At 39.8% G+C, this 72,089-nt stretch overlaps 2 protein-coding genes and 1 pseudogene across 2 annotated transcripts; all 3 read left to right on the top strand.

Moving 5' to 3' along the window:
* Positions 1–4,683: 4,683 nt before the first annotated feature.
* LOC114365287 (flagellar radial spoke protein 2-like) lies at positions 4,684–5,352 on the top strand. The gene has a single exon (XM_028321804.1). The coding sequence runs from the start codon at positions 4,684–4,686 to the stop codon at positions 5,350–5,352; it is 669 nt and encodes a 222-aa protein (XP_028177605.1).
* A 31,213-nt stretch (positions 5,353–36,565) lies between these two features.
* On the top strand, positions 36,566–36,742 carry LOC114365380 (uncharacterized; annotated as a pseudogene).
* A 6,996-nt stretch (positions 36,743–43,738) lies between these two features.
* LOC114365276 (Collapsin Response Mediator Protein) lies at positions 43,739–68,884 on the top strand. Its single transcript, XM_028321794.1, has 23 exons — positions 43,739–43,743; positions 43,832–44,016; positions 44,600–44,676; positions 45,284–45,484; positions 46,145–46,291; positions 49,463–49,589; positions 50,277–50,385; positions 51,257–51,405; positions 52,738–52,925; positions 54,897–54,981; positions 56,053–56,187; positions 57,729–57,846; positions 57,983–58,124; positions 58,397–58,492; positions 59,121–59,247; positions 60,000–60,108; positions 60,567–60,715; positions 61,349–61,567; positions 62,151–62,299; positions 63,466–63,550; positions 65,181–65,315; positions 66,905–67,030; positions 68,647–68,884. The coding sequence occupies exons 1-23, from the start codon at positions 43,739–43,741 to the stop codon at positions 68,724–68,726; spliced, it is 2,943 nt and encodes a 980-aa protein (XP_028177595.1). The 3' UTR covers positions 68,727–68,884.
* Positions 68,885–72,089: the final 3,205 nt, after the last annotated feature.

Below are 72,089 nucleotides of genomic sequence, written 5' to 3'. Positions count from 1 at the left end.
GTGGATTTGATATTAATGAGATAAATACGAGTTGCACGTAGTGTGGGAAAGATAATTTCTGCAGCTTACCCGTTTCGTTGACTTTGAGTCTAAGAGTTATCAAATCTGTACCAACTTAGGTTGTTTGAATTGATTTAATGTTGGGTAAAAATGACCAAACGCTTTTATAGGATCTACTGTATAATTTATGTGTATGGTTGTAAAAATGTTGCCAATATTATAATGATTCAATTAAAGAAAACTGTTTTGCATGGCTGAATAGTCAAACTTGAGGACAAATTACCTATGTAGGTAATATATTTAATATCTGTAATTTTGGTCATATATTACCTATTAGCAAATGTATAATTCTATTCCATTCTATTTATACCAGAAAAAATAAACAGTTTTCTCCGGCTTTCAGCACAACGCAAACATAGTATAGTACAGAAAAAAGTAAATATTTAACAAAGGTATAGAAAAGCTAAGTGCTCTGTTAAAACAAAGAGCACATGCGTGATATGGCTTATTGCTTTTTCTTTTTCTGTTGGCGAAAATCTTATTAAATGACTATACAAAATGGATTCCGAAATAACTCTAGTAATTTATAGTCTATGTAGAATATTGACGCTACCAAAGTTTTTGATCTGTTAACAGATCATGTGACATCATACTTTTAATTAACAAAAATAATATAAAATATCTTAACTGATATTTTCTTAGAATAAATTAACTAATTTATAAATATTCGTTTTTATGATAAAACATATCATACCTTGAAATTAACTGGTCCTGTTTACCTGAAAAGAAAAAATATCATGAATATTGTTCTAATTACTTGTTCTACGGTTGTTCTGATAAAAAACTATGTCCTATCCATCTTGTGCCTCTTAACAATTCAGTCGCAACCCATCTCCGTCCAGCCTTTATTCTTTTCTTATCGGTTTCGGCATGGTTCAGGCGCTATGCAAATACGCCATATTTCGGGGCGTGGGAACGCGGGCTCTGTATAAATCGCGCGATACGGCCCTGTCTAAATTTCCTTAAGTACGGGCACCGGCGTTATGTCCCCTGGACATGCGAGAACGTGTTTAATTGCAACTCTTGTTTATGGAACGAAAGGCTGTCGACATTACTATTAATGGGCGGTAATTACTCGTTTTCTCACCACGCGGTTTTATGCTTTATTCTCAACGAAATTGCTAATTTTCAAAAGGTACTAAAATTCATAGTTGCGTTTTTAATCTTAACAATTTTTCATGTTAATTAGTTTCACGAATACAATAACGCTTCTGTGGGAGGCTCGTTTTAATTACAGCACCCTATTAATATCGTATATCGTATTTCATTCATTCAACAAACATGAATCAGTCGTCGAAGACGGAGCGTGGGCAGGCCTCCCACTAAGTGGACCGACGATCTGGTGAAGGTTGCGGGAGGTGCCTGGATGCGAGCGGCGCAGGGCCGGTCTTTGTGGAAATCCCCAAGCATTAGGCCTTAGGCCTTTGTCCAGCAGTGGACGTCCTTCGGCTGAAACCACAGAATAATAAAAAGTACTACGCTGAAACGAACGAACGAATCAGTCGTGTACACCGTGCACGTGATTTCATAAATTGAAACCGACAAGTTTCGTTAAAACTAATTGAATACTTCGATACCAATATTTTAGTGGGATCCAATTTAAAATAAACCATTTCCCGAGTAAGCCGACGGTCACACGTATAAATTCGGCAAACATAAACACGTCATCAATGAATAACGGCGAGGAGTTTTTTCATCATGGCGTCGTGTTCTGACAGATATCGAATTTGCAATAAAATTTGTATTGGTGTAATGGAACACGGAACCTCCATCGGGGCAAAGAGATTACGTTTACTTTGCCCCGTCATTCTTTGTTAGAACCCATTAGGTAAGCCACGTTTGCCGATTAAATTTGAGGATTATTATGTTTGCCCCGCCAAACAGTTCTATTTATCAAACAATATTGTTCCGACGTAAGGTTTTATTACACTCGTAGGAGCTCTTTCAAGTTATTTAATCATTTTCGTATTGCCTTGTACGGCTTATTAATATTTCGGTGGAATTGTGTAGACATAAGACATCTTTTTGTTCGTATGTCAGCAACGTTTCTCTGGTTTCACTGAATGAGTATTATGGGGGAAGTTTTTGATCAAATCCTTATTATAGCAGCATATGAAAATCAATCAGGAGTCGGTATGGTCGTAACCAGGGTTGACAAGTTAACTGTTTCATGTACATAAACCTGATATTAATTGAAAAATAAATAGCTTTTTAAGTATTAATGAAGCAGCTAGCTAGATTCTACCTAAAGTTCTTCTTCTTCTTTCTAATTGCACAAGGGCTTGAAGCTACAATAAACTGTCGAGTAGCAATGTAAAAATCCCCCATAAATATGCAAGTAAAAATATAAAATTGTTGCTGTATACTATGTACTTATGAGACAGTTAATTAAACTCCCTTTGGGCTAGACGTCTAGCTCTCTTTTTCAATATTCGTCGACATATTCATGATTTAGAATTTTAGAACAATCAAAGGGATTGAAAATAAAAATTCAGACTTGAATTTACACATAGGGCTGAGTGGCGTGGGCTCCGGAGTAACGGAGTGGCCCCGGGCGCCCGACCCGCTTTGATCCCGGCCGTCTCGTGTGACTGGGTCACCCTACACGTCAAAGGGAGAAACACTCTTCATTATTACTAACTGCTTGTTGCGCTTTCGATACGACTCCATTGTTCTTGTGAGTCAAACGAGTCATCTTTGAACTAGTCAAGTTTTCAGACATGTTTTAACCTCTTTGAGTCTTTGATAGAGATTCGTACTACATTTATTTCAATGGCAATTTTTTTGTCAATATGAACGACCTGTAATTTCCGCGAGTTTATTAAGAATTTCTAATATTAGTTTCTTCTAGACTCTACCCTTTAATTATCTAGTTATTTAGTTGGTTGGGTGTCTCAAATTGTCAGTTGTAGCACTTACGAGTATTTACAATTACAAGTAGTTTTTATTCAATAAAACCGTTCTAGTGGTGCGCAAACAAGATAACACTGAGGCGCATCGGTTTCTGCTAATTTTTTACTTTAATGCAGCATACTTAAAACACCTTCAGCTCAGTAGATATTCACTCACTCAAAGAAAACCACTTACCGCAAATGCAGTAAATGATCTCAAAAACATTTTAATCTAGTCAAGTTGAAAGAACACATCGCACTCAAAAGAATCCAATTTCTAGTTAAAGGATCGGAGTGTTGGCTCGATACCAAGAAGACATTATCTAGTCGGCAACATATAGGCCTTAGCCAAATACGCTTTTATTCGCAGTTTTAGGATTTAGGACGCTATTTCAGCTACTTTTCTTGTATTCTTTTATCCGGATTACAATTTTTTACCTTTATTACAGAATTTAAGAGCCACACGCGTAGAGAATTTCAGATGTATTCTATGGCTAAATGAAAGTAAGGTTGGTATTTTTTCCATTTCAGTTGAATCAGAACTGTTAAAATTGCTAAAAAAAACTTAGGCTGAGTTGTACCATCTTAATTTAACTTTTACAAACGTCAAAAATCTCTCAAATTCCATACAAAAAACCCCGGTTATTGTTATAGTTACGGTCAAAGTGAGATGGTGCAACCCAGCCTTAGTTAATTGAATGTAAACATTGATAAAGGGCCGTGATGTAAAATATTTCCGGTTTTCTGTCACAAATTATTTTTGAAATAAGCAGATTTTTTCCTCGACCCAGATTTTTTCCTATTACACTTCTGACACCACCACCACCTTCTCATTGTAAAAATTAGTTTTATTCACCAAAAAAATATTTCTTGACTAACCAGCAAAGCCACTGGTAAACCCAAGTGATGCATTAGTATTCCGTTCAGCCGGCGCTAGAACTCAACAAATACTGATTGTTTCTCGAGGGAACTTACGAGGAAGAAGGCGCTACTCCGGAATCGGACCTATATACAATACAGAGCAGTTGAGGTGCTTAACGTCTTACTGAGATATAGACCGAGACTGCTGCAATTTTATTGTTTGAAAAACGACTTCAGGCTTGTGGACTTCATTCTGGTAGCTTAAAAGAGGTTGCACGATACATCGTAGTTCCCATTTTATAATATTAATTCGAGGCAAATATTTATCTTCTGCCAAAAAACAATTCTTCCACTCGTGCCTGAACAAATTGAACAGGTTGGCCATGACAAGTTTGTCAAACGTTGGTCATGACAAGATGGTCACTCAAACATTGGCCATTGTAAGGCTGAGTTGCACCACCTAGCTTTGACCGTAACTATAACGATAACCGGTGTTTTTATATGGAGTTTGACAGATTTTTGACGTTTGTCAAAGTTAATATAAGATGGTACAATCCAGCCTAAGTGATTCAAAAGTTGGCCTAGCAGTGACAGTCACTATCAGAAGAACTTCTGCCATTATGACTGTTGGCGACAGATCTGGTAACACCGGTGCTAGGCCGTGGTCTATGGACTGCAGCCTAGCAACGGTGTTAGCCATCTTGTTTTTGGATACTATTCTGTTGCTTTGGCTTTTGTGCTTTTTATGTGATCTGAATACAGTTTCGTATTTTAAGCTGAGCATTTTCCATTTATGTAGCTAACATTCTGTTTCGAGCCGGATCTGTTTTAAAAACCAGTTTTTCAAAATTCTAAATTCTTTTGCTACAAAATGCTTACAAGATCACAGGCCCGTGAGGCCAAAAGCCAGGCTCGCTCCTCGTCCTCTGCGTCATCGGCCACAACAGTCGCCCGCCTCAAGGCCGCGGAAGCGGCTCGCAAACAACATCTTGCTGAAATTGCGAAGCGGGAGGCCGCAGCCGCAGCCGCTACCGCTGCAGCCGCGGCCGCTACTGCTGCAGCTGTCGCGGCGGCTGAGCGAGAGGCCGCAGACGCCACTTTTGAAGCGACTGTCGCGGCTATTGAGGCCGAGGAAGTAGTCAGTGCCAGGAGCAGAGCCACAGCCGACTGGGTTGAGAGAACTTTTACAGGAGCAGCTTCAGTCGCAGCTAGCGAGCCGCCCGAAGAGGGTTTGCCGTGTGGACACGGTGAGGTTGATGTTTCCGTGCATCCTGCACCGGTTGCGGAGCAGATGCACGACGCCTCACGACGTTCACCGGAGATCACTCGCCAGTTGCATAAAGAGGCCCTGCGCTTTGATTCGTGTCCCCAGGAAGGCAATAACGGTAACGTCAGCAAGGCCCCGGTAAGTGATATCACGAAACTGGCAGAAGCTTTGGTGTTATTGGCTAAACCGAACGTAAAGGCTTGTAACACATACCAAACATCACTCCTTAAGTTAGACGATAGCGCTGAAATCAGTACTTTGGACTTGCACTGACTATCCTTCTCGTTTGACTTCTCATTCTTGTTTTTCTTAAACTTCTGCGGACAATTCTTCATGACATGCCCTGGTTTCTTGCACTTGAAACATTTCATTGTTCTTTTAGCAACCAAAGCGCTCACAGTGTCCTTGTCATCGCGACGTTGGTACTCTTGTAGCAGTTTTGCCTTAACAATTTCACTCGATAAAGTTGTGTTATTGTTCTCCAGAGCCATTATTAGTGGATCATACTCTTGTGGGAGACCACTCAATATTATCACAGCTACAAAGTCGTCGTCCAACGGGGAGCCTATGTCACAGAGCTGTTGAGCTAACTCGGTGACGGTGGATAAGTATGTGTCCATGTCACCCTCAAGTTTTGTAGCAAAAAGACTTCGAAGGAGACTCAAACGTCTGCTCAGCCCTCTGTCTTCATACGCATTCTTCAGATTGTTCCACGCAGCCTTGGCTCCCGCTGCATTACGTACATGGGGAAACGCCGAAGAATGAACAGACAAACATATTTTTGCCAGCGCCTTCATGTCGCGTTTTGCATCAACTTTTGTGGTGTCAGTTGGCTCGATGCACTCCCATAAATCTTCATGCACCAGTATCATCTTCATTGCAAATTTCCAATTATGATAGTCTTGAACTCCACGCAGTTTCTCAATAGGAAAATTCGCCTTGTCGTTGCCGGTAGCCATCGCGAGGTTATGTGCATATGCACAATATTTACCAAAGCGCGAATTGTTCTGCAAATTACAAAATTATCTACTCGCGACAGGGACAGACGCCCTGGGCCCATAACCTGATGGGTTAGGGTCAAAAAGAAAGAAGATTGCAGAGAAAACAGTAGATATTTATTGTAAGTACGACAGAGATGATACCGCATAGGCACACAGCCATTGAGAGAGAGAAAAAAAATATAAAGTCACAATGACATGCAGTGTCAGATTTGACTTTGACGTTACTGGATAATAGACTACTCAATGTTACGTTTCGTTTTACATTCCAACAAATTATGTACCTATTTATGTCAATAAATAAATAAATAAATCTTTGGACAATTTCACACAGCGCCAGCTAGCCCCAAAGTAAATTTGTAAACAATTTGTAGGTAATAATATTAATCATTCAAATTAATTTAGAAAGATTGAATTATAGATGACCCACGCTGAACTGTCCCGCCAAACTCAATGACAGGGGGGCGCTACCATCGTTCAACTATATGGTTTCCAACATGGCAAAAATCTGAACCAGCGATCCGGTATTGGACGGTGGCGCCCCACTGTCAATGTCATCGATAGGACAGTCCAGTATTTTGGAACTATATGTGTTTTATTCTGCCTACTCATTTAATGATTTTGACTTTTTTTCTTTTCTGGGGACCCTATCTAGGATAACGATATTGCACACTTTTCTAGGTTAAAAAATTAACAGATCAATTTTACAATTGGAAAAATTTAATTGATCAATATGAAAAGGATATTTACGATGTGTGTTTTATGGATTACTGATGTTTGGCCATCGCAAATTTTCATTTGGCAAATTCTCATTCGGCAAAACCACTTATTGCAAACTTTTAATCCGCAAATGTCGTTTTTGGCATATAAATATCGGGGTTCCGAAATTATTAATAGAACACTATTGATATTAAATCGAATAAATAAAGTTAATCTAGTTTAATCATCATTATTTGTTAGGCCGTTACTATTATGGTGCGTCCAGACTGGGCGAACGGGCTCGCGCGGCAGCGTCTTTCCATTCTATACATAGCCAGAACGCAAGGGTGTGAAACTAATCGAGTATAGTTTTGATATGACTTTTTTTACTAAGCTCCTCCAAACTATACACGACCACGCTGCGTACTGCTCGCGTATACTTTGTAGTGACTTAGGTCAATTATCTTCCTCCAAAATATACATCGTCAGTACGCATACGGACTAATCATGTATGTATTGTAATAAGTTCGCGATTACAATACAACGCGAGTAGTTGCATGCTCGTCATTTTGACTTATTTACCTCTCTTTATAATACATATTAATTCATAACTGAGTTTTTTGGTGTTTGTACTCTGCCATAGAAAATATTTTTGTTTTGGGGCTGATATTTTTATCAATTCTCCAATAACTCTTAAATTAAGAATTATGTATGTCAAAATGATTTTGTTCTTGAGATAAAAGCTTATAAATAACAATAAATATCCCTGGACATTTTACACTGCGCTTCTATAGTCCCAAACTAAGTTGTACTATGGGTACTAGATAACGGATATAAACATACTTAAATACTTTTTTTTGTAAATACATACTTATTATACATAGAAGACACTTAGTCCAATACAAAAAAATATGTTCATGCACACAAATTAATGTTTGTACTGTGCGGGAATCGAACCCGCTACCTCCGGAACAGTTATCCGTTTCGAACCACTACACCAAACGGTCGACAATTTTAGTTAATAATGCACGTTCAACTTTCTTCATTCACTCTCTCTCATTTTAAATGAATTTATGATTACACTAATAAATAATTGTCATTTAATTTGAAATCTACCTAATCTATTTAATTTCAGAAACCACTTACATTAGTGTTATAAATCTAGATTTATTATACGTAGATTCAGTAAAATAATAATATTTTATGTAATAATTAATCCCATCAAAAACAATACTTGTCAAAAAAAACAAGTCTCGCAACTCAGTTGTTCTACGGTAAAAAGTTGTGAGATCCATGTAATACCAAGTCCAGGCCAGGAAATCTTTAACGTTTTATATAAATTATTGACTTGGCCATCACACTAAATAATTTAATTTACACGTGTTTTCATGCGATGGCCAAGTCAATATATTTATGTAAAACGTTAAAGATTTCCTGGCCTGGACTTGGTATTACATGGATCTCACAACTTTTTACCGTAGAACAACTGAGTTGCGAGACNTACAGTTCACACTAAAAAGAGAGGTAGGGCCACAGAGAGCGAGATAGATATAAGTAGGTATTTGACTCAAGTTTTGTTCCCAACTTTGCCCTCCATTTTTATCTGTAGCTTCACGGTCTGGACGCACCATAAGAAAGTGGGGTTACACTCTACAAAAAGAAACCCCTTCAGCAACTTCAGTTTGATAAAAAAAAACGAAATAGAACGATGGTATTTGATTGTTCTTTTAAATTAATGAACACACTTTTTATGGAGTGTATTATATTATTCAAATAAAAAACTCATCAATATACCACTTTCATAAATTGTTCCTTCTGTAGTTAATGCCAGCTAAGCTACTTACTTTAATGCGTTTGAACCATTCTCAAAATTAAATGCTTCCTACTACATACTATAGGTAAGTCACAAAGTCTGTATAAAATGTGATATTTGCAGGCGCCTTTTAGTATCTGCTTTACTGAGCGAAGCCTAATTTGGTGGTGGTACTTGACGTCATAATACACTGAAAATTCTCGCACTCATGGTATGACTGATATGCATAGACGTGACCAACCTAAAAAATTTGACAGTATAATGAGAGATCGTGTGTAGCAGCATCACACGACGTGAAGCAAGATCAAATTATATGAAATCCAACTCAACATTGGACCAAGATCAGGCCAAGAGACTATACCCACCTTTTCGACTTTGAGAGACTTAATAGTATCACCATTCTCAAGATGCATTCATTCATTAAGGTCTGCAAATTCATTTCGAAATCAGACATCCCAGCCATGAGTGACAGACGAGCCAAGTTGAAGCTACGCTAAGTCACGCTGCCATAACAACGAACGCCGGGGTAACACAAGTTAAAGTCATTGTAATATTAAGATTAATGACATGATAAAAAAACTGTAAGCGTGTACATAAATAATGGATATAAAATACCTCCGTATCTTTACTCATGACGTGCTGTTACATAGTTAACACAGTCATTGTCATATCGCGGACTTGCGGTACGACGATATGGAGGACTTCGAAGCAATTAAAATAATATGTGTAGCAGAAAAAATAATCAACATCCATCGCGACTTCTGGTACTTGACGACAAGGAACCAAATTTTTTTAGCTTTCCTAATATCACTGGAAGTTGCATTATCTTTTGCAGTTATCACATATATTGCAAAATGTTTCTTCCTGCGTTATGCCTTTAAAGATTCTCTGTGGGTAATTTTTTATTTAATGCAAAACATTCAATGTTTTTCAATAATTTTATATTATGGTCCTTTTTTCGGACACCGGTTTAGAATACTTCTTGATCGTTTATCCCAGGCGCACAATGTATTGAGATGTCATCTGCCATACAAATCATCGCTAATACAAATAAAAACGAAAGTTTATGTTGTTCTGATTACTATTGTTGCTGTAAGGGCTGGTAAAACTGTGCAGACTGTGATCTTTGAATATGAAGATGGATGTATGACATATCTACCATCTATATTGCTTACTGTCAATGAAGTCTTCAATGAAGGACAATATGCACTAGGTATTTTGATGTATTACACTCTGCTCACCATAGTAAGAAGCATGCTACAAGCCGTAAATGAGCTGATCAAGGAGGCGGCCATGGAGGGGTCGCTTGAAGACAATTTAAATAACTTTGCCTGTGTGTATCGTATATTGTTCGAATCTTGTCGAAAGCTAAAAAAGTGTATGGCTCATCAAGTAAGGCAACGCTTTTGTTTTCAGATTATTTAATATTATTTAATAAGTGGTGATCCTTAATAACATGTATTTATTTCACATGTCTTTATTTCAGATATTATTATCACTTTTTATCGGGGTATCATTCTTCATATATTTAATATGGCAAAGTTTGAGTATGCTACTGATACAAAAGGTTAGTGCATTCTTCTTTTTTTGTATTCATAATATTACGTCAGCCATTTTATACGTCGCAATACTTTCAGTCAAAGTTTGCGAAAAGCATATGGCACCATATTATTAAATATGTTGGATCCATCTTGATGATCACCATGGCTGGGCAAGGAGTGGNTGGCACCATATTATTAAATATATTGGATCCATCTTGATGATCACCATGGCTGGGCAAGGAGTGGCTAATGAAGTGGTGGCGCTGAAGCGGCTGTTATCAAAGCTTCGTTGCACGTACATAGGTTTGTATCATCTAGTTACTGCCAAGACATTATTCTTGTTATTCTAAAATTGTATGTGATGGAATCGGTTGAAATAGCCCATAGAATTGCCAAACTGAAGTGTCAGTGGACGGGGCATAAAGCTCGTAGAGCTGATGGCCGTTGGGACAGAAAAGTTCCGGAAAACGTAGTGTAAAATCAAAAAATCAAAATCAAAAATATTTATTGAGTTTAGACCACAAGTGGCACTTATTATGTACTTATATACTTATTATGTAGGTAGACCCAATTACGTTTACTGCTGGACAAAGACCCACCCAAGGATTTCCACAACTTATTCAGAGGAGTGTAAATCAAAGCTTGCGTCGCAAAATCAACGAAACACTAAGTCAAGGATTTCCTGTTGATGTTTTACTGTGGTTGGTTTTTCAGATTCTAATATGGCAATCTCGTCGAGCCTGAAGGACTTCCAGCGGCTGGTGTGCGTGGAGCCGCTGCAGGTGGAGCTGCTGCCGCCGCTGCCGGTCGGGACCTACATCCTGCCCGTGGTGCTCTCCCTGGTGGTCGACTACATCATCGTCTCTCTGCAAATGAATAAGGACATCTAATGGGCATTTTTCTGTTTTGTACTCGGGTTCGTGAAATAATAGTCCAAAGCACGATTCAAAGGCACAGAAACGTCCACAAATTGAAATATAACACAAATAGTACTTGTAATCAGTATACAATCATCGAACAGCCAAAACATAGAAATATTGTTCGCGCTATTGTTCTTTGTATCTGCTTATCCTGGCTAACATTTTATATACATAAAACCACTTGTATGTAATTAAGTATATCATAATGACTAATGATTAATTTAATTATTATTATATTGACATGCATGATAACTTATTTGTTATTAATCTTATAAGCGCTTTGGAACTTGTATTCTGTTTAGAATGATAAATAAATAAATAAAAATAAATTGCACGTGATCTCGAAAGAAATAATCAACTGGTAATTTTTTTTTACCCGTCTAGTCTTTTAATGTTTTATACTTTATTGTACCTACACCACTCAAGAAGAGAAAAAAAAGAGACGATAAATCTAACAACAGAAAATATTTAATTTCTCTAGTTACATTGATCTAACTTCATTATTTTGTCGCAAATTTGTTTAACAAAACCCATCAGTGTTTTATTAGAGTAGGCACACCGCGTCTTTCCGTTCTATATTATGTCACACCACACACACACGTTCTATATTATGTTCTATAAGTCATACCCAGCTTATAGCCTGGGGGGAGGGGCTAGCCTTACCCAGCTTCTGGCCTTGGTGGGAGGGGGGGAGAGGCAAGTCATACCCATAGTCGTTTCACAAGCCAAAAAAAAAAATTACTTTGTACAACTGTCTAGTGCGACCGAGCAATATTCAAGGACACTACGTCCTTGAATATTGCTCGGTGGTATTTCGACCCCACTATGCGACTCACAGCTTGCGTCTTGAAAGTGCTATGCCCTCCTTACCGTAAAACTGTATCAGGATCCAACTCCCCTGTTTCAAGACTGTGTAAGTCATATAATAATCTCAGCGCTGATGTTAATTTGTTTGGCACAAATATTTCTAAATTCCGTCGTCAGATTAACCAAATAACCTAACTTAATTAATTAGCTAACTATTGTCTATCTTGGCACTCACTAGCCGCCTTGTGGTTGCTCGTTGCTTTGCAATTCAGTTTTTAGACTAAGTACTTAACTTTCTTTGAATGGTTTGGTTTATATAAACGCATGCAGTGTTTACCTACTATTATATATTGTACTCTTAGAACATAGTATTAATGGATTTTTTTGTTATATTAATAAAAATAAAATAAAATAACCAGTTTCTATGGGCTGGGGGGAGGGGCTAGCCTTACCCAGTTTCTGGCCTGGGGGGAGGGGGGGGGTCAAGTCATACCCAGTTTCTGGCCGAGGGGGAAGTCATGCCCAGCTTATGACCTGGGGAGAGGAGGGGGGCGGGGGAGTCATGGGGAGTCATACCCAGCTTCTAGGACAGAAATAACATTTCAAACTTTAGTATTCGAGTCGTAGATTTAGGCTGAGTTGCACCACCTTCTTTTAACCGTAACTTTGCCAATAACCGGTGTTTTTGTATGGAGTTTGACAAATTTCTGCCGTTCGTTAAAGTTACAGTAAGATGGTGCAACCCAGCCTTTGTGTATATAATTGAATGTTACTGCTCCGAAAACTAGTAAGCTAATAATTAAGTACTAAGTAACCCACTTATTATGACAGTCTTTGAAAATCATAAGCTACTTACAATAATTATATGTTATACTAGCTTTTGCCCGCGGCTTCACCCGCGTGAAATTTCGTTTGTCACAGATCGTCATATATTATAGCCTATAAAATGTTATTCTGGGATATAAACAAGAATACTATAAAGTTTCATCAAAATCCGTTCAGTAGTTTTTGCGTGAAAGAGTAACAAACATCCACATCCAGACATCCAAACTTTCGAATTTATAATATTAGTAGGATAGTAGGAAGTACCCACTCTTACCAATCGCTAAGCTAGAGCTCTAGCTCTAGGCTTCTTCTTATAGGCTCTAGCCTATTTAGCAACTTGCTTTAGTAACGCTACTCGCTATTGACAAAAAACCACCGTTCGTAATTTGGTAAACATTTAATAATGAGTGGTTTTTATAAAAACTCGACTAAACCGCCCGGCTCAGAGTCGTTTAGGCGATTATCACACTGCACCGCGCTCCACCGCGGTCCGCGTGGCTACATATAACGAATCGCGCGCGCAAACGCGTTGTCAGCGTCTATACAAACTGAGGTATGTACTTGCATATAATGGTTAAATCTGTCGTCCCGCGTACCGCGGCGGAGCGCGGTGCAGTGTGATAATCGCCTTAGTCAGTGAACGAGTGAACAGGGACGTGTTGTGGGGGGTGCTACTCACCTGTCAAAATAGTAAATAATGGATTGGTTCGACTAAACGCTGAAAACTACTCGACTTAATTATATATTTAGCTATGAAATTACTTGAAGAACAAGGCTTACGCCCGTATTCACAAACAGTACTATAAGGTCTCACAATGCGCGTGGACGCACAGGGTGACACACGAACCAATCACAGAGCTCTATTCAACGCTATGCGTTCGATTTGCTGCCTCACTTAAGGGGGTTTAGGCGGTCAGCGAAAATTCAGATTTCGTAACGTTTCCGCGCATAGATAATTAAGGATAGGATAGATACCGCATATCGCGCATGTCAAATAAATATAATGAAAAGTATAAAAACGAGCGTGCCATTTTTTAAACGTCATCCATATCTGTGTCCATCAACGAGCTCGAAACTAAATATCGTAAACGCCATTCATATTTTTAACAGAAAGTTAATAGTTAACAACTATTCAGTTTTCTTGAAATCTAAATCAGTCAGGAAATCGAAGAGGTAAAAACCGATGTCTTTGTGATTTTATCGGATTTTTATTGTGAAACACGGTTGTATTAAGATTTTATAAAAATATCAGAGGTAACTTAAAGTTTTTTTTTCTATTGAGCAAAATTTTTCTAATCGTTTTTTCGAAATATCATCATCATCCCCTCACGCATACGTCTGTAATACATTGAAAATTTCAGTGCGAAATATCGTCAGTTCTTTAAGTAACAGCTAATAGAAAACAGTCAATATTGCCGTGTTCACTTACTAAGGCATAAGCAAGCATCGTTTGTGAATACGGGGGTAAAGAGCCATCGCGAGCTTCCATGAGGAACGTATGTAGTACACCAGTTAGTAGCGTGCCGTCCCTCGTGGCAGCTTGACGCTCTTGCCAGCTGTTCACTTTTACCTTTGGCATGTCATTTCCAACCATATTATTAAGACATAATAAAAAATAGGGTCTGTCGCTATCATACCATTTTCAATAAGTACAAGCGCGTTATGCATATAAGCTAGACTTAATAATAAACAATTCAATGTAATAAGAAGGGAGAAGCCGAGACATCCCTTAAGCATTCAAAATACAATTTTATTGAAGAAGTATTTAGGTATTACGTAAAGAACACAGACATTCTTATTCGCAGTACGATATGGAGGACTTTGAAATAATAAAAATATTGTGTGTAGCAGAAAGAAAAATGAACATCCACCGCGACTTCTGGAGTTTGATGACAAAGAAACGCTTTTCTATTGCGTTTTTAATTTCATTAGAAATCCTGATATTTCTACCAATTTCCATTTACCTTATGAAATGTGTTTTCACGATTTTTAAACCAGAAAATTGTTTGTGGCTAATTTTTTATATACTTCAAAATTGTTTATGTTTCTCCATACTCCTGTACTATGCTCCTCATTTCGGACATGAGTTTGAGACACTTGTTATGTGTTTATCCCAGGTACACGGTGCCCTGAAAAGTCATGTACCTTACAAATTATCCTTGACGAAACTTAAAACAAATGTATATGTCGTCATTATTACTTTAATGGCTATGAGGGTTATTACAACTGTGCAAAATGTGGATTTACGTGATAATGTTAATGAGTACTGTCCCATGTTGTTAATATATTCAATGTTTGCCATCAATGAAATTATCACTGAAATTAGATATGTTCTGACCTCTTTGATGTACTATTCTCTGCTCGCCATAATAAGGAGCATGCTACAAGCAGTGAATGAGCTGATCAAGGAGGCGGCCCTGGAGGGCTCGCTTGAGGACAATTTGTACCACTTTGCCTCCGTGTACCGATTGTTGTTGGAATCTTGTCGACTACTAAAAAAGTGTTTCGCACACCAAGTAATGATATACACATTTATATTTATGTTTATGTTTCTTATCCTATGTCTATTGATACATATTTTTGTTTCAGATATTGTTCTCACTTTTTACAGGGACATCGTTCTGTATATATTTAATGTGGCATGCTTTAAGTGTGTTATTAAAAGAAAATGTAGGTAATAATAACTTTTATCTTTAAAATGTCAAAAGATAACAAATTTTAAANTGCTCGTAACTCAGTTCAGACTGAGTTTAGAGGTATACATGTTGTAGTAAGTTTGGTTTATTACACTATTTTGTAATCAAAAAACAAAGATTGGTCGATGGCCGCGCGAAAAAAAAAAGACGCCAATTTCCGGCATTGTCTTTTATTAATATTTTCAGGCAATCTATAGTATAGCAAGCATATGGTATAAAGTCATAATGTTAATCGGGTTTTTGGTGATTATTACCACGGCTGGGCAAAGAGTGAACAATCAGGTTGTGGCGCTGAAGCGGCTTTTGGCTAAACTTCGCTATGTATCTATAGGTTTGAAAAAACCATAATTTATCAGTGTTTCTTACAGGGTGTGAAATATGTGGACTGCTTTATCTCGAATTCATACGTCCCCAAAGATATGAATGAACAGATATTTTAGGAGTAGGCAATATACAACAAAATATTCAAATTTTTCAGATTCTAAAAGCGTGAAGGACTTCCAGCGGCTGGTGTGCGTGGAGCCGCTGCGGGTGGAGCTGCTGCCGCCGCTGCCGGTCGGGACCTACATCCTGCCCGTGGTGCTTTCCCTGATGGTCGACTACATCATCGTCTCTCTGCAAATGAATAAGGACATCTAATTGTGCTTTGTATCTATCTACCTATCTTATCCAGGGTGAAATATTGTGTTAAATTATGATAATACCCAATGTAATGTACCCAAATTTATGCACAATAAATTATTTGATTTGATTTGATTTGATTTGATTTGATTTGATTTTGATAAAAATAAATGTCACATTATGNACATTATCATCTCTGATGAAATAAATAACCCTTATGTTTCCTTTTAAGTAGGTAGGTACTTTTGGTAAACGCTCGCTTTCATTAGTCGAAAAAATTACACAATAATGTCACCCATCAATATTTTTATCAGACATGGAGAAACCTACACTACTGAAATTATTAGTTTTCTAGGTATTATTACATTCGATAGAACATAAAATTTTAACCTATAAATAATGGTCATAAAAGTAATGAATGTTTTCCATAAGTAGTTCCTGCTCTACCTGATTACTATCTTGTACAAGTGTCTTTGGGAACCCACTTCCATCATAAGTTGTTTGTCTCACATTAATAGCTAAGCACCTACTTACTTAGATACATTTCAACCATTTTCAAAATTAAAATGGTGTTTATAAATATGTCATCATATCTACAATAACTATCTATCATAACGAGGTCACCATGACTGTATGGAATATGATATTTGAAAGCAAATACTGCTGCTTCTAGTTTGAAAATTATTTCACATTAACTGAAGCTAACTACCAGTCACTACCAGATGATGTAACCAATGATTGACATTTTCATAAAATTATTAGTACTAAGTATTTCGTTAGTTCGATTCAGTCATGATGTCCACTGCTGGGTAAAAAGATCCCTTAAATAACAGTAGCTATTAACTTCTAGTAACGTACTTTTCACAGTAAAAAAATTTTACTGTATCAGAGTCCGTTCGTTCATTCGTTTGTTTCAGCCAAATGACGTCCACTTCTGGACAAGGGCATCCTTTAAGGATTCCCAGAAGGACAAGTCCTGCGTTGTCCACATAATGACCTTCGACCGCGATTGTTGATCTACCTAATGGGGAGGTCAGGCCACACGACGACTTCCGGCCCGTGGTCGCCATGGGATCAGAGACTCTGATCCCATGGCGACCACGGGCCTCTGATACAGAGTACACCAATCGAATTTAGGAAAATTTCCCTAAGAAATCTGTACGGACTAGCAATCAATCATAGCTACAATCTGTTGTTCATACCATTTTTAAATAAGCACTTTAAATAAGGTGTCCCCACCTGTAATTCAGCGTACAAATTGTTCCAAAAGTCCATAAGCCAAGAATGAGGAGGTATATTAAATTCTTGGTTCCCGTGACCATCATAGCGAGCCCTCGAGTGACCCTTGTCAAAGTAGGAATTCACGTTAATCATATATCAATAAAAGAAATGAAATTATGAGCTTGGGGTGACATGCTGTTACGTAAAAAAAAAACAGTCATTCTTATATCGCTGTACGATATGGAGGACTTTGAAACAATAAAAATAATATGTGTAGTCGAAAAAATAATCAACATCCATCGCGACTTCTGGAGTTTGACGACAAAGAAACGACTTTACGTTGTGATTTTAATGTCATTAGAAATCCTGATTTTTCTATCAATTAACATTTACATTTTGAAATGTATTTTCATGCTTTTTAAACCGATACATTGTGTGTGGGTGATCTTTTATATTATACTACAGTGTTTTTTAAGTTGGTCTATACTCTTGTACTACGGTCTTCATTTTGGACATGATTTTAAAACACTTAATATGTGTTTATCCCAGGTGCACAGTGTTCTGAAAAGTAATATTTCATACAAAGTATCCTTGAAGCAACTTAAAATAAAAATATATGTCGCAATGATTAGTTTAGTGGCTATGAAGGCTATGGTAACTATACAAAATTATGGTAACAACTATGAAAACTTAAGTGGTAATATTAACGAACACTGTCCAATGCTTTTGTTGAATATACTGTATACCATCAGTAATACTTTCTTTGAAATTAGATATGTGCTAGGCGTTCTGATGTATTATTCTATGCTCACCATGATTAGGAGCATGCTACAAGCAGTAACTGAGTTGATCAAGAAGACGGCCCTGGAGGACAATTTGAACAGCATTGCTTCTGTGTACCGAGCATTGTTGGAATCTTGTCGACAGCTAAAAAAGTGTCTGGCACACCAAGTAATGTATACAGGCATTCATAATTATGTTTATATTTCTTACCTACGTTATAATTACTATTGATTGACACGTCTTTTTCTTTGTTTCAGATATTGTTCTCACTTTTTATTGGGGCATCGTACTTAATATATTTAATATGGCAAGGCTTAAATCTGCTATTGAAACAAAATGTAATAACTATTGTTTTAATATTTTCAAATTCAAACCATTAACAAATTTTTCATGTCTCAATATTTTCAGGCTATGTTTGCGGAAGGCATTTGGTATGAGATCATAATGTATATTGGGACTTTTGTGATGACTACAACGGCTGGGCAAGAAGTGAGCAACCAATTGGTGGCGCTGAAGCAGACTTTGGCTAAACTTCACTATGCATCTATAGGTTTGACAAAGCAAAAGTTTTCAGTGAGTTACAGTTAAAGAGTCTTTGTGGACTGCTTATTTATCTCGAATTTAAAACTTGAATACACAGATGTTTTGGGGAAACTCATCATCATCATTTCAGTATTAGGACGTCTAACTGCTGAATATAGGCCTCCCCCAATGATTTCCACAATATCCGGTTGGTGGCAGGACTGGCAGGCAGCCTGCATCCAGCGCCTTCCGGCTACCTTTATGTGGTCTCCGGTCCACCTTGTGGGTAGACGTCGGACGCTTTCCGGTACGTGGCCTTCACCAGGCTCAATAAAACATAAAATTACTATCATATTTTTCAGATCCTATAATGGCAATCCCGTCGTGCTTGAAGGACTTCCAGCGGCTGGTGTGCGTGGAGCCGCTGCAGGTGGATCTGCTGCCGCCGCTGCCGGTCGGGACCTACATCCTGCCCGTGGTGCTCTCCCTGATGGTCGACTACATCATCGTCTCTCTGCAAATGAATGAAGACATCTAAAACAAGGGGAATAGTGTGTGTTCTCATTGTATTTTACGTTCTATTCAGTTGTTTGAGTGTCATTGTTCAATTGACTTTTGTCAATAACAAAATCTTTCGAGGCCATCTAATGGCAGAAAAAAATAATTACAACGAAGAAGCTCTTGGCCTGTATCTCACCTGTATTTGTGTGCCATTAAACAAATAAATTTGTGTAATACATTGTTTTGTATACTTCTTACTTCGATGATTACTTAACCCTTAAATTGGCACTCATTGAACCCTTGCTTCAAAAATGGTCAAATTTAGGATTTGGGTATTGTTTTGATAGATTAAGAAAAAAATATTTACTTTTTGAAAAAATTTCAATTAGTATAGAAGTTATGACATGTCACTCAAAACGGACATTGCCAATTATTTAGCATTACAACCATGTCACTTAGGGCGGACATTGCCAGTTTAGAAAAACAAACGTAAAACAACTTTTCTTAATAACAATACAGGAATCCCTGATAATCATCCTCTGGCTAATCCAGCGCCTTTTGCAATCCATCTGGACTATTTACTGTTGATTTTACATACATTTATCAAAAAATACCCTGACATATAAAATCAGAAACCGACTGCCTGATTTATCAACATAAATCCCAAACCGGTGGGTATAAAGACACAAAGTTTGGCATGTAGGTTCCTTATTAGGGTCTAGGGGTGTTATCAGAAAGGATTTATCCAAAATTACCCCCTAAGGGGGTGAAATGAGGGTCCAAAGTTTGTAGGGCGAAACAAAATTAGTTACACTATTTAATTCGAAACTTCACAGGATACATTCCTATCGATAAATGAATAAACACGTCTTTCAGGTTATTTCAGAATTCAACCCCTAAAAGGGGGAAATTGGGTAAAAATGTCTAAAAATCAACATGAGTATTTATTACTGATACATGGCATTGTCCGTTTTAAGTGACATAACATTTGTAACCTTGAAATGAATGGAAAAAAAACGATATTTTTTTACAGTTTTGGCAATAACCGTCAGTTTTATTCGTTAATATTCTAAAATCAATCAATAAAGCACAAGAACAAGTGTAATATCTACAGTATTGCCACATTTATCACGAGTGAAAACTTGACATTGCTGTTGCATTTATTCAACTGTCTTGATTTTTTAAATTCGCGGCTTTTTATTGAACTACAGCCCTGTGTTTCACATAAAATATCATGCTTTTTATAAAATATCCTTTGAAAGTCGATAAATTGCTTTAATTTAGATTCTGTAAGCAATTATTTGACATGTCCTTTAACCCACTTGTTACTAGCGTTCTTTTAAAAGAACGCTAGTTTTTACATAAATATTTTTACTAATGTGAGTAGTGTAAACTATTTTTATGTGCAACATTTGAAAAATGAGGTGTGTCGCAGTATTGTCCAAGTCTTATAAGTACACTGACGTAAAAAACTATAAAGTTTTGGAGCGATTGTTTTGAGATAAATTTATCATGACTGTTTTAAGGTAAGTGATAGAAAAAGTGAATTCCGTAACAAGTGGGTTAAAACGGACAAAAACCATTTAAGGGTTAATATCATTAGCTTTCCTTGGGAATCCCATCACTTACCAAGTGCTAAGCACCACATAATGATATGGAAAAAAAACAAATTAAGAACATAAAATATTAAATTCCATTTTTACACTAACGGTGGTTCGCTGTTATAGAACACAGATAGTGTTATATCGCGACACGACATGGAGGACTTCGAAGCGATTAAAATAATTTGTCTAGCGGAAAAAACCATCAACATTCATCGCGATTTCCGGTACTTGACGACAAGGAAACGCCTTTTCTTGACTTCTCTGATGTCGCTGGAAGTCCTATTATCCCTTGCGACTTTTATTTTTATTTTGGATTGTTTTTTAACACTTTATCATCCACAGAATGTATTGTGGATGTTTTTTTTTGTGCTTCTTAATTGTTTAAGTTTTTCTTTAGTCTTGTATTATGGTCCCCATTTCGGAAATGACTTTCAAACACTTCTTCTGGGCTTATCCCAAGCCCACAGTATACTTAAAAGGTATCTTCCATACAAAAGATGCTTATTACAACTAAAAAGAAAAATATATGTCATCATGTTCAGTTTTGTTATAATGAGAGTTGTTTTAACTGTGCAGACTGCGCACTTTAGTGACGAAGGCCAATGTCCGATGTTGTTCTTTTTTGTATTCTTTACTATGAATGAAATCTTACATGAAGGCCGGTATATTTTGGGCATTTTGATGTATTATTCTCTGCTCACCATAATAAGAAGCATGCTACAAGCATTAAATGAGCTGATCAAGGAGTCGGCCCTAGAGAGATCGCTTGAGGACAATTTGAAAAACTTTGCGTTCGTATACCGAACATTATTAGAATCTTGTAGACTTCTAAAAAAGTGTTTGGCACACCAGGTAATGTTTTCGATTTCTATGTTTGTTTATATTTATTTTTTGTTTTAATTGCATCATTGTATATTAATTAGTCTATTATCTTATTCTTTCAGATATTATTCTCACTAGTTATAGGGGCATCGTTTTTAATATATATAATATGGCAAAGTTTAAGTTTGCTGTTAAAAGAACAGGTATAATCTTATTTCAAGCGAACATCGAACGAAAGTGTCTAGGAATCATGAGCGTTTAAAACCAGTATTTTTTCTATAACGACGAGCTTATTTGATGTAGTTGTAGACGATGTGGACGATATCGTGAGCGTTCCGTGTTAAAAAAGTTTTCGGACGCTTGTTAAAGTAACCTATGCATGAGACCCTGTGGGGTGCGATGGTGAGGGACCTCCTCGTCGTGCACCCTGTGCAACGTCTTTGTCGACTATTCACGCGGGTGACTAACTTCTCACTTGCGCGGCAGGTCTCGTCAACTCGGCAGGCCTGTCGGTCAACCCGTAACCCACAATTGAGTGGGCCGGGGGCCGTCGAGCATTTGCCCGGGCCACGATGCAGGGGACATCTTTAAAACCCCCCACAGGTGGGGGCTGGCGGGGCGTTTGCCCAGGCCCATTCTTTGGAGGGCCGCTCTTGGTAGTTCTCCACTCAGCAGAACTGACTGAGCAGCGGCATAGAGCAGACCGTAACCCATTACGGCGGGCCGGGGGTCTTTTTGTACCAGGGCCGCGAGGAGAAAACCTCTATAAAAAAACAACTGGAGGAGGAGATTGGGGGTTCCCTAGAAGCCGGAGAGGCTCGCTCGTGAGCGAGCCTCTGGCCGTTCCCACCGACCAATTGGGCATTACACAAACGTTGGGAAATGCTTTGCGCATGCATTTCCCAGCGTTTGTGTAATGCCCAATTCGAGGGAGCAGCCTTATAATAATTGCACGTTGCTGAGAACCAGCTTCCAAACTTTCCAACTACTATTTACATTTCTTCTTGCGTGACGCCGTCAATCTACATTAAGTTTGTTTAGGTATTCAGAGTCAAAGCAAAAATTGACACGCTCTAACACGATTTTTTAAAGTCCAGATTGCCATCCAATTTTATATTTTAAAAAAGTGCGTGTCATGGCACGCGCATTGTAGGGTTCTGTAGTTGTCCATCGTTAGCACAATTTATTTCAAAAGCAAGCAATTACTTCATCTAAAGTCACTTTTAATATTTTCTTCTAAGGAATTTTTACTAGTTAAGATATTGTATAATACATGAGTCAAATGACTATTACTCTTAAACTAAGTAATCTATCTTAACAGCTATAGTTTTCCTTGAAAGTTTATAAAAATTAGTATTATTACGATTATTTTCAGATTTTTTAAGCCAACAGTTTAGTTTTTAGAGGGTGGGGGGGCTACTCGAACAATAATTGGCAGTTTAAACTTTAATAATTTGCAAATAGATCCCTAAACGGAAAAATAGTCTTAGAAAGCCCGTAAGCCATTTTAAAACGAACGAACGAAACGAACTTTACCCCACACGATGGGGTAGAAGATGAAAAAAAACTTCATCCCCACTTTACATGTAGGGAAGCTACCCTAAAAAAAAATTTTTTTCAAAATTTTATTCTACCGTTTTGTCGGCGTGATTAATCTACATACTCGTAGCTCCACAAAATTACAGGTCTGTAGTGCTAATAGTTTCCACGCAAAACCTTGGACAGACAGNTTTAAAAAATACTTAAATCTTGAATAACTTGGAAATGAACAAATTTCGGACATGGTGTCATATGACTTAAATGACTGCAAATAAGCTCTACTTTAACCCCTTTCAAGGAATGTATCGCTTTACCTGTCACCCTATATAATATGGCAAAGTTTAAGTTTGCTGTTAAAAGAACAGGTATAATCTTATTTCAAGCGAACATCGAACGAAAGTGTCTAGGAATCATGAGCGTTTAAAACCAGTATTTTTTCTATAACGACGAGCTTATTTGATGTAGTTGTAGACGATGTGGACGATATAGTTAGCGTTCCGTGTTAAAAAAAATCTAAGGCTGAGTTGCACCACCTACTAAGTTTTTCAGTAACTTTACCGATAACCTGGGTATTTCGTATGAAGTTTGATAGTTTTCGGACGCTTGTTAAAGTTAAAGTAACCTAAGCATGAGACCCTGTGGTGTGCGATGGTGAGGGACCTCCTCGTCGTGCACCCTGGGCAACGTCCGTGTGGACTATTCACGCGGGCGACTAACTTCTCACTTGCGCGGCAGGTCTCGTCAACTCGGCAGACCTGTCGGGCAACCAATAACCCACAATTGAGTGGGCCGGGGGCCGTCGAGGCATTTGCTTGGGCCACGATGCAGGGGACATCTTTAAAACCCCCCACAGGTGGGGGCTGGCGGGGCGTTTGCCCAGGCCCATTCTTTGGAGGGCCGCTCTCGGTAGTTCTCCGATCAGCAGAACTGACTGAGCAGCGGCATAGAGCAGACCGTAACCCGTTACGGCGGGCCGGGGGTCCTTTTGTACCAGGGCCGCGAGGAGAAAACCTCTATAAAAAACAACTGGAGGAGGGGATTGGGGGTTCCCTAGAAGCCGGAGAGGCTCGCTCGTGAGCGAGCCTCTGGCCTGAGGTGGAGCAGCGAACGAATGTCCAACTAGGACAATAACTCGCGGCTCCGTTTCTTTGGGTTCTAGTGGAGACCGTCGGATTTTAGTGGTTAAGCGGAGAAAGTCCCACATAACCCACTGGCCGTTCCCACCGACCAATGGGTATGCGCAAAGCATTTCCCGACGTCTGTGTAATGCCCAATTCGAGGAAGCAGCCTAATAATCATTGCACGTTGCTGAGAACCAGCTTCCAAACTTTCCAACTTCTATTTACATTTCTTCTTGCGTGACGCCGTCAATCCACATTAAGTTTGTTTAGGTATTCAGAGTCAAAGCAAAAATTGACACGCTCTGACACGATTTTTTAAAGTCCAGATTGCCATCCAATTTTATATTTTAAAAATTGGCCAAGTGCGTGTCGTGCCACGCGCATTGTAGGGTTCCGTAGTTGTCCATCGTTAACACAATATATTTCAGAAGCAAGCAATTACTTCATCTAAAGTCACTTTTAATATTTTCTTCTAAGGAATTTTTACTAGTTAAAATATTTTATAATACATGAGTCAAATGACTATTACTCTTAAACTAAGTAATCTATCTTAACAGCTATAGTTTTCCTTGAAAGTTTATAAAAAGCAGTATTATTACGAATTTTTTCAGACTTTTTAAGCCAACAGTTTAGTTTTTAGAGGGGGGGGGGGGCTACTCGAACAATAATTGGCAGTTTAAAAAAACTTTAATAATTTGCAAATAGATCCCTAAATGGAAAAATAGTCTTAGAAAGCCCTAAGCCATTTTAAAACGAACGAACGAAAGTTCGTACCCCACACGATGGGGTAGAAGATGAAAAAAAAACTTCATCCCCACTTTACATGTAGGGGAGCTACCCTAAAAAAATGTTTTTTCATAATTTTATTCTACCGTTTTGTCGGCGTGATTAATCTACATAGCTCCACAAAATTACAGGTCTGTAGTGCTAATAGTTTCCACGCAAAACCTTGGACAGACAGACCGACAGACATATCGAAACACGAAACGTATCCTTGTCAGGACTACGGAACCCTTTAAAATGTGTTTAAATGTTGAAGCAGATTAACATGGTAGAATGATCATCATTATGATCTCACTCTATTATTTCTAAACTATGCAAGATATCAAAAAAACTAGTTACTGATCCTGAAAGTGCTTCACAAGCTCTTTCAAACGGTAGGTACCAATAATAGCAGTAGCAGCGTAAAGGTGGGGGCGTTCCGCCCCGGGTGCCAATCATCAGGGGGTGACAAGTCGCGCATATTAGTACTCACTGGTGCATCTGCATGGCAAGTCTGCGGTCTATGTGTCATAATACGGGGGTGCGATTCTCTTTCAATCTTCGAATCGGTAGGTAACCCTAAAAAATTCTGCGAGATATCAGGGGGTGCCTTAGGACTTATGACGGGTGGGGGGGGGGAAGTTTAGAAATAATCGAGTGAGATCACTTATCGTTTCCACCCTGTATACTTCTTACACTGGCCAGACGGGTTGGGGAAGCCTGATTTTCGAATACTTCTCCCTTCGCCTCTTACCATCTAGGCATCTGAGGGAAGAGAGGATGAACCTATTCTACTCTACTGAAACCGCATAGTCAAAAAGGAAAAATATAATAAAAATATTATAATATTTCATAAACTCCCATTTTATAATTAAAATGTTTGATCCCTAGACATTTTTGATAAGCTTGTTTTCCAAACCATCAACAAAGTTCACAACTCAATAATTACTTTCAGCAATTTTTCGTGAGGGGAATATGGTTCCATACCATAGAGTATGCTGGGTCTTTCATGTTGATCACCTTGGTTGGACAAGGAGTGCTGAATGAGGCTGTGACGCTCAATCGACTCTTGGCAAAGCTTCGGTACACGTCTATTGGTATGATCATTTTTTCTTTTTTTTATTTATTTATTTAATAACAGTCTTAGCTCAATTTGTCTCATGATTGATCAATTCTACAGTCATGAGATTAATTCATTATATTAGCAAAAGTCATTAACGAGTGAAATTCACGAACTGCGAAATTCATTCATTCTCAAAGCCTGAAGGTTTGGAAGACGGGCTGGAAGACGTAGCGTGGGCAGGCCTCCTACTAGGTGGACCGACGATCTGGTAAAGGTCGCGGGAAGAGCCTGGATGCGGGCAGCGCAGGACCGTTCATTGTGGAAAACCTTGGGGGAGGCCTTTGTCCAGCAGTGGACGTCATTTGGCTGAAAAGAAATAAGGTTATTTTGGAAGTACATTGAGTACAAAAAATACTACACGAATACTTTTTAGATCCCAAAATGAAGATCCCGTCGAGCCTGAAGGACTTCCAGCGGCTGGTGTGCGTGGAGCCGCTGCAGGTGGAGCTGCTGCCGCCGCTGCCGGTCGGGACCTACATCCTGCCCGTGGTGCTGTCCCTGATGGTCGACTACATCATCGTCTCTCTGCAAATGAATGAGGACATCTAATTTTTCTTTTAAAATATAAGATTTAATTACTTTTCTTATTGTTCTGCCTGCAATAACTAATTTATTTAACATTCTATAGATTTTTTTAGAACCTTCATTATTATCTTTCATTACACTTATTGACAGGTCTACTTAATGGGTAGGGTAGGTTTATCTTGAATATTTGATAGTCTAGCAATTTTATTGAAACAACGTTGCACTAAGTAATAACGCCAGAACTGTATTCAATACTACTTGAATAGAAGGGCAAATTGTTGTTCAACAAACGAATATCGTGTTATAAATTTATTTCAAGAAAAAAAACAGCAACATTTATAAAACATAAAATATTAACAAAACCTTTATATCATTATCATGGAAAATTTTGAAGCAATTAAAATAATATGTGATGTGGAAAAAACGATCAACATAAATCGCAATTTCTGGCATCTGACGATAAGGAAGCGTATTATCAGAATGTTTATGATATTATTAGAATCTGTCATTTCCCTGACAATCACCATAGATATTTTCAAATGTTTCCTAATCCAATATCCTGCAGTATTTAATTTTTGGGCGACTTTTCACACAATGCTAATCTTTATAAGTTTTTCTATATCTTTTTACTATGGTCCGAAATCCGGAAACAATTTTAGAAAACTTCTTTTATATTTATCCCAGTCCCACGTTGTTGTAAGACGTCATGTACAATACGAATCATCGTTAGTGAATCTTAAAATAAAAACACTTATTGTTATTATTTCTTTTGTTGTTGTGAGAACAATTATAGCAATGTTGAATTGGAATCAAAGAAATAATTCAGAATGTCCGACTCCACTTCTGTATATTTTGTTTGTAATTTTTCAAAATTTGCATGTAAGTCGATATTTAGCAGGAGTTTTGATGTATTATTCTCTGCTCACTATAATAGCGAGTATGCTACAAGCAGTAAATGAGCTAATCAAAGAGGCGGCTCTAGAGGGGTCACTTGAGGAGAATATAAGTAATTTTGCCTCGGTCTACAAAGCAATGATTGAATCGGCTCANTGAGATCACCTATCGTTTCCACCCTGTATACTTCTTACACTGGCCAGACGGGTTGGGGAAGCCTGATTTTCGAATACTTCTCCCTTCGCCTCTTACCATCTGTGGGAAGAGAGGATGAACCTATTCTACTATGCTGAAACCGCATAGTCAAAAAGGAAAAATATAATTAAAATATTATAATATTTCATAAACTCCCATTTTATAATTAAAATGTTTGATCCCTAGACATTTTTGATGAGCGTGTTTTCCAAACCATCAACAAAGTTCACAACTCAATATTTACCTTCAGCTATTTTTCGTGAGAGGAATATGGTTCCATACCATAGAGTATGCTGGGTCTTTCATGTTGATCACCTTGGTTGGACAAGGAGTGCTGAATGAGGCTGTGACGCTCAATCGGCTCTTGGCAAAGCTTCGCTACACGTCTATTGGTATGATCATTTTTTCTTTTTTTTATTAATTTATTTAATAACAATCTTAGCTCAATTTGTCTCATGTTTAATCAATTCTACAGAGTCATGAGATTAATCCCAACTATAATATTATAAATGCGAAAGTAACTCTGTCTGTCTGTCTGTCTGTCTGTCTGTCTGTCTGTCTGTCTGTCTGTTACGCTTTCCCGCTTAAACCTCGCAACCGATTTTGATGAAATTTGGCATAGAGATAGTTTGAGTCCCGGGAAAGAACATAGGATAGTTTTTATCCCGGTTTTTGAAACAGGGACGCGCGCGATAAAGTTTTTCTGTGACAGACAAAATTCCACGCGGGCGAAGCCGCGGGCGGAAAGCTAGTTCATTATATTAGCAAAAGTCATTAACGACTGAAATTCACGAACTGCGAAATTCATTCATTCTCAAAGCCTGAAGGTTATTTTGGAAGTACATTGACTACAAAAAATACTACACGAATACTTTTTAGATCCCAAAATGAAGATCCCGTCGACCCTGAAGGACTTCCAGCGGCTGGTGTGCGTGGAGCCGCTGCAGGTGGAGCTGCTGCCGCCGCTGCCGGTCGGGACCTACATCCTGCCCGTGGTGCTGTCCCTGATGGTCGACTACATCATCGTCTCTCTGCAAATGAATGAGGACATCTAATTTTTCTTTTATTTAAAATATAAGATTTAATTTAAACAGTCGGCCGTTTGGTGTAGTGGTTCGAAACGGACTACTATTCCGGAGGTAGCGGGTTCGATTCCCACACAGTACAAACATTTGTGTGCATGAACATATCTGTTTATATTGGACTGGGTGTTTTCTATGTATAATAAGTATGTATTTACAAAAAAAAGTATGTAAGTACAAGCTTTGCTTAGTTTGGGACTAGAGGCGCAGTGTAAAATGATGAGGATAGGATATTGACAAGGATATTTAATTACTTTTCTTATTGTTCTTCCTGCAATAACTAATTTATTTAACATTCTATAGAATTTTTTAGAACCCTTATTATTATCTTTCATTTCACTTATTGACAGGTCTACTTAATGTGTAGGGTAGGTACTTAAACTTATCTTGATTATTTGATGGTGTAGCAATTTTGTTAAAACAACGGGGCGCTAAGTACTTAATAACGCCAGAATTGTATTCAATACTTTTTGAAAAGAAGGGCAAATTGTTGTTCAACAAACGAATATTGTGATATAAATTTATTATTATTTTATTTATTAAGGAAATAAACAGCAACATTTATAAAATATTAACAAAACCTTTATATCATGGAACATTTTGAAGCAATTAAAATAATATGTGATGTGGAAAAAACGATCAACATACACCGCAATTTCTGGCATCTGACGATAAGGAAGCGTATTATCAGAATGTTTATGATATTATTAGAATCTGTGATTTCTCTGACAAACACCATATATATTTGCAAATGTTTCCTAATCCAATATCCTGCAGTATTTAATTTATGGGCGACTTTTCTCACAATGCAAATCTTTATAAGTTTTTTGATATCTTTTTACTATGGACCGAAATCCGGAAACAATTTTAGAAAACTTCTTTTATATTTATCCCAGTCCCACGTTGTTGTAAGACGTCATGTACAATACGAATCATCGTTAGTGAATCTTAAAATAAAAACACTTATTGTTATTGTTTCTTTTGTTGTTGTGAGGACTATTATAGCAATTTTGAATTGGAATCAAAGAAGTGATTCAGAATGTCCGACCCCACTTTTGTATATTTTGTTTGTATTTTTTCAAAATTTGCATCTAAGTCGATATTTAGCAGGAGTTTTGATGTATTATTCTCTGCTCACTATAGTAGCGAGTATGCTACAAGCAGTAAATGAGCTAATCAAGGAGGCGGCTCTAGAGGGGTCACTTGAGGAGAATATAAGTAATTTTGCCTCCGTCTACAAAGCAATGATTGAATCGGCTCGNACAGACAGACCGACAGACATATCGAAACACGAAACGTATCCTTGTCAGGACTACGGAACCCTTTAAAATGTGTTTAAATGTTGAAGCAGATTAACATGGTAGAATGATCATCATTATGATCTCACTCTATTATTTCTAAACTATGCAAGATATCAAAAAACTAGTTACTGATCCTGAAAGTGCTTCACAAGCTCTTTCAAACGGTACCAATAATAGCAGTAGCGGCGTAAAGGTGGGGGCGTTCCGCCCCGGGTGCCAATCATCAGGGGGTGACAAGTCGCGCAGATTAGTACTCACTGGTGCATCTGCATGGCAAGTCTGCGGTCTATGTGTCATGATACGGGGGTGCGATTCTCTTTCAATCTTCGAATCGGTAGGTAACCCTAAAAAATTCTGCGAGGTATCAGGCGGTGCCTTAGGACTTATGACGTGGGGGAAGTTTAGAAATAATCGAGTGAGATCACTTATCGTTTCCACCCTGTATACTTCTTACACTGGCCAGACGGGTTGGGGAAGCCTGATTTTCGAATACTTCTCCCTTCGCCTCTTACCATCTAGGCATCTGAGGGAAGAGAGGATGAACCTATTCTACTCTACTGAAACCGCATAGTCAAAAAGGAAAAATATAATAAAAATATTATAATATTTCATAAACTCCCATTTTATAATTAAAATGTTTGATCCCTAGACATTTTTGATAAGCTTGTTTTCCAAACCATCAACAAAGTTCACAACTCAATAATTACTTTCAGCAATTTTTCGTGAGGGGAATATGGTTCCATACCATAGAGTATGCTGGGTCTTTCATGTTGATCACCTTGGTTGGACAAGGAGTGCTGAATGAGGCTGTGACGCTCAATCGACTCTTGGCAAAGCTTCGGTACACGTCTATTGGTATGATCATTTTTTCTTTTTTTTATTTATTTATTTAATAACAGTCTTAGCTCAATTTGTCTCATGATTGATCAATTCTACAGTCATGAGATTAATTCATTATATTAGCAAAAGTCATTAACGAGTGAAATTCACGAACTGCGAAATTCATTCATTCTCAAAGCCTGAAGGTTTGGAAGACGGGCTGGAAGACGTAGCGTGGGCAGGCCTCCTACTAGGTGGACCGACGATCTGGTAAAGGTCGCGGGAAGAGCCTGGATGCGGGCAGCGCAGGACCGTTCATTGTGGAAAACCTTGGGGGAGGCCTTTGTCCAGCAGTGGACGTCATTTGGCTGAAAAGAAATAAGGTTATTTTGGAAGTACATTGAGTACAAAAAATACTACACGAATACTTTTTAGATCCCAAAATGAAGATCCCGTCGAGCCTGAAGGACTTCCAGCGGCTGGTGTGCGTGGAGCCGCTGCAGGTGGAGCTGCTGCCGCCGCTGCCGGTCGGGACCTACATCCTGCCCGTGGTGCTGTCCCTGATGGTCGACTACATCATCGTCTCTCTGCAAATGAATGAGGACATCTAATTTTTCTTTTAAAATATAAGATTTAATTACTTTTCTTATTGTTCTGCCTGCAATAACTAATTTATTTAACATTCTATAGATTTTTTTAGAACCTTCATTATTATCTTTCATTACACTTATTGACAGGTCTACTTAATGGGTAGGGTAGGTTTATCTTGAATATTTGATAGTCTAGCAATTTTATTGAAACAACGTTGCACTAAGTAATAACGCCAGAACTGTATTCAATACTACTTGAATAGAAGGGCAAATTGTTGTTCAACAAACGAATATCGTGTTATAAATTTATTTCAAGAAAAAAAACAGCAACATTTATAAAACATAAAATATTAACAAAACCTTTATATCATTATCATGGAAAATTTTGAAGCAATTAAAATAATATGTGATGTGGAAAAAACGATCAACATAAATCGCAATTTCTGGCATCTGACGATAAGGAAGCGTATTATCAGAATGTTTATGATATTATTAGAATCTGTCATTTCCCTGACAATCACCATAGATATTTTCAAATGTTTCCTAATCCAATATCCTGCAGTATTTAATTTTTGGGCGACTTTTCACACAATGCTAATCTTTATAAGTTTTTCTATATCTTTTTACTATGGTCCGAAATCCGGAAACAATTTTAGAAAACTTCTTTTATATTTATCCCAGTCCCACGTTGTTGTAAGACGTCATGTACAATACGAATCATCGTTAGTGAATCTTAAAATAAAAACACTTATTGTTATTATTTCTTTTGTTGTTGTGAGAACAATTATAGCAATGTTGAATTGGAATCAAAGAAATAATTCAGAATGTCCGACTCCACTTCTGTATATTTTGTTTGTAATTTTTCAAAATTTGCATGTAAGTCGATATTTAGCAGGAGTTTTGATGTATTATTCTCTGCTCACTATAATAGCGAGTATGCTACAAGCAGTAAATGAGCTAATCAAAGAGGCGGCTCTAGAGGGGTCACTTGAGGAGAATATAAGTAATTTTGCCTCGGTCTACAAAGCAATGATTGAATCGGCTCACTTAATAAAGAAGTGTTTTGCTCACCAAGTAACTCTGTTTTTGATTTTCATATTTTATGTTCTTTTTTTAACTTATTATTTTAAAGTTAACCTTAAAATACTTTTTTCAGGTTCTAATTTCCATAGTATTGGCAGTTTCATACTTAATCTATATATCCTGGAAAAATTTAAGTTTCATTTTAAAACAACAGGTGAAACATCAAAATCTATTCAGATGTTTGTATCAAAACAGTACCTAATTTGAAGTGTTTTTATTTTCAGGATATAAGTTTTGCATCAGTAGCATGGTTTTCTATTATTTATTATGGCAGTTCATTTATATTCGTTACCATATCTGGACAAAGAGTGAGCAATTTGGTATTGGAGCTGAATCGGATGTTGGTCAAAATTCGAAACACATCTGTCTGTAAGTATACCTAATGTGTCTCTACCTATAATAATTTACAGTTATCATAATGTGAGGTAAAAACAGTAAAACTACTTAAGTAATCCAAAAGATACGACTGGTACCTACAACAAGACAACTTATNTTCCCTTCTATGATCTGGGCTTATGTCTCATCTTTGCCTTGCATTTGAACGAATTTGAACTCTTACGAAATTTATTTATAACATAATAATATTAGGAAACATGTAGCTATGAAGCTTGCTTTTGGTATCTCTTTCATTTTTTTAAACGGGACTATTCTCACATAATATTTTTCACAAAATCGCGTCACGACAAGATCGGTGTAATAAAAAGCAGAAACAGATTTAATATGTTGTATTGAATTAAGCATTATGTCATCATGTTTCCAAAGATCACACTCCCACAAGATATGATGGGAAGACTGCTCATGACTGACTTTATCAGTGGAATAGTCACAAAAAGGAGACGGAACTAGTTTGAATTTGTGAAGTTTATGTTTAAGTTTAAGGAACTGCGACGACCAGTGGTCGATATATAACCGACGCAACGCCCAGATAGAAGTTCACGTACATTCGGGAAGAATTAATATAAGTGACGCCCTTTTACTAACGTATCCCATCTTTTTTGTCATTCAGTAATAAATAATTCCTCCTCAACGACTTGGGAATCAAATAATCTGCTTATTTTGGAACGATCGCGGCTATTAATTTTCACTTGATTCGAAGTACATAGCCACACGCTTGTGTACCTCTTAGTCGACCGGCAGTACACCAACCAGGTTTATTTTTTTTACAGAATATTTGTAACTAATTAACCCGCTAACCCCTCGTGCTAAGTAAGTACACTTTTCTTACACTAGATTCAGCACAATAGTCGAGCGCGACGGCGGGGATCAAACCCTCGTTTCTAGGATCACGAGTCGGCTAGTCTGACACTTTTACCGAAAACCTTGTATTTATTTTTTAATGGTAATAGATACTATCATGAATTTTAGCAGCAGCAATTTGTTCCATACAAGTACCCAAAATTCCTTCCGAATTTTCAGATCCTGAATCAGCAAATCACAGGAGGCTGAAAGACTTCCAACATCTGGTGTCAGTGGAGCCCCTTCAGATCGAGCTGCTGCCGACCATGCCAGTCGGGATGTACATCTTGCCCATAATCCTGACCTTGACGATCGACTACATCATTGTCTCCTTGCAAATGAGTGATGACATCTAGTTTAGCTTTGTAGAAAATGTAACATTTTTTTATTTGGCTTACAACACTGGATTTGTATCATGCAAAAGTAATGAATGTCAAATAAATGTATACTCGATGTAAGCACAGCACGCATACTAAAAGAGTTTAACCACCTAAAATTAAGATTAAACACTGTTAGATAAACCAAATCTTATCTTAATTACTATCGATTTCTCTGTGTATTTTGTGTCAAATAAAGTTTCTATTTCTATTTCAATTTTATATTATCGTCACCTAGACAACAGGCCTACCTAGGCCTACTATTTTACTAACTACCAGATTAGGTATGTATAGCCTGNCTATTGTAAGTATTTCAAAAATCTCAATCTCATGAGCCTAGCCTATTTATTTGTCTTATTTAAACTGAAACTCTGAAATTAGGAGTTAGCTACTCCTCCCTCTTGTTTTAATTACTGTTAATTTCCTTTTCCGCGTCCTATTAAGGTGATAGATCAATTAATTTAATTACGAGGTGCAATGCATCAAGTGTTCTAGTTTGGCTTCGTTAGTCGGTTCGGTTAACATCAAATTGAAAATGAATTTTATGTAGATACGAATAAACGAATAAACACTGGCGTAATACTTGGTGTAACTGTACCCTAATTAATATATTATTTACAGTTTTAGAGTAGGCGCACACCGTTGATTTTTCGTCGGCCGATAGTTTAGTCGGGCAGTTGATCAGTATGGGCATGTATGGGAGTGCGCACACTACGCTACGCCGGCCGATTCGATTTGGCCGATTCTTCATACCTACAAATTAAAATCGGGCACAACTATCGGCCAACTAAAAATCAACAGTGAGCGCCTACTCTTAGTATTAATTAGGTATTTGGCAACTAACAACATACTGACAACAAACACATTTATAATTAAAAAGAAAGTCGATTTTCTTCACTCATATTATTAAGATTACACTTCATTAGGTATTAAACCACTTATTCGTATAATGCAACTATCAATTCAATAAAAGCTATAAAACTGTCACAATCGATTAACTTTACCGATAACTTTCATGCAATCTTTTTGCGCGCGGACTCCGTAATTAGGTACGTATACTCTGTGGCCGTATTTTCGCGCGCTTTTGTCTATGGCCGGGTAAAAAGGGTTCGCACGCGCGCAGTTTCTCTATGCTCGCACAATGCAGGTCAAGCACCTGTCTCGCTCTAATTAGTGACGTCTTCTCTGTCCCAGCCAGCGGATAGGGCTGCCTGAGTTGCCATCTGCAAAAATGATTTTTTTTATTATGTCTAACTTCTAGTCTGTGGCATTTATTGTGGTTTGAATCATATCAAGTTATTTGATACTAAGTAGATGGTATTTTTTGGTTCAAACTGCATCTCATCAAACTTAAACACTGTAAAAAAAGTACTTTATGGAACTATTCCCACCTCTCATTCCCACCGCTGCAACTCCTGTGTAGCCAGGATCTACTGCTTGACCGCCAATAAAACCCCAACCAGTGAAGGCCAAGTTTGTCCCGGGGGAAGTATTAGATTCAGGATCATAGTTTTTGTTCCTTCCTGTCCATTCGCTAATTTCGCTATAGCCTAGCTTTATGTGTACACAATCCTAGGTCCGTTTACACATTGCCTACAAATACCTAAACCGCCTAAACGGTACTTTGCGAGTGTATATTGTATTGCTCTATTTTGTAGCGTTATCCATTGTGGTTGTTGTATTACAGTTCACAATAGATTAATGATATTATCACGGTTAGTTATGGCGTAATAAAGACTTAACTAACCCCATTATGGTATGTTATTGTAAAAGTGTTATTATTGTACGCAGAGGCTTTTATTGTGTACAAAATTAATGTAAACTTTTTTAGCACTTCAGGCTGTTCATTCTTGTTGGTAAATCACACCTTTTACAAACTATTGATGGAGGATGGATGGGAGGGAAGTCGAACCTTAACTTCGAACTCCTCCTATATTCTTCTGATTATGGTCCAATGACAGTCTAACTTTCCCCCGGGACAAGCTTGACCTTCACTGGTTGGGTTTTTATTGGCGGTCAAGCTGTAGATCCTGGCTACACAGGAGTTGCAGCGGTGGGAACGAGAGGTGGGAACGTGGGAATAGTCCCCGTTAACTAAGATGCACAATGTTCAGCTTGAGGTTCGAATAGCGCTGAATGCTGTAGCATTTTATGAAGTTTTAATAGGGGCGACATTCCAAGCACAATGAATAGTGTGATGTGCTGTGGACTGTTCCTACTTTCATACCAAGTTACCTAATACAATTCTATAAATAACTAAATAAAAGCAAAACATCCGTAACATAACCCGATCAATATTCGCTCATATGTTATAGGTATTACATAAAACAGTAACAATCGTTAACATTGCGTACATTTTCGATTTTCATTGCCAAGAATGGGGCAAGTTTCGATTCGTGACTGCCTTGCGTGACAATCAAGACTTAGTTTTGGAGGGCTATTCTGGACTCACACGATATTTATGACAAGACCTTACTTCATAGGATCATTTCTATAGTAAGCTCTTCGCTAGACCTTCACACTATGTGATATTTATGACATAAGCCTACAAACCGAATGTCAAATTACATCAGAAGATGAAATGAATGTAAGTTGTATTTATTTATTTATTTGTAATAGATATACAAACAGTTTACAGTCTGGGCTTCATCGTAGTAGTTGTAATACCTATCAAGTTAAAAAATTCATTAGGGGAAAGATAATAATTAATCTTTAGTGGTAACTAGTTGTAGAGACCCACTGCTTCTGCATCGTTCTATGCCTACCTAGAATAAATTTTTTACCTTTTTTTAATTTCAAATAAGTTTAAGTGTTCATTACTTTCATATTTTCGTTTCTTTTAAATGGAATATGGATAGAAAAAAATGCTCCTATTTTAGCACCATTGCACACATTAAACATTCCATTTTTCTGATATCTGCATGCCATATTACATTTGCTTACATAATTTCCTGTCTAATAGTAAAATTTTTTTACGCCAATTCAAACTCGCATGAAAGTTAAGCCCATTATTGACACGATCTACAAAGTTACAAACGTCACATGGAAATGACACGAATTACGCTACGTTAACCTCAATCGTCGTCGATCATTATCGTGCACGCTTCGGTACTCGTAACGACGTAATCTAACCCCTAACTGTTGTTTTAAGGTGCTTCCTCATCTGGAGCATTCGTCTGTAATGTAAAATTCTAGATTTGGTTTTAATCATATTACAATACTGCCTCCCAAAGAGCCGCAGGAAAACCGACATAGCCAGCAAAATTGCCAAAGACAGTAGGCGGAGCACATTAGCTCGTACAACTGATGGCCGTTGGGGTTGGGAGAGAAAAGTTCTCGAGTGGCGAACATGGACGGGAAGATGTAGTGTAAGCCTCCCACTAGGTGAGCCGACGGTCTGGTGAGAGTCACGGGAAATACCTGAATGCGGGTAGCGCAGGACTGGAAATCCTTGGGGGAGACCTTTGTCCAGTCGTCGACGTGATTTGACTGGAACAAAAGAACGAACTGCCTGACTTGACGAGCATTTGCCTAAAACTTAATGCCATTTCAGGTTCCTCAAATTCAGATGCTTGACTCTGTAATGTTACATTACATGCAAATGCTCTAAGTGAGGGAGCACCTTTATGTGCGTATACGCGAATTCGTGACTTCTTATCGGCAGAAAATCTCAAATTATCAGAATAAGCCAATTTTTGTCGAAGGTAATAAAATACCTTGAGTCACGGTATTTATTAGGGTTTTATTTATTTCCTAACCTTGGCCTTGGTTCGACTACCTGAGACTATATTAATAAGAATTTATTCTGAACCCCAATGTTTGGATCGATTTGAGACGTTTGTTACTCGCCCACGCTAAAAGTATGGGACGGATTAAAATTACTCTATAGCCATAGGACGTCCACTGCTGAACATATGCCTCCCCCAATGATTTCCACAATGGCCGGTTGGTCCACCTTGTGGGGACGTCCTACGCTGCGCTTTCCGGTACGTGGCCTCCACTCCAGAACCTTGCTGCCACATCAGCCGTCAGTTCTGCGTACTATATGCCCTGTCCATTGCCACTTCAGGTTGCTAATCCGTTGGGCTATGTCAGCGACTTTAGTTCGTTTACGGATCTCCTCATTTCTGATTCGATCTTGTAAAGAAACACCTTTTAATCTTAAAGAAGTCTAGTCTTGGTAACAAAGTAATTCTAGAACAGAAAGAAAACACTACATTACATTTCTTAGCACGTAACCTAGCGTGTCACAAACTATGATGGCTTTTTCTCCACTTACAGGTATTTTCTAAATGGCTATATTTTCCAACGTATCTCTTCAATCAGTATTTTGCATGTTTTATTGTTGTTCTATTATTATCACGAGAAAGTTGGTAAACTAGTTCTTTTTTAAAGGAATTGCATAATTTAACAGTCACTGATCCGAAGCAAGGGCGTTTTATTTACGTACCTTAATGAATTAGTCCTGGGTGATTAGGTCTTGATGTTTGTCTGGCTAAGTCCATCATAGGCTTGGCTTGACAATCTTGACATCAAGGTTGGTCACTTGTCCCATAAGTTGTTTAGGGTTGTCGTGTCGATGGGATACCTGCTTTGTTCTACATAAAAAAAAGATAAGTGCAAAAAAAAATACATGGAGTTAGTGAAAGGTAGCAGGAAGGCGCTGGACGCAGGCCGCTACCAACCTGGCAAAATGGAAAGCAGACTAAGACGACGGGATTTTGCAAAATTCAACCCATGAAGGTGTAAAACGGGATCCACACGTACGAAGTAGCGGGCGGCCGCTAGTATTGCTATATTCCAATGACCATAACGCCCTACTTCCAGCACATTCGCACCTCGCCCACACAGATGAAGTGGCATTACGTCACGCATGTGTTTGTAAACATTGCGTTATCAATCTCTCGTCTCGCGTGCGCCCGCGCAGTTATTGGTTATGGTTATGACCAACTGCCGGTGCAGCGGACAGAGTTTTCACTTTGTTGGCGCTTCTGTAGCAGTTAAAGATTGACCTAGATTTCCTGGGTTTAATTTTCTAGATTCATTGAAATTGTTATGTTTTCTAAAACACTTCTCTGAGGCCCGATTCGACCTAACTTTTATCCGAGAATAACTCCAGGTATAACTGGCACATTGACAATTTGACAGTTTCAGTATGGGAAATAATGTCAACATGACAAGTTTATTCTGAGATTAATATTTACCCTTGTATGGTCGAAATCCACCCTAAAAGGGAAGTAAAATCCCACATGTGACATTTGATTTGACCTAAATTATGTAAAAAAACATTGCAAGTTAAAACAATAATTATTTGTATGTAGTTTGTAAATTGCTAGGTATTTTTTGCGTTGCTTTTTACTAATTCAGTATCATTTAATATTTACCTATCATCAAGGTTATCCTACAGGTAACTGACCCAAACTATACCAAAGGACCATTTATCAGTAGTGGCAACAAAGGCTCTCTTATGGGCAAAAAATATACTCTTTGGTCACGATTTTCTACGCTCCAAAACATGATTCGCCAATAATAATGTGGTTTATTCTATTAATATACTAGTATTTATCGACCAAAGGTTTTTGCAGTCTCTATCGTTTCTATTATTAGGATCTCATAAGATTGTTTTTTAGGTTTGATTTGAATGAAACCAACCATCCAATCCATTCACATTGGAGCGTTTGAGCGCATCTCTCTCAGAATAAGGCCCGTACTCTATACAAATAAGTAATTAACGATATAGTAGGTACTGTAGTCTTGTCATCATTAACTTTTCAGCCACAGGACGTCCACTGCTGAACATAGGCCGCCCCCAATGATTTCCACATCGCACGATTGGTAGCGGCCTGTATCCAGCGCCTTCCTGCTACCTTTATGGGTTCTGTAGCGTCAGCGTACACTGCATTTGTTTATTAGACAAAACACAGTAGGTCGCGCGACCTACTGTGTTTTGTCTAATAAACAAATGCAGTGTACGCTGACGCTACAGTTCTTTATGGGTCTTTATGAGGCCTCCCCCAATGATGTCCACATCGCCCGGTTGGTAGCGGCCTACATCCAGCGCCTTCCTGCTACCTTTATGGGTCTTTATGAGGCCGCCCCCAATGATTTCCACATCGCACGGTTGGTAGCGGCCTGCATCCAGCGCCTTCCTGCTACCTTTATGGGTTCTTTATGGGTCTTTATGAGGCCTCCCCCAATGATGTCCACATCGCCCGGTTGGTAGCGGCCTGCATCCAGCGCCTTCCTGCTACCTTCATGAGGTCGTCGGTACACAGTAGGTACACTACCTACCCACAAAGTATTAGATAACCACGGCCAGTTCCGAATTCAAATGGTGGACGCGTCGCGCATTCGAATTCGCGCCGGAAGCCGCTAATGCGGTAACGAGCGTGCGCGTGCGCAAGCAGGGCTGGCTGCTGCGGGAAATTTAGTTCAGATGAGAACAAGTAAAGTTAAACAATAAGACATCTTGTGTAGTTGAATTAGGAGCTAGCTATTATGTACATTTCGGCATCCTTAATAACCTCTTTCTCCTCCAAATCCACAGGACAGGACAGTTGTCTTTAATGAAAGTTAACCAGATAAGTTTGACAACCTATTCTTCTTCTTGTCGTGTCGACAACAAACCTACACAGCGTCAACCCAAAACTCCGCCACAAGAGAGGCGTTGTCAGTAGCCTTCATTAAATCTTCCTGCTGCGTGCAGTTGTTTGGGCACGCAGGGTACGACATCATTTGCTTCGCCGACTGGGGAACAAAACCACACTTGCACTCCAAGTTTAAGCCATCCAAGAATCCCCACCAACATATTGACTGACAAACATGTAAAGTCTGCGTGGTTCCTAATAGGATCACTCCTAGTCACTCTTCCCATGGATGTTGAAAAAGGCTACTAATGTACATGTGTTTTGACATGTTGCCAAACGTCATAAAAAGTACAAGTACAAGCCGGCGACATGTTTCGTTTGAAATAAAGCCGTGTAGTCCTTATGGGAATGGGACAAATATGCGAGCATTAGATCTCCCCTGGCCAGCGTGAGAAGTATGGAACAAAATAACCCTTTGCTTCTCTGGGGGGTAAATAAATGACCTGATGATCATTATTACTCCTTCTCGCAAAAACAACTTGAGGTATTTTTAATAAACTTTTCAATTTCATACATTATTTCGCATTTATAAAAAAAGTAGGTATATTTCGTACTATTTTAGCATGGGACGACAGCCCTATCGTCCCCGGTCGTTCCATATCAACCGATGTTTTGCTACGTACGGAACTTTAGTTTTTAGGAGGCATTGAATATTTTATGTTAAATCAATGATTATGGACAGTGATTTAAATACGTTCCTATTTTATCGCCTATAGGCAAAAGGAACAATTGAATAATTTTATCAAAATCAATCTTAACACTGTATGGCATGTAAGTAAATGTTTTCTCAGTTACTGGTTTCTCGTGGTCAATTTTTTATCCTAAATCTAAACCTTTGTAAATAGGATAGTTAAACCATGTATTTGCTTGCTATTATGTAGGTTATTGTCCTTCTAATTTTATGTTCAACGTTTCTTACGTATTCACAAATTGTATGAACTCAATTCTGGTGTAATATTCATAAAATTACAAGTGACATTAGTATTAGTTGATGTCGCCATTGTTGTAACGCGTAAAACCATTGTTTCGCAGTTCACACACTTACGAGTGATTGTTATGGAAAATACTACTTACGAAATATGTAGAATTATTTTTATGACGGTTACTAGGTTTGCTTCCGAAGCACTGAGGAAGAAAAGTTTGTATTTTTTTTTAAATTATAAACACTTATCAACTCAGACCTCTATTTTATACGGGTCTGTATCAGCGTTGCCAGACGTCCCGATTTTGGCGGGACGTCCCGATTTTTAAATCAAATTTAAATGTCCCGCGCGTTACAGGCTCGGTCCCGCTTTTCAGAGAGAGACACTCACTTCACCAGACTATTGTTTGAAACGCCATATTATTCTAAAGAATAAAACTTTTTTATTTTTTTTTTCTTTTTTTATTCTAAAGACGAATTTAACGATAGAGTAAATCTGATTTAAAATATTATTTTTTTTGTTAAAATACATTTCTATGGCTACTTTTGCTATCTATTGTCACGTAAACGTAATTTTAAGTCAAATAAAAAGATACTAAATATTTGAAAACCTTTGATTATATACGTTTTTTTACTATGTCCCGCTTCTGACGGAAGAATCCCGCTATTTTCACTCAAAAAGTACCAAAGTCCCGACTTGGCGAAAAATAAACTGGCAACGCTGGTCTGTATTCAGTTAAAGGACCAGACACAAGAAGTTTCCACATGACAAGGGATTATTTTTATTCCCAGCGCCCACCACCAGACGTCCACCCTGGTGGACGTTGCGAAAATTTTACTTCGGGAACACTAAGGCCCGGTTTTTTGATTCTTAGTTAAAATAACCAATGGTCAAATTTGACAGATGTCAAATGACAAGTGGTTAAATATCAGAAAAAACGTTTTTAGAACAATGGTTAGCTTGGCTTTTAGTACATTTTTTAACTATTAGTTTACATTTTGTTAATATTTAACCATTAGTAGCAAAATTTAACAATTAGTTAATTTAACTATAAATCAAAAAACTGGGCCTAAGGCTGGGTTGCACCATCTTAATTTAACTTTGACAAACGTCAAAAATCTGTTAAACAAAACTCCATACAAAAACGCCGGTTATAGGTGGTGCAACTCAGCCTAACAGTGGAAACAGATAATTAGATGATTCCCTGCGTCCCCTACATAAAACATACGCCCGTATTCGCAAACGTTACTATGAGGTCTCACAGTGCGCGTAGACGCACAGCGTGACACACAAACCAATCACAGAGATCTATTCAACACTGTGCGTTCGATTTGCTGCTTCACTTAAGCAAGCATCGTTGGTGAATTGATACGGGCGATAGATTCTACTTCCTCTAGCGTTTTCATTAATATTTAGGTATATTAGAAGAAGTGTAACTACTTAACAAAATTAAGATGAATGGTTCTTTTCCAGGACTAAGGAACCCTATAAAATAGTTCCCGCATCATTTAAAATACCAGGTCAATAGATTCTTAACCCCAATGCAACGCATTTCGTTATAGTTAACGTTAACAATTGGTTAAATTAAATCACTTCTGAGTAGGAAGTGGGGTGACTCAGCTGATTCCCCCACATTTATTTTGGGATGGAGGTATTATTGGTTTGAACTGACTGTTTTTTGTTAAATTCATAATTAAATCTATCAGAATTCAATTAGCGAAAAAATGGTTTCTTAATAACATGAATTGTATAGATGACTACAAACAAAATAAGATAAACGCTGTGATTTATTTATTGGATGATACGTTTTTTATGTTATAGTCAACATAACTTAACATGTCATTTTATAAATACAAAATAACAAACTGTCTGTCTGTCCCTTGCCTTTTCATTCTAAAGCTGAGTTGCACCATCTTACTTTAACTTTAACAAACGTCAATTATCTGTCAAACTCCATACAAAAAACACCAGTTAGTTACTGTTAAAGCTACGTGGTTCAACGCAGCCTTAAACGTTTGAACCGATTGAGATGGGCATAAATAAGGATATAAAAATCCAGGAACAATAGTATGAGGTTGGTTTTTATCCCTAATCCCTTTGTTTAAACGAAGTACAAATAAAGGTTAATTCCAATCCACTAACCCCCTTTTTCTCTCTTCCAGACAAGTGGGCCGCAACCTCATCATCCCCGGGGGAACCCGCACCATCGACGCAACCGGGAAACTGGTGATTCCGGGAGGAATTGATCCCCACACCCACTTCGAGTTGGAAATGATGGGTGCCAAGGCTGCTGACGACTTCTACAAGGGGACCAGAGCGGCGGTAGCTGGAGGAACTACTACTGTTCGTAAGTATCCTTCATCATCATCATCATTTCAGCCACAGGACGTCCACTGCTGAACATAGGCCTCCCCCAATGAATTCCACAAAGGCCGGTTGGCCTTCCTGCTACCTTTATGAGGTCGTCGGTCCGTTAGTATCCTAGTCATCAAGTAATTTTGTCTCCACTGCTAATACGATGCTCTCGCATTTATCACAGGCAGATGGAGGCAAAGGTACCCTTAAATATCCTTATAACTTAGGTATTAAGGTTTAATTAATGAAAAGTTTAACATACTTCCAAACGCTCCTTAAAATTCAGCGTAAGTTCATATTAATATATTTTTTAATTTTCATGTTGATTCAAAAGAAGTTAACGCTACATAATCCAGTCACCTCACCTAAATACTAATATTTGAATAACCCGTACCTAGTGTAAAAGGTCAACTTTCACTGTTGTCGTCCTTGGTAAAATTAATTATGAAGGATAAGTAAACACTCACTAGCACGACGTATAATACGTACAGCGCCATTGCCGCTCGAAGCCGGGTAAAGGAAGACTGCTTAGTTAGGGGATGACCTACTAAATAATATTTTCTTCCTTTTTTCAGTTGACTTCGTTCTACCTCAGAAGGGACAGTCTCTTGTGGAAGCTTACAACAACTGGAGACAGAAGGCTGACGGCAAGGTAAATAATTATGTTCATAAAATCCCAAAGTTTACAAAACATGTAAATCACCTATCACATAAAAAATGTTCACTAGATCTTCAGTCTAGCGAATCGAGGCTTAGGCAAGACTTTATTATTACTTGTTATTGTTTTGTAAAGGACAAAGCACACGTATCAACCCGGAAACGGATCGTAACCGTATCAACTCGAGGCGGTCAGTATTCTTTGTATGAAAGTCCGTAGTACAACGCACACTATCCGAACCGTAACGTAAACGCTTACGAAACGAAAGGCGATACGTTTTTGATCCCTTTCCGGGTTGATAAGTGTATAATGACCTCAATACGGATCTCACTTATCTTATACTAGCTTTCCGCCCGCGGCTTCGCACGCGTGGAATTTTGTCTATCCCAAAAAAACCATCGCGCGCGTCCCTGTTTCAAAAACCGGGATAAAAACTAACTAATCCTATGTCCTTTCCCGGGACTTAAACTATATCTATGCCAAATTTCATCAAAATTTCGGATCAGTGGTTTAGGCGTGAAAGCGTGACAGACAGACAGAGTTACTTTCGCATTTATAGATTGGATTATTGATATTGATAGATTGGTCTTGATACCTTCAGGTATGCTGCGACTACGGTCTCCACGTGGGCGTGACCTGGTGGTCTCCCTCCGTGAAGAAGGAAATGGAGAAGCTGACCTCCGAGGAGTACGGAGTGAACTCTTTCAAGATGTTCATGGCGTATAAGGACGCGTGGATGCTGGACGATTATGACCTTTCTTGCGCCATGGAAACGTGCACTGAACTAAGGGCTTTGGCTCAGGTAAGATAAAATATGTTACTCTATTCTAAAAAACCTAAAATAGAGAAACACGGGTATTAACTTAACGTTTTTTATATGAGTTACATTATGTACTAACGGCTTGACGTTTCGGCTGCTATGCTGCAGCCGTGGTCACAAGCAGACTGACGGCTCGCGGCGTCGTTTTAGTTGAAATGGAACGGGAAAGTTTAAAATCTAAAAAACATTTTTACCACGTATTTTTCATATCTTGACGATAATAATATGTTTTTCTATCTGACTGACTTAACTATAAGATTTTAGAGATTATATTTATAGTACCTACTCGTAACCTCATCCATAAAATGTTTAAGCTTCTGTAGGGTAGGTAGGTTCTACTAGTTTCAGTCTAGAACTCTAGAGTATCATTATAAATAACTTGAAAAAATCGAACTGCCTAAGGCGGGAATTGAACCCACGACCTTCTGCTTGCCGGGCGACTGCTCTTCCAACTGAGCGTAGACACTGGATTTCGATTTTTTCAAGTTATTTATAATTTTCAAATTAGTTTGAGATGCGACTTAACGCTAAAAATTAACTAACACTTTTAGGATGCTGCATTTTGCGGCCGAAACAATCTATTCTTAAGTGACTCCTAATTATTTGTCTTTATTTTCTAAAACCTCTACTTGGTCTCTCCAGGTTCACGCCGAAAACGGCCACATCATCGCCCGGAACACCGAGAAACTTCTAGAGGCGGGAGTGACCGGCCCTCACGGCCACCAGCTGTCCCGCGATGAGGAGGTGGAGGCTGAGGCCGTCAACCGCGCCTGTGTCATCGCCAACCAGGTTAGTGCAGCATAAGGAGACAGGTCACACCATAGCAACACTGAGGAGCTGCTAGAGGCATCAGTTCTTTTACTTCATACTGCAGGAGCAATACCCTCTCCAGAAACTGGCATCATCGCCAACCAGGTCAGTGCAGCATCAGGAGACAGGTCACATCATAGCAACAGAGGAGCTGCTAACCTGGTGTCAGTGCATCATTATGTCATCTAGTCCAAGAGAGAGGTCAGGCAGAATTGCGTCATTGTCATTTGGTCTTCACTGCAGGAGCAAGACCCTCTCTAACTTACTAGAAGCCTGCCAACTTAGTCAGTGCAGACAGAGGTCGCACCTAGTATAGTAACACTGAGGAGCTGCTAGGGGCATCAAGTCATCTAGTGTCCTCTGCAGAAGCTATAACCTCTCTAGAGACCTTCGTAATTACTACCCAGGTCATTTAGTCTCCATTACAGGAGCAATACTCTTTCTAGAGGCCTGCAGCATAGCTTACTAGGTCAGTGCAGCATCATAGCAACACTGAGGAGCTGCCAGAGGCGTCAGCACAGAGCACGACCCTCTCTAACTTACCAGAGACCTGCTGACCAGGTCAGTGCATCATCAGGTCATCTAGTCGCCACTTCAGCAGCTCGATCCTCTCTAACTTGCGAGAGGCCTGCTAGCCAGGCTAGCATCAGGTCAACTAGTCTCTCCAGAGACTTGGATCATCGCTTACCAGATCAGTGCAGCATATCAAGAGAGGTCACATCATAGCAACACTGAGAAGCTTCTAGAAGCGGGAGTGACCGGCCCTCACGGCCACCAGCTGTCCCGCGACGAGGAGGTGGAGGCCGAGGCCGTCAACCGCGCCTGCGTCATCGCCAACCAGGTCAGTGCAGCATCAGGTCATCTAGTCTTTACTGCAGGAGCACGCGCCTCCAATTTACCACAGGCTTGCATCATCGCTAACCAGGTCAGGACACCAATACCTTCTTTAGAGACTTGCATCATCAGGCCATCTGGTCCCCACTGCAAGAGGAGTACCCTCTCTAGAGGCCAGCGCTAACCAGGTCAGAGTATCATCAGGTCATCTAGTCGCGACTGCAGGAGCTCGATCCTCTCTAACTTGCGAGAGGCCTACTAACCAGGCTAGCGTCTGGTCATCTAGTCTCTCCAGAGACTTGGATCATCGCTAACCAGATCAGTGCAGCATCAGGAGAGAGGTCACATCATAGCAACACCGAGAAGCTTCTAGAAGCGGGAGTGACCGGCCCTCACGGCCACCAGCTGTCCCGCGACGAGGAGGTGGAGGCCGAGGCCGTCAACCGCGCCTGCGTCATCGCCAACCAGGTCAGTGCAGCATCATAGCAACACTGAGGAGCTGCTAGAGGCATCAGGTCATCCTCTCCTACTGCAGGAGCAATACCCTCTTCAGAGACTAGCATCATCGCTAACAAGGTCAGTATACCATCAGGTCATCTAGTCTCCACTGCAGGAGTACGCGTCTCTCTAATTTACCAAAGGCCTGCGTCATTGCTCCCAGGTCATCTAGTCGCCACTGCAGGAGCAATACCCTCTCCAGATACTTGCATCATCATTAAAAAGATCAGTGTAGCATCTGATCAAGAAAGGTCATGTCATAACAACACTACGGGACTATTCCCACCTCTCGTTCCCACCACTGCAACTCCTGTGCTACAGCTTGACCGCCATAAAAACCCAACCAATGAAGGTCAAGTTTAGTCATAACAACACTAAGGAGCTGCTAGAAGCGGAAGTGCTTCATCAGGTATTCTGGTCTCAATTGCAGGAGCAATACCCTTTCTAGAAGCCTGCATCATCGCTAAGCAGGCCAGGGCAACATCAAATATACGCTGGAACTGTCAGAAGCGTCTTTTCGAGCAATCCAAACGCTCTAATGTCTTTTCGCGCAAAAGACCATTCGCGCTAATGTCCAAAACTTTAGGAACTTTAACTGGAGGCAATTTTTGTCACAGTGAACAATAAATAGAATTACACAAACAGGCTTGGCTAAATCAGATCATAATTTATTTCCTCTTTTTGCGTTTTCTTCTGTCACTTTTGTACCATTTCAACAAACGTTCCTTTCTCTCCTTCTAAAGCAGTCTTTCCCAGTGGCGTAGCTTGGGGGGGGCAGGGGGGGCCATGGCCCCGGGCGGCATATGAAAGGGGGCGGCGGATAAGAAAAAAAAACATTGCATGAACAAGAAAAAAAAAGGTCGACTATGTCTACGTTGAGACTAACAAATCTAGTTATACTGGCAATTGAAAATGAGATACAATTTGATATCGACGATTGTGTAAAAGATTTTGCTTTGAAAAAAGCACGAAGAGTAAATTTTTAATCTATTTTTTTAAGTAATAGTAACAAAAATATTTAAGGAGCTTACTTACCCCTCTTTTTGACTACTTTATATGCCTACCCCCACCACGCAAACCGGCAGATTAGTATACCGTTGTTATCAGAGGCACTCGGGGCATACGTAGTATGAATATCTGACGCGCTCGAGAATGCCCAAGTAACTGTTTTTTTTTAACATTTTTGAAAAACCGTACACGCCAAACCCACCGCTAAAATGGTTTTTGCCATACGAGCTTTTCTTTTCGAAATTATTTTATCTTTCGATTTTGATAGGTCTCGACGGCGCCGTTGAATTACGCCATTTAGCTACCTCGCCTCCCTAACTATAATAAAGCTGAGCTATTTAAGAAAATCAAACTTCCTGTGGGTTTCAAGCAATTGCTTCTCTTTAATGTATTTTCCTTCTGAAGCAGTGCGTGGTAGTTTATTTTGACTTTCAACAAATAAGGTGAATAGTGTACCTGAAGTCCATTCAATATAATTAATATTTAAACTTTAAAATATTTATAATTAAAATAAAGGGCGGCGGATTTCCGGACGGCCCCGGGCGGCGAAAAGCCACGCTACGCCACTGGTCTTTCCCAAAGTGGGCGATAGCGCAGGCTTAAAGGGGGGCGGTAAGAGACCCAGAAAAAAAATCGGGACGTTGTGTAGAGGCTTGGGAGGCGTCATTTACTAGGAGGTCACTTAGACACCGACTGAGCACTCGACTCTCGACTACAAATGGGGGCGCTAAAAAGAATTTATTCTCAAAGTGGGCAGTAGACAAAACAAGTTTGGGAACCACTGTTCTAAAGCTATATTTCCTATTCCAGGCGAACTCCCCGCTGTACATTGTCCACATGATGTCCAAGAGCGCAGTCCAAGCCTTGGAGAATGCGCGCGCGCGCCAGAAGCCGCCAGTGTATGGAGAAACTCTGGCTGCTACCGTTGGAACTGATGGTGAGATATACAGGGTGTGGTTTTGTAAAACAACGCCCATTTCAGGGGTAGGAGTATACACGACACTGATGCCAAAAAAAAATATCATGGAAAAATCCATGACAATAGAAAAAGTCTCGAAAGTTTTAGGAGACGTTTGAACAAGGTTTTTTACTAATAAAGCTAATAAAGTGGTAATTAAAATTTTATTAATATTTTTCTTGTAGTTACTTTCATGTGAAAGTTGTATTAAGTTGTGTTACAAAACCACACCCTGTATAGGGTGTTGCAAAAACGGCTTATTATGAGGACTCACTAAGGCCCCTTTCCATAAAAGCGGCGAAGAGAGGAGATGGGTCTTGAATAAGAAGCTGAGCGGAGAGTTGGTATGGAAATAACGAAATCTAATTGGTTATTCAAAACATCTATAGTCTCCTCTTCTGTTCGCTTGGTGGAAGTGCCCCATTTCTTTTGTTACGAATTGATTTTATTTGCTAAATTGGGCCAAAATAATTACATAATTTATTTTTTGAAAGTGTAAACCTCTGTTTAAAAACACATTATGTTGATAAGCAAAAGCCGACCATTAGTCGAGTTCAAACCGTCCTTAAAGTGACCAAAATCGACTAATAATGAGAAATCAGAAAATTTTTGCAAAACAAATCGTCTTTTATTTATGAGGGTAGTACAACATATCACTTTCTACAGGTACCCACTACCGCAACTCGTGCTTCCGTCACGCGGCCGCGCACGTTCTTTCTCCGCCGCTGCGGCCGGATCCTTCTACCCCCCAGGCCATGTGCGAGGCGCTGGCCGAGTGAGTTGCATTTTAAACCCTATACAGGGTGGAATTTTGTAATGCCACCTGGAAGGAAAGTACTCATAATACTGATAGAAAATTTTATTGAAAGAAAACATTCCTTTATTTTTGAAAAGAAAGAGAATTGCATTCAAAGATTTTCGAAAAAAAATTCGTACATAATTAAAATAATTTAAGATTTCATGGTTTTCCTTTTGTTAGAGAGATTTCATTCTTTTACTAAACCCTAACGATCGATGCAATAAAAATACAGGATGTAATTTTGTGTGGCAAGCAAATTTTTGGAAATCTTTGAATGCAGTTCTATTTCTTTTCAAAAATAAAGAAATGTTTTCTTTGAGAAAAAAAAATCTGTCTACAATATTAAGAGTAGGTACTTTCCCTCCAGGTGGCATTACAAAATTCCACCCTGTATACTTGTGTTAAATTTGAAGTTAGTACTTGAGTAGGCCTTACTCGATTGATCTGTCGTAAGATCTAGAACTACTTCTCCACCCCCAGCTTATGTTGATACGCTAGCAAGTATTGCACTTTGAACCTTAGTTATTTGTATTAAGGATGAAGGCACTAGGAGGTGTTATGTGCTTGCTCATTATCCACTGCGGTATCAGTACTCAACGTTCGAATAATCTTTAGTACTACGCAAGCAATGTGAACTGTTATGACGTCGCTGCTGTCATCATTGCTGTCACGAGCAATGTGTTCTGTATTTGGGCATATTGCTGCGACACCGGCCCCGCCCCCTTTTCACATCTTCCTTTAGTTTCTGTGATCTGTGAGGAAGGCCTATGTTCAGCAGTAGACGTCTTGCGGCTAAAATAATGATATCATGTCACCACCGGGCACCGAACCTGTACTTTACTTCCAGTGACCGCCTGCAGTTGATCGGCAGCGACAACTGTACCTTCCATGAGAAAGACAAGGAAATTGGCAAGAACAACTTCTCGAAGATTCCCAATGGAGTCAACGGGGTTGAGGACCGCATGGCCATCTTGTGGCAGAAGGCTGTTAACACTGGTAAGGGCTGTTCTATTCTAGTAAATCCTTAAGCAGTCTGAGAAAATCTTGTTTTAATATTTTTTAGATTAGAACTTAATACCATTAGAACAGACTGTTACCGAACACTGGTATATTGGAAGTCAGTATAAAAAGTAACTGATAGCGCCACTTGACGGGATAATTTCGCCGGTTACGTTAGGTGTCCTCGATGCTGAGTGAATCAAAAAATCTATGAAGATTTTAGGTCTTGAAAGAAGCTTCTAGGGGCGCTACAGCGCTCAGGAAAATGTCCTAAGTCATTACATAACGAGTCAACGATTACTTAAACGCATATCGGGTTAAAACATGTTAAAATTAATTAAGTTTAAAAAATAAAAAACATGTGCATTTTGTCCTGAGTCTATCAAATGAAGCGACTACTAATTCAAGATTCAAGGAACACTATTTCGATCCTCATCAGCCGCTAGACTATTGTGGTTTAAACACATTGTCACAGATCAGTTCTACGAGCTATATGCCCTGCCATAGCTGGGCACCGTTAATCAAATAGTTAACTTCGTTAATCGTTAAACCGTTACTAAAAAAATTAACTTCGTTAAACGTTAAAACGTTATATTTCGGAAGATTTAACGCAAGTTAACGTTAATCGTTAATCCGTTAACACGTGATAATAAAACGAAAAAAATAATTGTATGCAAGGTTCAAATAATTTCGAAGGCTTGTATCGCGCATGGAATTTATTCCTCTTTTATGTTTGCGCTACCAGCTTCCGAAATTATTTGAACCTTGCATAAGTACAATTATTTTTTTGTTTTAGGACAACTGCATTTCAGAATAAAAGCTTGTTTTCAGCTCAATCGGTTGAGGGAATTCTTAAATTCAGTTGCAAGATTTGTTCCATACATACTCACAAGTGAAGTCAATATAAAGCTTGTAAATAAATAAAAAAATAGCATTTTTTATATCGTTGCGTTAGTGATCTGGTTACAAAAACTGTTGTTTTGGGTTCTGAAAGTTCTGGAAGCCCGAGCGTAGTTGTCAGAACGCGTTTTTCTAGCGTTTTTCAGCGTGCCTGCTGTATCTTTTTGGTAAATAGTAGGTACTGGATTAACGATTAACGGAATTAGGATAATTTAACGGAAGTTAACGAGTCCGTTAACATTTTTTAAAGTTAACTTCAAAGTTAATCCGTTAATAGAAATGTTAACTTCGTTAATTAACGATTAACGGATTAACGAGTTAATGCCCAGCTATGTGCCCTGCCCATTGCCAATTAAGTTTGGCAATTCAGCAAGCTATGTTGGCTACTTTTGATCAACTGAAAATCATCACAAAAATCTCAATCTCCAGGCATTATGGACCCGTGCCGCTTCGTAGCTGTCACCAGCTCGAACGCAGCGAAGATATTCAATCTATGGCCGGCGAAGGGCCGCGTGGCCGCCAACAGCGACGCGGATATCGTGGTGTGGGACCCGCGCCTCGAACGCACCATCTCTGCTGCCGCCCACCGGCATGCCGTGGACTTTAATATCTTCGAGGTAAGGACCAATTTAGCACTGCGAGACGAGACAAAAGAAACGAGAAAAGACGAGAGCCAGATGCTTAAGTTTCTAGTCTGGTGAAGCGAGGGTATCGGCATGCTGTGGACTACAATATCGTCGAGGTACCAGGACTGATCCTACCTCTCTTTCAATACAACAACTGCTGCAGGACAAAGGGTGATTAAAATGACTGGCTCTACGCTGCGCGTATCTAGACACTTCCAGCTATTTTTATCTCAGCTAGCATGAATACTAGCAGCCACAAGAGTACTCAAATATTATACTCACTCGCTCAGCGATGAGCGATACTCGCTTGGCGATCCCATTACTCGCCAAGAGACTATCCAGCCATCATTCTACTCGCCTGTCGCACTCGCACACTCGCTGCGACAACATTACTGGCCTTACGTTACGTTGCGTTTCTCGAGCAAGAAAGCTGTTACAAGTTACTCGCTCAGTCATCTATGGGACAGCAGTAGCCATATGACCAGCTCTCGCAGCCAAGATCTTCAACCTATGGCCGGCGAAGGGCCGCGTGGCCGCCAACAGCGACGCGGATATCGTGGTGTGGGACCCGCGCCTCGAGCGCACCATGTCCGCCGCCGCCCACCGGCATGCCGTGGACTTTAATATCTTCGAGGTAAGGACTAATTTAGCCTGCTGATGACTGCGAACGAGCTAGACCCTAACAGTGTACGTACTGGCATGCCGTGGACTCTAATACCTTCGAGGTAAGGACGCTTTTGGCTTAAACCTGGCGACTATGAGCGAGAAAGGAACAGAGCTAGACGCTAGAGTCTCTGGTGAAGCGAGTGCACTATTAGACTTCAATATCGTCGAGGTAGCAGGATCCTACCTGTCTCTCTCTCTCTCAATAAAGAAACTCCTGGATTCCTTTTCTACCTATAGACAGCTGCAGCAGGACAATGGTCTCATCCAACGACTGGGCTTACGCTGCGCGTATCTAGATATTTCCGGCGACCTTTAAAGCAGCTGCAAGAGTCGTCAAATGTTATACTCGCTCAGCGATGAGCGATGTTCGCTTGGCGATCTAATTACTCGCCAAGACAACACTCAACCACCATTCTACTCGCCCGTCGCACTCGCCCACTCGCTTTATAGCCCAGCGACAAAATTACTGGTCTTGAAATGCGTGACGTTTCTCAAGCAAGAAAATTGTTGAGGTAAGGACTAATTTAGCTTGGTGCTGAAAGGACTAGACTAGACTCCAGTGCACCGGCATGGACTTTAACATCTTCGAGGTAAGGTGTAATATAGCACTGCAAACGAGGGAAGACTAGAGCTAGATACTTAAGTCTCTGTGCTGGTGAAACGAAGGTATCGGCATGCTGTGTACTACAACATCGTTGAGGTAACAAGACTGGTCCTACCTCTCGCTCTCTCTTAATTCAGCTGGTCCTGTATAGGATGGAAAAGGGTTTTGACCTTTAGACAACTGCTGCAGGATAATAGCCTCTCCCAAAGATGTCTAAAATGACTGGTTCTACGCTGCGCATATCTAAAGCCTGGTCCGTGAGCACGTAGAATCCCGTCCAATGACCCCAAGCTACCCATCCTTATCGCTCGCGCGTAATTATATTGCTGTCGCGACTGTGCGACGCGCGCCCGCAGTGAGTATGCGAGCGCGACAGCAACATAATTACGTGCGAGCGACAAGGATGGGCAGCTTGGGGTCATTGGACGGGATTCTACGTGCTCACGGACCAGGCTTTAGACACTTCCAGCGACCCACGTTTACTCGAGCTAGCAAGTATAATTGCAGTGACGAGTACTCAAATATCATATTCACTCGCTTGGCTATCTAATTACTCGCCAGAAACCCATTCAGCCGTTGTTAAACTGTACAATGCAGAGGGTGAATTATAATGTGAGGACTCGTTTATATTTGGGCGACAAAATGACTATATGACGTCTATAATCTAAAAAACAATTGTTTTACTTTTACAGGGCCAGCACGTGGTGGGCAGCCCTCAGTACGTGATTGTCAACGGGCGAGTGTGCCTCGATGACGGGGACCTCCGGGTGGCTGAGGGTATGTGATGACTTACCTTATGTATTGTAAAACATGGTTTACACTAATGTTGTATTTGCATTTTCATCCACAATACAAACAATCTTTTCATTTTGAGACACATGGCTGGCGTGAAAGAGAAAAAAGATTCGTAGAATATTTTGATGAAACCTTACAGTGTTATTGTTTACTGTGACCAATTTTTCATGTAAGCGAAGCCGTACACAAAAGCTAACGGGACTATTCCAAACTCTTCTTCCCACCGCTGCTCCTACTTGACCGCTAATAAAAACCCTACCTGTAAAGGTTAAGTTTGTTCCGGTGGAAAGTTAAACGCAACGAAATTAATCAGCCAAAAGTTACTTTTTTACTATTTGGATATCGTCTCGGTCAGACGCGCAATCCGCAATCCTCATCGTGTGTTAATTCCCGCTGAAAACCAGCTTCTTGACATGAGGTTTGTGTTATGTCGCGAATATTGCTGAGCGCCTCTTCAGCATAGCCTCTAAGTTTTGATAAATGTTATGTACTGTATAATATAAGTATTCTATACTCAACATCAAATAAATCGCACCTTCCGCGACGCGAACTTTAACGATTTTCTTCTGACACAATCATGGTACCCCAACAATATTGGTGTTATTTGAAAGGCCAATAAATATCCTTAAAGAAAAACAGATTTACTTTCTTAATAAATGATTAACATATACCATAAATGTGACTTGAAAAAATACCTCACTTTGGGCCCACCTATGGGATCAATTAGACCAATTTTTATGGTTATAACACCAAATAATGATTTCACGTGTCCTCTTTAACAGATGGATAGCAATTAAACCCAACTTAACAGTTTTCTAGCCATAAAAGTTGGCTCTAGCGTAACTACCTATTTTTTGAAGAAGTGACTCTGGATTCTTCTAAGGACACATTTTTGGGGTAAAAACCTTTCCTTTAATGAAATAAAGGTTAGAACTAGGCTTTTAAATGGTACCAATATTGGTGGGAAGTGGGGATGCATACGTTTGAAAATGCTAGTCGCGGAAGGTGCGATTTATTTGACGTCGAGTGTATATTATCTTAATATCCTTGCAGGGTCCGGCCGCTTCCTCAAGACGCCCGTCAACAGCCCCTACATCTACGGCGCCGGCTCGCTCCGCTCGGCGCCCGCTTCTCCGCAGCAGGAGGCGGCTAACGGGACCAACGGGAACTCCACGCCTACCCACCACGGTTAGTACTAAACTAGCAGCTCACCCTAGTCCAAGCGACTCATCCTTATCACCACACCACTCATCAAAGCCATAATTTTATTTTATTTTATTTGTTTAACAATGTTTCAACAGCATTAAATTGTACATAAATGTGCAGGAAGATACAACTTGAACATAAGCCAATTAAAGAAACACATTCTATTACTAAAACATTTTTAAATAAGTTAACGTGGGTAGGTAGGTGAACACGAAAACAATTCAAAACTAAGTAAGCGAATTACATGTGAACTGGGTGTGAAATTCCGAGTCACTAATCAAATAATAATTATGTATTTACATAAACTTTATAAATGTGAAAATAAATATTATAAATTAAATTAGACTAAATTAGATTAAAGTAAATTAAACAAGCATTACCGCATGGTCAGTGTATTGCAAGTGTGTAGTGTATGGTAAAGTGTAATGTACTCGTCGTCGTCGTTTCAGGCAAATGACGTCCACTGCTGGACAAAGGCCTCCCCCAAGGTTTTCCACAATGAACGGTCCTGCGCTGCCCGCATCCAGGCTCTTCCCGCGACCTTTACCAGATCGTCGGTCCACCTAGTAGGAGGCCTGCCCACGCTACGTCTTCCAGCCCGTGGTCGCCACTCGAGAACTTTCCTGCCCCAACGGCCATCGTCTCTACGAGCTATGTGCCCCGCCCTTGATTTTAGCAATTCTGCGAGCTATGTCGGTTACTTTGGTTCTCCTGCGGATCACCAAAGTAACCGACATAATGTACTACATCTGCATTTAAACTATGTTTGACTATTCAAAATTTTATTCAATTTCGACCACTGGTGGCACTTATGAACGTTAAATATAGTAAAAAATAGGTAGTCCTTAAGGGGCATTTACTCTCCACTGCACGTCTCTCCCTAAGGCGATTATCACACTGCACCGCGGTCCGCGTGGCGACATATAAAAAATCCCGCGCGCAAACGCGTTGTCAGTGTGTTGTGCCGCGCTTGTTTTCTATACAAACTGAGGTACTTGCATATAATGATTAAATCTATCGTCCCGCGTACCGCGGCGGAGCGCGGTGCAGTGTGATAATCGCCTAATTTACAAGAGACTAGAGGATTTGGCCTACAGGTGAATCAAGTGACTACCATAGCCTGCAGACATGCTAAAAACAAGTGGCAGTGGGCGGGGCACTTAGCTCGCAGATCTGATGGCCACTGGGGCAGAAAAGTTCTCTAATGGCGACCACTGACCGGAAGATGGACTAGGTAGACCGACGATCTGGTGAAGGTCGCGGGAGGTGCCTGGATGCGGGCAGCGCAGGACTGGTATTTGTGGAAATCCTTGGAGGAGGCCTTTGTCCAGCAGTGGACGTCATTTGGCTGAAACGAACGAAAGGATTTGGCCTATACTCCCCACTGTTTATTGAGGCCATTTCACTTATTTTCTGTTGCTAAAAATAACTATGGAAAACCTTGGGGGAGGCATTTGTCCAGCGGTAGACGTCATTTGGCTGAAACGAACGAACGAAAAATAATTGACTTTAATCTCTTCCAGAGCTGACGCTGGTAAACAAGCAGCTGGAAGCCATGTCTGTGTCATCGGGCTGCAGCACGCCCACCGGCCGCAAGATGCGCGAGCTCGGCCAGCGAGACNGAGGAGCTACTGACCTGGTGTCAGTGCATCATTATGTCATCTAGTCCAAGAGAGACGGCACATCATAGCAACAGTGCGGAGCAGCGAAAGGCAGGATTGCAGCATCAGGTCATCTAGTCGCCACTGCAGGAGCTTGACCCTCTCTAACTTACCAGAGACCTGCTAACCATTAGTACAGCATCTGGAGAGAGAGATCACACCATAGCAACACTGAGGAGCTACGGGAGCTGGGATAGACATCTGATCTCCACTGCAGGAGCAATATTCTTTCTAGAGGCCTGCATCATCGCTGACCAGGTCAGTGCAGCATCATAGCAACACTGGAGCTGCTAGAGGTATCAGGTCATCTAGTCCAAGAGAGAGGTCACATCATAGTAACACAGGAGCTGCTATAGGCAACAAGGCAGACTCATTGCCAACCAGTGTAGCATCAGGTCAAGAGAGGTCACAACATAGCAGCACTGAGGAGCTACTGATCTGGTGTCAGTGCATCATTATGTCATCTAGTCCAAGGGAGAGGTCACATCATAGCAATAGTGAGGAGCTGCCAAAGTTAAAATTTAGAATGAATGGCGGGAGTGACCGGCCCTCACGGCCACCAGCTGTCCCGCGACGAGGAGGTGGAGGCCGAGGCCGTCAACCGCGCCTGCGTCATCGCCAACCAGGTCAGTGCAGCATCAGGATAATTATCTAGTCTCCACTTATGTAATTTCTAACTAGGTCAGTATAGCATCAGCTTCAGGAGAGAGGTCACATCATAGTTCGCAATACTAGAAGCTGCTACTAGCAGCAGCGCATCATCAGGTCATGATCTCCACTGCAAGAGCATAAGACCTCTAGAGAGAGTCTCTCTAGAGGTCTTCGTCAGTTCTTACCAGGTCAGAACAGCGTAGGTCATCTAGAGGTCACATCATAGCAACATTGAGGAGCTACTAGTGGCGAGATTGTACCATCAGATCATTTAGTCCCCACTGCAGGAACATTACGCTCTCCAGAGACTTGCATCATCGCTAACAAAATCAATGCAGCATAAGAGCTCACGGCCACCAGCTGTCCCGGGACGAGGAGGTGAAATCCTGTTTCCAATCTGACCTGGACTCTTGTACATTCAGCGTCAAATACTTCGTGGCACCCAAAGTGACCAAGAAATTGACAACGCAACCTTATTCCAAGACGGGTTACGAACTTTTTGGCTACTTTAAATGCCAATAACTAATAATTAACCTGTTGATTAGAATCCTAATGTTTCTCCCTAGTGCCGTTCTTATTTCTAAAGCTTATCTTCTATTCCAGGCGAACTCCCCGCTGTACATAGTCCACATGATGTCCAAGAGCGCTGTGCAAGCCTTGGAGAATGCGCGCGCGCGTCAGAAGCCGCCTGTTTATGGAGAAACTCTGGCTGCTACCGTTGGGACTGATGGTGAGATATACAGGGTGTGGTTTTGTAAAACAACGCCTATCTCAGGAGTGGGAGTATACACGACACTGATGCAGAAAAAGAATATAAAAAAATTTAAAAAAAAACCTTGGAAAAATCCATGAAATCAGAAAAATGGTATTATTACGCGGGCGAGCTATCGATCAGTCCGCATGTGCTCAGTGGTGTATCGGGTTACGCGGGGCTGATGCGGGCGGTAACAAACGCCGTCTCGAAAGTTTTAGGAGACGAACAAGGTTTTTTACTAATAAAGTGGTAGTTAAAATTTTATTCATATTTTTCTTGTAATTACTTTCATGTGTACTACCCCTGAGATGAGCGTTGTTTTACAAAACCACACTTGTATAGGGTGTTGAAATAACGGCTTATTATGAGGACTCACTAAGCCCGTTTCCATTAAAGCGGCGAAGAGAGAAGATGGATCTTGAATAAGAAGCTGAGCGGAGAGTTGGTGTGGAAATAACGACGCTTGGTGGAAGTGCCCCATTTCTTTTGTTACGAATTGATTTTATTTGCTAAATTGGGCCAAAATAATTACAAAATTTATTTTTTGAAAGTGTAAACCTCTGTTTAAAAACACATTATGTTGATAAGCAAAAGCCGACCATTAGTCGAGTTCAAACCGTCCTTAAAGTGACCAAAATCGACTATTAATGAGAAATCTGACAGTATTTGCAAAACAAATCTTCTTTTATTTATGAGGGTAGTTACCTATAACATATCACTTTCCTCAGGTACCCACTACCGCAACTCGTGCTTCCGTCACGCGGCCGCGCACGTTCTTTCTCCGCCGCTGCGGCCGGATCCTTCTACCCCCCAGGCCATGTGCGAGGCGTTGGCCGAGTGAGTTGCATTTTGAACCCTGTATACTTGTGTTAAGGTTGAAGTTAGTACTGGGCCTTACTCGATTGACCTGTCGTAAGATCTAGAACTACTACTCCACCCCCAGCTCATGTTGTAAGTAAGTAATGCAATTTGAACCTTAGTTGTTTGTATTAAGGATGAAGGCACTAGCAGATGTTATGTGCTTGCTCATTATCCACTGCGGTATCAGTACTCAAAGTTCGAATAATCTTTAGTACTACGCAAGCAATCTAAACTGTTTACATTATGACGTCGCTGCTGTCATCATTGCTGACACGAGCAATGTGTTCTGTTTTTGGGCATATTGCTGCGACACCGGCCCCGCCCCCTTTTCACATCTCCCTTTAGTTTCTGTGATCTGTGAGGAAGGCCTATGGACGTCTTGCGGCTAAAATAATGATATCATGTCACCACCGAGCACCGAACTTTACTTCCAGTGACCGCCTGCAGTTGATCGGCAGTGACAACTGTACCTTCCATGAGAAAGACAAGGAGATCGGCAAGAACAACTTCTCGAAGATTCCCAATGGAGTCAACGGGGTTGAGGACCGCATGGCCATCTTGTGGCAGAAGGCTGTTAACACTGGTAAGGTCCCTCATCATTTACAATAGATCATTAAGGCTGAGTTGCAACACCTAACTTTGACTGTACTGTAACTATAACGATAACCGGTGTTTTTTGTAAGGAGTTTGACAGATTTTTAACGTTTTTTAAAGTCAAAGTGAGATGGTGCAACCCAGTCTAAGTTATCAGTCTCAAATTCCATAATTACCACTTTTTGTTCAATACGGTTTTTTGAGAATTGATATTTACTTTACTACAGCCTACTACCGAACACAGTGGCATATTGAAAGTCAGCTCAGTACTTCAGTACCTATAAAAAAATATGTATGCGGGTGACGACAGATAGTGTTGATCCCCGTCACGGAAACTTTTTCGAAGTAAAGTTGGTAATAGTTACTTTAAGAAGCACGTTTAATAGCTTTACATTGTCCTGGGTTTATCAATTGAACCGAAAATAGCCCATCGGTGTTGTTTCAAGATTCGAAGAACGCTACTTCGTTACCCGTCGGCCGCTAGGTTATTGTGGTAAATCCACTATAATAACACTTCATCACACATCAGTTCTACGAGCTATATGCCCTGCCCTTGGAAATTCTGAAATATAGTTACTTTGTTCGCTCTACGGAAAATCATCAAATAATTCTCAATCTCCAGGAATTATGGACCCGTGCCGCTTCGTAGCCGTCACCAGCTCCAACGCAGCCAAGATATTCAACCTATGGCCGGCGAAGGGCCGCGTGGCCGCCAACAGTGACGCGGATATCGTGGTGTGGGACCCGCGGCTTGAGCGCACCATCTCTGCTGCCGCTCACCGGCATGCCGTGGACTTTAATATCTTCGAGGTAAGGACCAATTTAGCACGGCGAAGGAGGAGCTAGACACTAGAGACTTGGTCCTCCTTGATTGGGATTTTCTCCGCTGTCACGCACAGGCATGCCATGGATTTTAATATCTTCGAGGTAAGGACTATTTTGGCTTGATACTGACGACTGTGAGCGAGAAAGGAATAGAGCAAGACACTAGCATTAGTCCTTGGACTGATGAAGACTTCCTCCAAGTAACTTTCCTAACTATAGACAGCTGCTGCAGAACAAGGGTCACTTCTAAAGATATCTAAAACGACTGGTTCTACGCTGCGCGTATCTAGACACTTCTAGTGACCTTCACTCGAGCTAGCGTTCATACTAGCAACGACAAGGGTCATCAACATACTCGCTCAGCGATGAGCGATGCTCACTTGGCGATTTAATATACTCGCCAAGAAGTCTCTTGAATCTCAACACGCGCCAAGAGACTATACAGCCTTCATTCTACTCGTCCGTCGCACTCGCTCACTCGCTTTAATAGTCCAGCGACAAAATAACTGGTCTTGACATGCGTGACGTTTCTCGACCAACAAAACTGTTGTTAGTTACTCGCTCAATCATCTATGGGACAGCAGTAGCCATATAACCAGCTCTCGCAGCCAAAATCTTCAACCTCTGGCCGGCGAAGGGCCGCGTGGCCGCCAACAGCGACGCGGATATCGTGGTGTGGGACCCGCGCCTCGAGCGCACCATCTCTGCTGCCGCGCACCGGCATGCCGTGGACTTTAATATCTTCGAGGTAAGGACCCTTTTGGCTTGAACCTGGCAATGACTGTGAGCGTGAAAGGACTAGAGCTAGACCCTAGTGCACCGGCACGCCGTGGACTTTAACATCTTCGAGGTAAGGACTAATTTAGCCTGCTGATGAGTGTGACCGAGAAAGGTTTAGACAGCTGCTGCAAGACAATGGCCTCATCCAACGACTGGGCTTACGCTACGCGTATCTAGACACTTCTAGCGATCTTTACCCGAGTTAGCATTCATACTAAAGCCTTGATCACACGTACCGAGTAATCGGGCGAGACAGTGCTCTCGGCCAAGTACTCGGTGCGTATGAACATAGCGCCGAGTGATCGGCCGACTCGGCCGAGCAAAGCGACGAGACAGTAGCTCGACTACTCGCCGAGTATCCACGCTCCCGCTGCCCCGCACTGTCTCGCTCGCTCGGCAGGTCTGAACGTGCACTGTCTCGCCACTCGGCCAAATGATTGACGTCACGTCCACAGTTTAGAGAAATAGAAAAGTCTCAATATAACTGAACTGACTGTGCTAATTTCAAAACACGTGTGAACAGCACTCGCTTACATCACTGTCTCGACCGAGTAAACATTTTACTGTCTCGCCCGTTTACTCGGTAGGTACCTACGTGTGATCAAGGCTTAACAGTGATAAGAGGCGTCAAATATTATACTCGCTCAGCGATGAGCGATACTCGCTTGGCGATCTCAACACTCGCCAAGAGACTATACAGCCTTCATTCTACTCGCCCGTTGCACTCGCTCACTCGTTTTAATAGCCCAGCGACAAAATTACTGGTCTTGACATGCGTGACGTTTCTCGAGCAATTAAACTGTTGCAAGTTACTCGCTCACTCATCTATGGGTAGCCATAGTAGCAGTGAGTAGCTCTCGCAGTCGCGATGTGCAACCTGTGGCCGGCGAAGGGCCGTGTGGCCGCCACCAGCGACGCGGATATATTCACTCGCTCAGCGATGAGCGATACTCGCTTCGCGATCTAATTACTCGCCAGAAACCCATTCAGCCGTTGTTCAACTCTAAAATGCAGAAAATAAATTATAATGTGGGGACTCGTTTATATTTCGACGACAAAATTACTGGTCTTGATATTTCCATTGACTATAATATGACGTCTTTAATCCAAAATATCCCTGTATGTCTTTTACAGGGTCAACACGTGGTGGGCAGCCCTCAGTACGTGATCGTCAACGGGCGAGTGTGCCTCGATGACGGGGACCTCCGAGTAGCTGAGGGTAAGTTATGACATACTTACGTAGTACAATGATGGTTGTATGAGATAACAGTTGAGCCGAGCGCGGGCTACACAGCTACAGGGCACGCTTCATGCCAAAGCAAAGTTTTTATGTGATTTTTTGACTATTACTTCGCCCTTGTACCATAAAATCTTACCCCCCTACTAATAAAACTTACACGCTCGTTGAACAGTGTTTTAAAGTGACGTTTAGTATGGAAATGTCATTTTAAAACAGTGTTCAACAACTGTGTAACTTTTTATTAGTATTTATATTTAATCTATTGCTAATCGGATGTTGTCTCATTAAGAATCCATCCTCACACACAAACTGTAAAACACTTTTCTATCCAAAAAGGGACACTAATTTTACAGTACATTGCTGAATTCGCATTGAAAGAGTTAATTAGAATTTGAGATTCAAAATTACCTTTTGAATAAATAAGGTTTTTATTACTGGTGATGACTGGGTAATGAAATCGTAATTATATTTAGTCCGTCAGACAGATAATTAAAATATTTGACCCGATTTTTTAATTTTTGACGACCCGATTTTTTAACGGGTTGCGCCTGTGCATTACTTGTCTTTATGGGTAATTCATAGGCGCAGCTTACTTTTGTGTTACTTTTACCTCTACACAATGTTTACGTGATTGTTATTGCATGCTGTGTGTACACGTTTTTAGGTTGCAATCTAGATTTATAAGCATTTATTTTGTAATAATTGCAATTATTTGTAACTACCGTTGTATCCTTTGATTGTTACCTGTTGTGTATGCATTAATAATAAATAAATAAATATTTTTTTTATAATCGAATAATTACAGTATTATAATGAGTTGAAACGTCGCGTGACGTCACTATTGAGTAAAAATTCTACTCAAGCGTGACGTATCGCGCCATTTCAACTCGATGTAGCACTTTTATTATTTAATTATGAAAGAAAATAAAAAATATGAGAAATATTTTCTAATTATCTGTCTGACGGACAAATAATTGAAATATTGTCATCTAGCCTATTATAGTGTACCTTTTGTCCGCGGCTTCACCCGCGTGAAATTTAGTTTGTCACTATATGTTATTCTGGGTTATAAAAAATAATACTGTAAAGTTTCATCAAAATCCGTTCAGTATTTTTTGCGTGCAAGAGTAACAAACATCCTGACATCCACACAAACTTTCGCATTTATAATATTGGTAGAGATTCCGTGGAGGGTAGTTGAACGGGAAGCATGGTCGATCTGTTTTAATGGTTTTAATTTATTATTTAATGGACTTTAGTGTACAAATTTGGTGTTATTTTGTGTTCTAAAGTGCAGTGAAGTGATAAATTATAAAAAAACATTGAAATACTTCGTATTTGAGCGCGCATCGAGTGTCGAGTGGGTTGTCGTATGAACAACCCGCTATGGACCCGGTGGCGTCTTGAAACCTGCTTACGGGCATACTTAACTCCACGGAATCCATGAAAAATCAATAGAACTGAAACACCCACGTTCTATTGATAACTATGTCAATTTTCACTCGACATTGGCAGAAATAAACCTCCCAGAGAGGTTTAATTGCCATTAAAAAAAATATATATTGGTAGGATATTAGTACAGATTATTTGAACATCAACTCCCTTGCAGGGTCCGGGCGCTTCCTCAAGACGCCCGTCAACAGCCCCTACATCTACGGCGCCGGCTCCCTCCGCTCGGCGCCCGCTTCCCCGCAGCAGGAGGCGGCTAACGGGACCAACGGGAACTCCACGCCTACCCACCACGGTCAGTACTAAACTACATCGTTTATTCCCGATGTCCCCCACTATTTGTCCACCACTGGTGGACATCGAGAAAAAAAGTTGCAATGTCCACCAGTGGGGGACAGCGCTACTGAAATCTTCACGTTGGGCCCTACTGGTGGACACTGAGAAGAAATGAGTTGCTCTGTCCCTCAGTGGTGGACATCGAAACCAAAAAAGTTCCGTTGTCCCCCACTATTTGTTTTGTAAATAGATGATAAATAAAGCAAAAGTATGGAATCACCCTATTTGTTCCGAGCGATCATAAGAACCAGGGATGGTAATCTGAAACGTGGTTGCCTACCACTGACCTCTATACACACTAGACAGGCTGTTTCATACAAATTACAGCTAATTGCGTGTGCCAATTTGAAGCGCCACTACGAGTGTTCCGAGAACTAATTTTGACGTACAATATATGGAGTAACCATAAGAGTAAGCTGGATAGAAAATCACTAATTTTAGTTCCATGGACTCTCGTATCTGCCTACAGCGCCAAAATGGCGAAAATCAAATAGGCACAAAAATGTTATGACAGCAGCCAGTTCAGTATGTATAGAGGTCAGTGTCGCTTACTATGGGCCTCATAAAAAGGCTCAAGGTCACTCAAAGGGCAATAGAGCGTGCTATGCTAGGAGTTTCCCTGCGTGATCAAATCAGAAATGAGGAAATCCGCAGGAGAACCAAAGTGACCGATATAGCCTGCATTGCTATAATTAACTTTTTTTTTTTTTAAATATAACCGACTTCAAATGCGTGAACACAAAAAAAAACTAAAAATTAAAAAAATTTGATAATACCTATTCAACAAAAAAATAATCGTTCAAATTGGTTCATAATCGGCGGAGATATTGCGTATAAAAAAGTTCATCCCCAATTTTCCACCCTTGGGGGTGAAATATTTTCTTCAAATTCGCATGAAACCACGCTTTTGATAATACCTATTCAACAAAAAAAATTTATCGTTCAAATTGGTTTATAATCGGCGGAGATATTGCGTATAAAAAAGTTCATCCCCAATTTTCCACCCTTGGGGGTTGTTTTTTTATTATTAAATTTAAATGGGACCACCCTTGAGGTATTACCTATACGCCGATAAAAGATTTGTTCAAATCGGTTCATAATTGACGGAGTTATCGCGTAACAAACATAGAAAAAAAAAACATACAGGTCGAATTGAGAACCTCCTCCTTTTTTTTAAGTCGGTTGAAAATCAAGTGGCAGTGGGTGGGGCACATAGCTCGCAAAGCTGATGGTCTTTGGGGCAGTTCTCGCCCACGATTAAGTGGATCGACAATGTGGTGAAGGTCGCGGGAGGTGCCTGGATGCGGGCAGCGCAGGACCGGTCTTTGTGGAAATCCTTGGGGGAGGCCTTTGTCCAGCAGTGGACGTCATTTGGCTGAAACGAACGAAAGGATTTGGCCTACACTCCCCACTGTTTATTGAGGCCATTTCACTAAAACTGTTGCTAAAAATAACTATGGAAAGCCTTGGATGAGGCCTTTGTCCAGCAGTGGACGTCATTTGGCTGAAACGAACGAATGAAAAATAATTGACTTTAATCTCTTCCAGAGCTGACGCTGGTAAACAAGCAGCTGGAAGCCATGTCTGTGTCATCGGGCTGCAGCACGCCCACCGGCCGCAAGATGCGCGAGCTCGGCCAGCGCGACCTGCAGAGCTCCACCTTCTCCATCAGCAGTGAGTAGACCACCAGATAGATACCTTTTAGATACCCTTGCAGCTTGACCTGTATCTCACCCTCTCGTGGCAAACAGAGCTATTACTGTTATAGTGATGCTAGCAGGCCTAGCAGCAGTAGCCTGTCTCACTCTCTCGCACCAATTAGCAGCAGCAGTAGGGCTGCAGAGCTCCACCTTCTCCATCAGCAGTGAGTAGACCAGATACCCTTGCAGCATGACCTGTGTCTCACTCTCTCCTGGCAAACAGAGCTGCTACTGCTGTAGTGATGCTAGCACGAGTAGCAGAACTGCAGAGCACCTTCTCCATCAGCAGAGTAGCAGCATCTTCATGAGTAGACCACCAGATACACCTGCAGTATGGCCTGTATCGCGCCAATCAGCAGCAGTAGTGATGCTAGCAGCTGGAGCCTGTCTCACTCTCGCACCAATCAGCAGCAGTTGCTTAAGCTACAGAGCTCCACTTTCTCCATCAGCAGTGAGTAGACCAGATAACCTTGCAGCATGGCCTGTGTCGCGCTAATCAGCAGCAGTAGTGATGCTAGCAGCCTGTCTCACTCTCTCGCACCAATCAGCAGCAGCAGTAGGGCTGTAGAGCTCCACCTTCTCCATCAGTAGTGAGTAGACAACCAGATACCCTTGCAGCAGCCTGTCCCACTATCTCGCACCAATCAGCAACAGTAGCAGAGCTGCAGAGAAACTTCTTCATCAGCAGTGAGTAGACCAGATACCCTTGCAGCATGCCTGTGTCTCACTCTCTCGCGCTTAACAGCAGCTGTAGCAGAGCTGCAGAGCACCTTTTCTAACAGCATTAAGTAGACCTGCTCATATTTCTGCAAACCAGCCTCCACACTTGTTGACCTCTAGCCAGTTTGCTGGCATACCCTTTCGCCTTGCTGGCATCCAATTACGGTACTCTCAAACTGGAGACTAGGAAAGTATTAGTATAGCTGAAGTAAGGTGACCTGGACATCTATCATCATCCAGTAATAGAACCTTGGAACCTTTGGAGAAAAGCTAAGTAAGCCCATTGATAGGGTAAAGGTCTCATCTTCCCAAATGTAGGGTGGATCGAGCCCTACTCCGCGGGCTCAATGGAGTGGTGGCTGCAAGGTAAGTTGCCAATCTAACTGTTCGATGTTAACAACCCTCGATCAGAAAATCGAATATCTACAGTCATAGGAAAGACCTCTATGTTTGGCCTTTTTTATTCTAGAACTAAGTCGAGAACCGTGACTCTCCTTAAAGTATGACCAGAATAAATACAAATGAGTAGGTCACGCGCACGCACACACTGACAAAATTTAGCGTGGATGGATAAGCGGGGTGTTGCAGCACATACAAACCGCGCTCGGTGCGTTTCTATGAAGATGACCTACTCATTTGTATTTACTCTGGTAGGACGGACAACTTTGGACCGAGACCTTTTTAATCAATCCAATCAGGAGAGAATTAAACAAACCCTTTTAATAAGAAAATAGGAATACCTACTAGTGACAGGCTAGCTAAAAGTCCACCGCGTATTATTCTAATTTTGTCTCACATTTTATTTTGCTCGCTACGTTACTTTAAATGCTACCAAAACAAGGCTTTTCAGCTTCAACTTTTGCTTTTCAGAAGAGGTAGAGGGCCTTGACACCAAGACTTCGGTCCGCGTACGGAACCCGCCAGGCGGTAAGTCTTCCGGACTCTGGTAATCCGCTTCTAACCAGACAGCGGGCAAGCTTGCATCGCGTTGGCAGAATCTGCTTGTGGAAACTATGTATGTATAGGCACAATTCGTTTGTAGTTTTCGTATCGGATTTGATAGTTAATTTATTTTGATGAATTTATTCATCTTTGGCAACATTTGGGACGTGAGTGTACTTTGTACCTAATGGCGCAAGTACACTATGCAGGAAATTGACCTAGAAGAACCGCGAGCCCGCTCATCAAAGTATGGACGACGCATGGCGAAACTAACCGAAGTGCGAGTTTACACTAGTCTCGATCAATTTCCCGCATAGTGTACTTGCGCCATAAAATTATTGACTAAAATGTGACGTGTTTTTTTGGAATTGATGACGAGAATTTGTGAAATGACTAAAGAAAAGACGTGTTTTCTGAAAAAGATCTTGAATGGAAAGTGATATTTTTAATAGGGCAATCAATTTTTTTACGACTGGCAACATTCATTTTTTCCACAAGCAACAATTCACGAGCTTAGGGCAGCTGAACCAATTTTAGTATATTCGTTTGTACCCAAAGCTTAGTTACGTTAGACTGTTTAACTATAGTTCATGACATAATAACTGATAATTACACAGTATTTATTCTGTTTTTGGTATAGACTGAATTAGACCCCAGTGATAGTCGTGACATAATGCTTGGCTTATGCCCGTTTTCATCATCAATCCTTAATTTTTAAATGATCCCTACACATAACAGGAATTTTGTATACATAGGGGTCACTTAAAAATTAGGGATTGATGGTGAAAACAGGCATTATTTGCCAAAATAAAGGTTAGCTGAATATATCAGTAAAAATCAATTAAATATCTCCTAGATGGCTAATTGGACTTAATATAATATTCATCAATAGAGTAAAAAGTTTTGATCTTGCATGAAAAGAGTCAAGCATGTGTAACACCAAGACCATAATCAAAATATATTATTATATTACAATGTATTTACTATTATATTATAATGTTTACGTTACTTATTATTGGTATAATAACAAAATAGTATATTATGTTATACTACATTTTGATTATAAATGTTTTATGTTGATTATAATAATTACCGGGTTCTTTTAGGGCCAGTCTTATTAAGTTTTTAGGTATTTTTAATCTGACCAATTAACAAAATACTGATTTTTAGCCGTAGGTATATGGTTGCATGCCAGGATAATAATCTACTAAATTATTAGTAATTTATAACATTTAACTTCCATAGTTTTCTGGAAAAACTTCAAACCTAAGTGTCAAAATTTTTGTGTAACGCATTTAATTGATTTTTTGTTTGAATGTTAAGTGTATGGATGTGTAGAAACAACAATGTATGTGTTCAGGATGATTTGTCAATGGCCGTTGTTTGTGTATCCAAACTTTTCCATTTGTGTCAAAAACCGGTAATTTTATCGCTAAAAATCCGGTTTTTGAAGTACCCACCACCTACCAGTGTCTTAGTAATATTAATATCGTGTAACTATTCGATGTTGGATTATCAAATGACGGCGTATTTCCACCATTTTAGATGTAAGTTATGTTCATTGTTTTTATTATAAGCACTTGAAGCCAAATTACTTCCTTATTGTACTGTAATTTAAATTGTGACGAAAATGAAACTAGTAATATTTTTATGCCGATTTGTTTTTAGTAATTCAAACATAATTTCGGACTTTTGGGACTATTCTAAGGGGCAGACCTGAAAAAATCTTAATCCCCGTCACTAATTGGTAATTCAGAAAAAGTTAGAAATCTATGATAATTATTTTAGTCAATTTTATTTGTAGCTTTGAATTTGAACTCCTTAGGCGTTAGGACCACAGTACAAATATTTCGAATCGAGTCGTTTTACTCTTCCTTGGATACAACTAGTCTTGCATTAGCATCACTGTTTTATAGCATTTTACATTTTTTTCTAAATGTATTATCTATTATGCATTGTCACAAATAAACAATGTAATCTATCTATTTGTTTTATTATCCCGAAAAATATTTATAAGTCCGTTATTGAACCCCAGTGTCCATTGCCCTTGGAAACACTTTTATCTACTTCATCAATATTAAATCACACATACACCGACTTTACTCATGCCTTTGAAATGTCAAATAACAAACGCAGTACTCACTTTAAGCTGCCTTTAACAGCTGAAACCATTTATCAGCTAAAAAACTCATGTAAATTTACAGATGTCGTACATAGCACTCGCTTTTGATAGTCTAACAAATGGAACTTATCTATTATTTCAATTTAACATTGAACTTAGGTAATTTGCTTGTCACTTCCGAGTTATACAAACAACATAATTTTGAACTTAAGTCAAGAAGTTTCATATTTGGAAATAACAGAAATAAAACCTGGAGTGCCATAGGGAAGCGTCATTGGTCACTATTCCTTCTACATACACTAACACTTAACGAAATACCTGACATTGACAATAAATACACCTCACCTCTACTCACCATCACCAGCATTACGATTTACCAAGGACATTTCAGCCCAGGTGAATAAAATCAAAATCAAAAATATTTCATTCAATTTAGACCACTGGTGGCACTTATTTATTAATAAATAATTAATTTCGTTCTGTTTAAAGATGCATAGTAAATAAAATGGTTTAGGACATTAAGAGATCAATTTTAATTTATAACACTTATGACACACTACCATCATGAATTAACTAATCTAACAATTGCCTATCATACTTAAACCATATTAGCTATGTACTACATATCGCTACAGTATAAAAAAATATCCTTGGTAGGGTACCGACTTTTCAATATTCTGTATTCTACTCCTATTAATCATTAAGTTATTGAAAAGAAGATGAAGTTCGTTTCTAGTCTACCTTCGGCCTGATCATCACTTACCATCAGGTGAGATGCAGGCCAAGAGCTTCCTCGTTGTGGATAAAACATTTTGTGAGAAGATTGAAGTTAGTGATATAAATAAAGTGAGAGATTGTATCAGTGAAAAGAACACAAGAAGAATGTGAACCTAAAGACAATAGAAATAGAATCCTATATGGATTGTATTCAAAGACATTAAACTAACATTTTAAGTTAGCCTAAAGCTTATTACCATCTAAGCTAGATTTTAATCAAGTCAATGAAGACGATGTCGTTTGAAAAAGCTCACAAGTTGCAATTTTTCCCCACTAATTCAATAAATGAAAAGAACAAGATAATGTACTTATGTACTGATAACTATTTTCTTATATTATTTTTCGATTTTTTTGTGATATATGAGACACGAAGAAAGTAATTTTGAATCAAACTGTAAGTAGGTACATTAGTAAATTCGAAATTAGTATTTAGTTATCTACCACTGTACACGGCACATCAATATATGTAATA

The sequence above is a fragment of the Ostrinia furnacalis genome, unplaced genomic scaffold (assembly GCF_004193835.3).
Source record: "Ostrinia furnacalis isolate ACB-3 unplaced genomic scaffold, ASM419383v2 OfSCF0447, whole genome shotgun sequence".
NCBI classification, from domain to species: Eukaryota; Metazoa; Arthropoda; class Insecta; order Lepidoptera; family Crambidae; genus Ostrinia; species Ostrinia furnacalis.
Note: the sequence above shows the minus strand (reverse complement) of the source record. Positions and strands in the feature narration are given on the sequence as shown.

Excerpts from the sequence above, each read along its gene's own strand:
- LOC114365287 (XM_028321804.1), top strand. The coding sequence starts at position 4,684 with ATGCTTACAAGATCACAGGCCCGTGAGGCCAAAAGCCAGGCTCGCTCC.